At 36.0% G+C, this 60,948-nt stretch overlaps 1 protein-coding gene across 3 annotated transcripts; it reads left to right on the forward strand.

The window, feature by feature from the left end:
• Positions 1-7,824: 7,824 nt before the first annotated feature.
• Positions 7,825-58,302, forward strand: SLC38A11 (solute carrier family 38 member 11). Of its 3 annotated transcripts, XM_004743973.3 has the most exons (12): positions 7,826-8,002; positions 8,486-8,603; positions 10,834-10,908; positions 15,617-15,751; positions 16,672-16,737; positions 20,529-20,635; positions 22,582-22,661; positions 42,610-42,680; positions 43,752-43,913; positions 46,971-47,083; positions 49,546-49,677; positions 57,796-58,302. In XM_004743973.3, exons 1-12 carry the CDS (start codon positions 7,964-7,966, stop codon positions 58,087-58,089), a joined length of 1,392 nt encoding a protein of 463 aa, XP_004744030.3. In that variant the 5' UTR covers positions 7,826-7,963; the 3' UTR covers positions 58,090-58,302. The 3 variants fall into 3 exon arrangements, with proteins under 3 accessions (XP_004744032.3, XP_004744030.3, XP_004744031.3); XM_004743975.3 differs by lacking the exon at positions 43,752-43,913 and having other exon boundaries at positions 7,825-8,002; XM_004743974.3 differs by lacking the exon at positions 49,546-49,677.
• Positions 58,303-60,948: the final 2,646 nt, after the last annotated feature.

The raw sequence follows: 60,948 nt of genomic DNA on the forward strand, positions 1-60,948 counted from the left end.
AACAAAAATACAGTCAATCAACTGGATATAGTTGACATCTAGAGACTACCTCACCCAACAATAGCAGAATACATATTCCTCTCAAGTGTACATGGAATATTTATCAAGATAGATGACATTTTGGGTCATAAAACACACCCTCACAAATTTAAAAGAATAGAAATCATACAAGGTCTGCTTATGGACCAAAACAAAATTAAACTTGAAATCAATGACAGAAAAATAGCTAGAACATCCCAAATACTTAGAGATTAGATAACACAAAAGACTGAAAAAATCAATAAGCCTATACGTAGGCTAAGAAAAGAGAGATGGCACAAATTAATAATTTCAGAAATGATAGAGGGGATATCACTATAAATCTCTTGGACATTAAAAGGATAATAAAGGAATATTATGAATAATTCAATGCTCATATGTTTAATAACCTAAATGAGATGGACCAATTCCTTGAAAAATAGAATCTGTCAAAACTTATGGAAGAAATAGTGAATAGGCCTGTATCTATTACATATATTAAATAAATAATTAATAACCTTCCTAAACAGAATGCACCAGGCCCAGATGGATTCACTGGTGGATTCTATCAAAGATTTAAGGTAGAAATTATACCTGTTCTCTACAATCACTTTCAAAATACAGAATCAGAGGAAATACTTCCTAAGTCATTCTATGAAGCCAGTATTGACCTAACACCAAACTAAACAAAGACATTACTAGAAAAGAAAACTACAAACCAATATCTCTCAGAAACATAGATTCAAAAATCCTCAACAAAATAATGAAGCAATTCAATTTGTTCAATTAAGTATTATTCAAATTCAATTAAATTGAATCCAGTAGTGTACAAAAAGAATTACACACCACAATCAAGTGGAGTTTATCCCAGGTATAACAGTCTAGTTCAAAATTCAGAAATCAATTAATGTAATCGATCATATTAACAGGGTAAAGAAGAAAAAAAAATCACATGATGATAAAAATAGAAGCAGCAAACACAGTTGACAAAATCCAACACTTATCATGATAAAAGTTCTCAGAACACAGGAATGGGATAAGTTCCTTAACTTGATAAAGAGTATGTACAACAAACCTTCAGCAAACATCATGCTTAATAGTGAGAAACTCAAGCTTACCCACTAAAATCAGAAACAAGGCAAAGATATCCCTTCTCATCATTGCTTTTTAGCATCATACTAGAAGTCCTAAATAACGCCAGCAAAACAGTAAAAGGAAATAAAAGGTGTACAGATTGGGAAGGACAAAATGAAACTGTCTTTGTTCACAGATGATGTGATCATCCATGTAGAAAATTGGAAAGAATTGGGAATAAAAAAATTCCTGGAACTAATAAATGATTATAGCAAGATTTCAGGTTACAAGGTTCATAAGCAAAGCTAGTCATTTTCCTATAAACTAGCAAAGAACAAATGTAACCTGAAATCCAAAAGCACAATACATTAGCACCCAAGAAATTAAATACTTAGGTATAAATACTTAGGACTGATACTACCTGACTTCAAAATTCACTATAAAGTTACAGTCATACAGTGAGGAAATGGTGAAAGACAAGATAAACAGATCAGTGGAAGACACAAGAGAACCCAGAAATAACCCTACATAATATAGTCAACTTATCTTTGACACCAAAGACAATACAATGGAGTCTTTTCAACAAATGGTACTAGAACAATAGGACATGTACTTGTAAAAAAAAGAAACCTAACACAAAACTTAACACTCTTAAAAAATTAATTTAAAATGGATCGTAAATGTAAATGTAAAATGCAAAACCATAAAAATCTTAGAAGATAGCATCTAAAATCTAGATGATCCTGGGTTTGGCAACAACTTTTAAATACAACACAAAAGGCACAATCCATAAAGGAACACTTGATAAATGGGACTTTATTAAAATTACAAACATCTGCTCTGGGGGAAAAAAAATGTCAGGAGAATGAAAAGAAAACCCACTGGTTGGGAGAATATATTTGCAAAAACTATAACTGATAAAGAACTGCTATTGAAAATATACAAAAACTCTTAAAACTCAACAATGAAAATCAACCCAATTACAAAGACCTTAATAGACACCTCACCAAAGAATATACACAGGTGGCCAATAAGTATATGAAAAGATGCCCCACATTATATGTCATCAGGGAAATGCAAATTAAAACAACAATAAAATACCAGTACACATCTATAGAATGGCCAAAATACAGAACTTTAACAACGTCAAATTCAGGCAAGGGATATGAAACAACAGGAAATCTAATTCATTCATTTTACCATGCAATGCAAATGATACAGCCACTTTGGGAGATAGTCTGATGGTTTCTTACAAAAGTAAACATACTCTTACATAGGACCCAGCAATCCCACTCCTTGGATTTACCCAAAAGAGCTAGAAACCTTTGTCTAAAAAAAACCTACACACAGATGTTTATAGTAGCATTATTCCTAACTTCCAGAACTTGGTAGCAACGAAGATGTCCTTCAGCAGGCAAATGGATGAACTGTGGTACATACAGACTGTGAAATATTATTCAACACTAAAAAGAAATGAGCCATTAAGCCATAAAAAGACATGAACAAAACTTAAAAGCATATTACCAAGTACAAGCAGCTGATCTAAAAAGGCTACATATTGTATGATTCCACATTCATTTAGAAGGTGAATCTGGTCACTACTATACCACCAAAGCATATGTGTGTGTGTGTGTGTATTTTATATATATATATGAAATATATATATATGAAAATATATGAATAAATGAAAAATGAATTAAAAATAATGAGAAATGAAATATATATATCTGAAAATAATGGTTTTACTTCTACCTTTCCAATCCATATATATATATATATATATATATATATATATATATATATATATTCTGGAAAAGACAAAACTATAAGACAGTAAAAATATCAGCTGTTCCAGGGATTAGGGGGCAGGGGGACAGGGATAAAACAGCAGAGCACTGAGAATTTTTAGAGCAGCTGAAACAACTCTGTATGATACAGTAATGGTACACACATGTCATTATACATTTGACCAAATCCACAGAATGTGTAACATCAACAGCAACACTAATGTAAACTGTGGAGTACAGGTGATAACGATGTGCTAGTGTAGGTTCATCAATTCTAACAAATGAACTTTGGTGGGGGATGTTAATGGAAGAGGCTATGCCTATGTGGGGTCAAGAAGTATAAGGGAAATCTCTGTACCTTCCACTCAATTTTGCTGTAAACCCAAAACTGTTCAAAATAAAAATAAAACATTCAATTTTTAAAGTATAAATAAAGACTTAAACAGAAAAAAAAATACACACACACACACACACATATATATATATATAATCCTCTCAGTTATCTATTCTATCACAGTATAACAAATAGCCCCAAAACTAATGGTTTCAAGCAAAAATAAAATTATCTCATTTTTGTGGGTCACGAAGGAGCAGTTTGTTTGGCTGGCACTGGTTCAGGTTGCAGTAGGAACGCTGGTTGGGGCTGCAGTCATCCAAAGGCTTGACTGGGCCAAAGGATTCCCTTTCACTATATCTCATTCACATGGCACTGGCTGGAGGCTTCAGTTTCTTGCTATGAGGACCTTGAATGCACTCAGGACATTGCAGCTGGCTTCTACCAGAGTGAATGATCTGAGAAAGAACAAGACAGAAACCACAAGGACTTCTATGCCTTAGAATCAGAGGTTATACATATAACTTCCATCATACCCAGTTTATTACAAGAAAGTCACTGAGTCCAGCCCTCATTCAGGGAAGGGGAAAGAAGCTCTACTTCCTAAAGGAAGGGGTGTGAGAGAATTTGTAGATATATTTTAAGCTACCATAGAGACCATATTCACAAAAAGAAAAAAATGCACATACATACACAAACACATATAATACATTGAAAAAAGTCTTAAAGATAATTGAAAGTAAAAATACAGTCATTTAAAATTCTTTCTCCTTTTTACTTTATTTTACACTTTTTAAAAGCAAACTTTTTTCATAGTCAGAAAAGGAGGGCACCTAGGTAGCTCAGTCAGTTAGGCATTTGCCTTCAGCTTGGGTCATGATTTCAGGGTCCTGGGGTTGAGTCCTGCACTGGGCTTCCTGATGGGCAGGGAGTCTGCTTCTCCCTCTGCCCCTCCCCCTACTCGTGCTCTCTCTCTAGATCTTGACCTCAAAAACAAACACAATCTTTAAAAAAAGTAACTAAAAAAGGAAAAGTTTACAAATTTTACAAATTTACAGTCAGGGATATTTGTGGTCAATATAGTGAAATGCTGTACTTAATAAGTCAACATGGACAGAATCGATATCTTTATTTATCCTACTTATCCATGAATTTGCTATTTCTTTCCATTTATTTAGACCTTATTTAATTTCTCTTGATTATTGTAATTCTTTCTAAACAGACTGTGCATATCTGCATATCTTTGGTTGAATTTCTTCCTGAATATTTCATTCTCTCTGACAATATTAAAAATTAGTTTATTTTTGTTATAATATCTAGTTGTTTGTTGTTGCTGTAGAAAAATTAATATATTTGCAGGTAACTCTTGTATCTAGGCAACTCCCTAAAGTCTCTTATTACTTCTAATATTTTCCCTTCTAATATTTTATTCTGATCTTTTTACAAAAATAATCTTATTATCTGAAAATGATGGTTTTACTTCTACCTTTCCAATCCTAATATCTCTTTTTTTTCTTTTTTCTTTTTCTTTTCTTATTGCTTAAGGCTACAGACTCCAACATCATGTTAAATAAAAGTCATGATAATGGGTATTTTTGTTTCATTTCTTAATTAAATGAATGTGCTCCTAAAATTTCCTCATTAATGAAAATATCTGCTATAACTTATTAGTTTAAGAAAGTTGTCTTCTATTTCTAATTTACAAAGAGGAATTTTTCAATTGTGAATTCAACATTATCAAACTTTTTTCTGTTTCTAGTAAAATAATTACATGGTTTTTCTCATAATCCGTTAATGTGGAAAGTTACACTTATAGATATTTTATAGTTAAGCCACCCTTTCATACTTGAGTTATACCCAACTTTTCATGATATTGTTAACTTTTCATACACTATTGGAGTTAATTGCTAGTATTTTATTTGGAATTTTTGAATCTATATTTTTTAGTAAAATAATGCTGGAATTTTCTTTCTCTTAATGCATTTGTATTAGGATTAAGATTACTAATTTTGGGGCGCCTGGGTGGCTCAGTGGGTTAAGCCGCTGCCTTCAGCTCAGGTCATGATCTCAGGGTCCTGGGATCAAGTCCTGAATCGGGCTCTCTTTTCTCTCTCTCTGCCTGCTTCTCTGCCTACTTGTGATCTCTCTCTGTCAAATAAATAAATAAAATCTTTAAAAAAATAAAATTTACTAATTTTGATTATCAAAAGTATATATTTTGCATAATAAAAAATGACACAAATAGTTTTAAAAGAAAGAAGTTGGGAGAATATATGTGCAAAATATTTAACAGACATAAAATTGGCACCCCAAATATATAAGTAACTCTCATAAATCAATAAGAAAAAGACTAACAACCAAAATCAAAAGGGCAAAAGACATAAAATGAAATTCACAAAGAAGACAACCTAAATATTTAATTATATTCATGAAATAGTATAAAAAGATTCTCAACCACACTATAGATTGGGACAATACAAATTTATACAATAAATATATACCATTTAAAAACCCATTAGAATAACAAAACTTAAAAAAAGGAAGTTCTGGTGTTGTAGACAATGTAAAACCCAGGAATTCCATCACTGCTGGTGGAAGTGTTATTGGTACTACCAATTTGAAGAGCAATTTGGGAATATTTTGTGAAGTTTAAATATGCATGACTTATTTCCTAACAATTCTACTGCTAGAGAATCTGTCACTTAATATGCTCCAGCAGAGTGTAAAATTAGAACCTTAACAACCTTCCTTCAGTAGGAGGATGGCTAACTGAACTGTGAGAGATAAAATGAATAAACCTGCTTATATCTATATAATACATCTTGAAAACTACATATTGGGTAAGCAAACACTAATGCTAGTGGGAAAAATAACATGTACAATATGTACAAAAATAACATGTACATATATTATTTATGGCTACAATCGAATGAGTTAAAATATAAAGCATGGATAGAAAAGATATGCACCAACTTCATAAATTAGATGACTTCAGGGATGAAGAGAAAAGAATGGGGATGGACAAAGGGGTTTCCATTGGAACATTAAATGTTTATTTTTTCAGTAGAAGAAAATATGACAAAATGTTAACATTTGTTGGGGTGTCTGTGTGGCTCAGTCTGTTGAGCTATGACTCTTGATTTCAGATCAGGTCATGATATTAGTTTAGGGTCCTGGGATCCAACCTGGGGAAGCATTCTCTGCTCAACATGGAGTTTCTTGGGGATTCTCTCCCTCTCTCTCCCCTTGCTCAAGCTCTCTCTCTCTCATAAATAAATAAATAGATAGATAGATAGATAAATAAATCTGTTTTAAAATGTTAACATCTGTGGGGCACCTGTGTGACTCAGATGGTTAATCGACTGCGTTGGGCTCAGGTCATGATCCCAGGGTCAAGATGGAGCCAGGAAGGGAGCTCTGTGCTCAGCAGGGAGTCTGCTTCTACCTGTACCCCCCATGTTCTCTCTCTCTGAAATAAATAAAATCTTTCTTTTAATGTTAACATTTGTTAATTTGATATAGAGCTTATTTTATAATTCTCTTTAGCTTCTTTCATTTTTTTAAATGTTTCATAATTTAAAATAAAAGAACTTCTTTAATAAGTATTTGGTAAGTAGGGTATTATATTACCACTCTTACTGTCCTTGAAACCTTTCTCTATGTATTCTCTGTGTGATTGAATATTCCCCGGGCCAGTTTTCTCATCTGTCATATAAGGGTGTACAGGTGATCACTGAAGATTCTTTCTACCTCAGATACTCTAAGTGTTTTCCTTTTCCCATGCCCCTTACACTTCCCTCCTACCTGCTTTTAAGATTCACTCTCTGGGGGCGCCTGGGTAGCTCAGTGGATTAAGCCGCTGCCTTAGGCTCAGGTCATGATCTCAGGGTCCTGGGATCGAGTCCCACATCGGGCTCTCTGCTCAGCAGGGAGCTTGCTTCCCTCTCTCTCTCTCTGGCAGCCTCTCTGTCTACTTGTGATTTCTCTCTGTCAAATAAATAAATGTAAAAAAAAAAAAAAAAAAGATTCGCTATCTGAATCCATCTCCTTTTCCACTCTAAATCTCCTTTTCTGAAAAGTCATCATGAAACATTTAACCGAAGCGTGCTTAGTAATCGACTTCGCTAAAACTCTAGGAAAGTTTTTGTTTGGTTGGTTGTTTTACATTTAAAATAAAAGCCCTACATGTTCCTGTAGCATCTGTGATGCAGACGATGGAGGGAGTAGGAGGAGGTGGTATTGAGTAAGAGACGATGCTCCACTGGAGCAGAGGTACTACTGCGGTCTTACCTGGACGTCAGTCTCCAGCCAAAAAGCTGCTCACTGTGGAATGGACTCAAATGAAGGCACCGTAACTCTTTTCCCAATCTGGACAAGGCGGCGTGGGGCGGAACACACTGGACTTCCCAACCGGAGGTAGGGTGGGAAAGGAGGGTGCAGGGAAAGAGGGCCGCCCGCATCAGAAACATCCTGCAGCATGCCCTCGCAGAAGGAAGGTGCATTGGCCGGGCAAGCTCCCGGAGGAAAGCGCCCCGGGCGCCGAGGGAGCTCCGGGCTGCAGCCCGCGCGCGCCGGGGGAGCCGAGGAGGTGGGGCCAGCGGCGACGGCGGGACGGCTCGCTCCCGTCTCCCGTCGCGTGCGCGCGTGCGCGCGAACTCCAGCTGGGGGAGGTCGCCGAGGAGGCTGGGCAGGCTTGACGAGGCTCCCGAGGCCCTCAAGCCTTCCACGTGCTGAGGACTCTGTAGCGGCCATGGGCTACCAGGCACAGGGGCCCGTCATCCCGCCGCAGGTAAAACCGCGACGTGAGGCAGCTTCTGAAGCCAGGTCCTTTCCAGTTTCACTCAGCCTGCAATAGAGAGCCGCGGACTTCCCGGGGGTCTTGGTTTAGCACCGCGGAAAGTTCTCCAGAAGAAAAAGTTTTGCCTCCATCTGACTTTTGTTTTTTTTTTTTCTTGACAGGCACTTTTCAATATAACCCCTTTAATCTCACAAAATCGCATCATTGACTCCCTAACAGATCCTGTGTTCTGGGATTCCGTGCCGCAGTCCTTGAACTTGGCGCAGCTGTAATTGGGACATTTTAGAACGGAGTTTGTCTACGAGGCTCTGTTGAACTACCTGTTACTCTTAGTCATTATGTTCTTATAGTTACTGACATTACTAATTATTACTACTAACGTCGTGGGGGTGTCCTGCGTTGCATATGTGTCTGACACTTTTCTAAGTTTTTGACCTAGTGAATATTTAATTGCCATCTTATATATTAAAATAGAGCAATCTAGATGACAGAGAAACCCTCGTTTCTGAACAGAAGCACAAAGGGAAAACTTATCACCAGTTCACAGCTGTTTTTAACGTTGTCAACTCGATTATAGGATCTGGTATAATAGGTAAGTGTTGTTTTGTTTGGTTTTGTTTTGAATTTTAAGTGAAAAGATGAAATTTAAAATGCTTACCATGTTACTAGCATTGATTATTTTTAAGGAAAAAAATCTTGATAAAATTGGTAATTTTTCCCATAAAAACCTTCCCTTTTTTCCAATGTAACTATGTGAATCATACCAACGTCTTTTATGCTGAAGGTGGGTCTATGATTCAGACTTTTTCCTCATTTGGAGAGCATCCTTCGTATGTGGTAGATTAAGGAACTGCATATGGGATATGCCAAATTTATTTTTATGGGCTATATGGTCAATTGATAATACTACCTAATATACTTTTTCCCTTTTCCTGAAATATCTACCATTACTTAAACCACCTTTCTGTGACCTTCTAGAGTGTAAATCTCCAGATATTTGGAAGTATTGAAGGTACATAAGTTTAATGTGAAAACAACAATCTTGTGAAAAATTAAATACAAAACAGTATTTCCTTACCTATCTATACAGTTTTAATTTTAAAGTACAAACTTATAATGATCTATTAATTTTAAGTATCATTTAATCAGTAAGTAGATATTGGTTAAATGAAAATGCATAGATTTTTTTTTAACAAAGGAGCAAATAATCAATAGATTATTCATGGTAGACAATGAGCATGAAAGAAATGAGCAGCTCATATTTTCCCAGTTTGAACCAAGAGGAAAATTCTGACAAAATAAAGTGTGTTGCATTATAGTAATTAAGGCAATTATTTTTTTAGTGCTGATTTTTCCCTTTTTTGTGAGATTTTATTTATTTATTTGAGAGAAAGAGAGTGTGCACAAGTGGTGGGGGCAGCGGGAATAGGAGAAGCAGGCTGCACTCTGAGCAGGGAGCCTGCTGCAGGGCTCCATCCCAGGACCCCTAGATCATGACCTGAGCTGAAGGCAAACACTTAACCAACTCAGCCACCCAAGCATCCCTAATTATTCTTTCTTTTATTTGAAAACATCCAATTTAAGAAAAAGCAAGGACAAAACAAAATCCTGCAATATGCATTAAGAACACTACTTTTTCCTGTAAAGTTTTAACATTTTAATTACAGTCATCACTGAACATTTATCTGAATTGAGTTACTTTTTTCACTTTTTGCAAGCTAATATGTTTCTTGATGCTACCTGCTTCCATATACAAACGTTCTTTTTAATGGCACAGAAAATAGAGGTACATGAGGCAAAGTAATCAAGTAGGGGCAAAGATTTGTTTGAAATTCTACCCCTATGGACTAGGGAGTTGTAGACAGCTCCACCTGGCAGACTTCCAGAGTTAATTCTTGAAGTTTAAGCTGATTCATGCCAGCAACATTAAAAAGTATCTCTTAATTATGTTCAGCAGATTTTTAAGGGAAATTTTTCTAGAGAATAAAAGTTCTGGGTGGATATATTTTAAATGTGTTTTATGTTAAATACGTTATTGCCCATAATCTAAAATTGACCATTTCCAAAAGAAATTCATAAGAAATACCTTCTTATACCCCTTCAGATTTATTAAAAACACTTTTGCTGTGCCCAGGTGGCTCAGTCTGTTAAACATCTCCTTCGGCTCAGGTCTTGCTCCCAGGGTCCTGAGATGGAGCCCAGGATGGGGCACCCTGCTCAGGGGGGAGTCTGCTTCTCCCTCTCCCTCTGATCTTACCCCTGCTCCTGTTCTTGCTCTCTCTTTCTGAATAAATAAATCTTTTTTAAAAAATACATAAATAGTAAAAAAAAATTAAAAATTATTAAATAATAAAAAATACTTTTGTCTTCTCGTTTTTCTCTTCTGGTTACCCACTTTGATTCTGGAGTCAGTCTTTCCTTACATCCCATAATCCTTTCGTGTTCTTATTACTGTCTCTGCTTTCCCAGCTAGTGTGTAGGAAAGCTTTAGTTCATTACTTTAGTATATTCAAGGTCATATTCCCTCCTGACCCTGAAGTGAACATTATTTGTGTGAACTGGCATCTGTTTTTCATTTGCTTTCTTATTCTTATTCCATCACCTTAAGAACTTGCTCTCTTGACCTGTCCTTAGCTTGCATTTTATTCTGGAAATAACATTAATGTGCTAACATTTAATTTGAGTAGCTATATGCACTGTTTACAACCATGCCCTATAAAATGTCAGTTTACGTAGCCTGGATATACAGGAATTGGGGGGAAGCTTCTATATTTCTATATGTTTTATTAATGTGATGGGTGGGGCGTTTTATATTTTTCCAGGGTTGCCTTACTCAATGAAGCAAGCTGGCTTTCCTCTGGGAATACTACTTTTATTCGGGGTTTCATATGTTACAGGTAAAATACTACATAATTGCTTTTTCCTGCAAATTAAATTATGCAATGATGATTACACACACACACACACACACACACACATAATAATTGAACTTCCTAATTAAGAAGTGCATCAAATAACTCTAAAGAATTCAGACATTTACGTCTGAGAAGATTTACTTTTCCTGCTAATCCTCTGAACAGATTAGAAAAGCATTATATATTACCAAGCTTAAACCCTTTTCATGTGCCTTTTTCACTTTATGCATAGAGTGTAGATGGGGGAGCCATTTTAAAGGCTGATTAATGCTGAAAGAGACTGCTTTGAAATTGTAGACAACCAGGCCTTCCTTTCCCACAAAAACCTTAGGCAGGTGTACACGAATGAGCAACATTTTCTAGCTATTTTGGTGCAGGTGCAACTGAAAGGCCTGGTGTTCAGCCAGTGGATTCACCACCCACGCCCCACCTCTCCTGTGCCTGCCCAGGCTCCCTGCCTGCCACTATGTTTAAGCAATAAGGTGCTTCTGTATCACTTCTGCTTCACTCTTTCCATGTAACTTGTCCGTTCACACTCATGTTTTGCCATTCCTCCATCTGAGTGCAGGCTGTACAACTCGTAGTCACTTCCTCTTTCTGCTCTTCTCATCCCTGCCCTGTCATGCCACCAGCGCACCTCATGACAACCACAGGGTCCTTCCTCTACCTAGAATCACTAGAAAAGGCAGTGATCACAAACAGATACCACCTGCAGTGGTTCTTTTTACGGTGGCCACTATGTGTGGTCACTTAGGTGCCCTTTTACCGGGGAATGCAAAACACCCCAGCCTTGTTTTTTCATTGTTGACCTGGCTCTCGATGGCACCACCTTCCTGTGAAGTTACAATCCCCAGCCACCATTTCCTCACAGCCTTCAGCCAATGACTGCCTATTAGGAACACAAAAGCTGTGCGTGAGTGCTCACACACAGGCACACCTGCACCCGGAGAGACGAATGCGTGTTGCAGGTGCAGCTACTCTCCCCCAGAGACAACCTCCATGCCAAACTGTTTCTCCAGCCCTAACCTGTCACTCCCATTCTCTTGAAGAGCTCTCCTCAAAGTCCCGCATCCCAAAATCTCTGACTCAGCTCTGCTTCCGGAGACCCTGATGGAGATGCCATGTCCTCATAAAATCTCGGGTTTTGAAGGCCAGCCTGTAACTCTGCCATTTTTTCCCCCTCAGGCTGAGGAAGAGGGAATAAAGCATGCTATAGATACCAAAGTCTGAGTTGCCAAAGCACTGGACTGCCTTCCTCCCTCTTTTCTTCCCACCTCCTGTTCTTCCCAAACCTAAACTACTTTGAGCCTGTACAGCTCTTACTTTGTCACTTACCATCCATAATGTAGAAACTTGGGACCCCAACACTGCTTAGTTGTTGGTGTTTAAAAACTGCACTCCATTCACGAGAGCATTCACCACACTAAAAAATCCCACTCAAGGATTACCCTTGTCATTTTTAATTTCCTGTTTCCCAGTCAGCACTGACAAATAATTAATTTCCACCCGGGCATAATAACCCTGGCTTATTTAAGTACATAGTAAACATTTGCGCACACTGTAAACTGTAGGGAAAAAAATGTTAAATGTGTATCACCTAAGAATTAAATACTTGAGGTGAATTAAGTCACATTATACACAAATAAGTCATAATGTGAATAACTTTCTCAACTTATGCTATTCATATACTTGCAGCAATGACTGTGAGCAGCCCTTTGAAAAGTTATATATCGCAAGTTTATTAATCAGTAGAAATTAGTTACTCTTGTTAGTTCAGTTGCATGATCAAAATCTTTAAATGATTTTGATGAATAAAGGATGACCACACAGAAGCAATAAAATGCATAGACTATGATTCATTTTATTTCTTAATTATGCTTTTAAGAGGAAAATCTACAAGTAAGGTATAATACTAAATCTTTCTTTAAATTGACACTTTAATTACACAATGGTTTTTCTCTATAATTATTATTTTGTCTTTTTAAGTCTCTAATGAGATATGTCCAGCTCAGCAGTTAATTTTTCTAAGACCTATTTTCATGTTTGTGAAATGTTGTAGAATAAGAACCAATTATTTACAACAAATGTTTCTTTTAATTTATGATTTTCCTATTTGTTGGTTAGAGTGTAATAATTTTTATTGTCCTAATATACATACTGATAGGTGCAAAATGATAGAGCTATTGGCATTTAACCCAGTCTCAAAAAAGCAAATATGTTCTGGGGACAAGGAGGCACCTCCACTGACTGTTTATTACTGAGTAAAGAAAATGGAAGGGCACTCTGAGGAGATGGAAATGTGGAGATGCGTAAGAGAACTGTGTGAGTGATTCCATCTGCTTAAGCATAGGGTTGATGTTTGTGAGTGGAGAGGGAGGAAGTTAGAGGTTTGCAGAGGCGTTTATGAAGGCTCCCATGGAATGATAATCATTACCACTTCCTGAGGACTAGCTTGATGCTGAGCATAATGCAGCCACTGTATCTAATCCTTCTGACTTCATGAACTAGGTGTTCGTGTTCTACTTTAGTGGAGAAGGAAACTGAGACTTTAGCAGGTTAAAATGACTCCCCAGAGTCACCAGTTACTAGCAACAGAGTTGAAACTTTTATTAAGTGCATGGATTTTGGAGCCAGACTACCAGGATCTGAGTCCTAACTCTTCCTTTCTAGCCCTGTGAAGTTCAGCAATTTGCTTAGCCTTCTGTGCCTTTTTCCCATCTATTAAAGGGGGGAATGGGAGCTAATAATTGCACCTACTTAGAGTTGTTGTGAAGCTTAAACAAGTTAATATGTATAAAGCATTTAGAAAAAAGCTTGGCATGCAAAAAGTGTTGTAAAAGTATTTGCTAGTATTTTTGTGGTTCCTCTCATCGTTATTATTATCAGACTCCAGATACAGTGCTTTCTCCACCACCAGATGCAGCCTATAGAAAATAGCCAAAAGTAACACCAGTTCTCTTTCATTTAGCCTCCATAACTTGCCAGGCATTGTGGTAGACAGATACATCATAATCCTCACAGACTTTTCAAGTTTCACTGTATGGTTTTACTTTACAGAAGAGACTAAAGAAAGTCAAGTTTTTCACCCAAGATCACATAACTAATAAATAATTTTCTCTGCCCCATGAAAAGGATTATTTTATCTGAAAGTATTAGAGGATTTCCCTGGAGGATTTTAAGCAGAAGACAAGGTCAGATCTATGGTGTGGTCAGATGCATCTGGTAGAAGAGGGATGTCAAGAAAATCTTGGTAGGGTGGGAATGTTAGAAGTGTTTTGAAGGGAGGCCACATTGGAGGATGAGAGAATAGGCGTTTTCACAGTAATCTAGATGAGAAATGATAAAAACCCTAAAATAGAGTAGAGATTAGAAATGAGGGGATATCATTGAATAATCTATGATGCAATTGTTAATGGATTTGGTGACCAAAAGAAGGTAGCTGGTGATGGGTAATGAGAAGTCTAGGGTGATACTCAAATTTCTGTTGGTTCTGTTCACAGTTTGGAGAAATAAGATGGAGAAGCAGGTTCCAGAACAAATATATAAATTAGAATTCGGACATTTGGATTTGCGGTATCTATGAGATCTCCAAGATAAATGTTTGTTAGATAGCTAGATAGAGAAATTTGGAGTTTAGGAGGAGTCTGGGTTGAAGATGAAGTTTTAGGAATTAATAACATCTGTGTGAAAATTAAAGCTGAGGCATGAATAAGATCATAGTAGGACATTTTGAAGAGTGAGAAAAAAGTCCAAGAATCCAGGCTTTAAACAGAGTAAAAGAAACTGATGAAAAACTATATGATTGTTAGAAAATGTGGGAGAAGATCCAAAAGAAAGTGATGTCACAAAGGCCAAGGGAAGGTGATTGAAAAAGGAGAATAATAAACAGAAAAAAAAAAGTGCTACTGAGGTAGCAAATTAGATTAAGATTTAGGAGGTGTCAATTTGATTTATCAACTTGGAGCTCATTGGTGAATTTGTTGAAAGACAGTTCAATGATTTGGGAGGGAATCAAGGTGGAAAACACATTGCAATGATTTCTGTTTTCTTCTTTGTATTTTAATGGATTTCCAAATTATTTAAAGGATAAAAAAAAATCAACTGTGATGGAAGCATGAGCAAGAAAAAAGAAAAAACAAGAACCACACCCTGTGCATAGCTGTGTACCCAGTACAACTCAAGTGTCATTCTCTTAACCATAGCTATAAAAGGGAGCTACTAGTAGTATTTCATTATAAAACAAATGATCTGATTCTCCTCAATCTATTTTTTTTCTGAATGCTTACATCATTTTTCATTCTTGGTTTTCACACATTGAACGTTTATGATATATTTAATTACCTACATTCTGCTGTTTGGACAGTTGAGGTGCAGCCTGTTAATAGTCGTTACACTAGCTGGGTTGGGAAAGTAAAACCTGATGCTTTGACTCTAGTCTGCGTACCCTCTTCTGTCCAGGTCATTGCACAGATATGTTAAGTGTATTTGCAACTCAACTGAAAAATATATAACTGGAAACACTACTGTTTCATGAAAGGTAATGTTTTATGAAAGGAAAGTAAGCCTTGCCAAGCCAACTGACGGTAGCATTAAACTGAACTCTTCAAAGATCCTTTCTTTAAGTCAAAACACAAAAAACTTTTGTATTAAATGTAGTCTGACATTTCTTTAATGGCTCTTTTTGCCACAGACTTTTCCCTTATTTTACTGATAAAAGGAGGGGCCCTCTCTGGAACAGACACTTACCAATCTTTGGTCAATAAAACCTTCGGCTTTCCAGGATATATCCTCCTCTCTGTTCTTCAGTTTTTTTATCCTTTCATTGGTAAGTTGAACATGAAAATGGAAAGTGTAACTCTTTCATAAACATATAACTATTTCTGAAGAAGGTAGTTTTAATAGGAGAATAAAAATGAATGGGTGAAATTACAGATTTCTTCTGAAGCTGAAATATGTTGTTTTGAAAATCTAAGGGTTTGTGGAAGGCATGTACAAGGCCAACTTGTAGTTTAAATCTGCACTATAATGTGAACATGTCCCCTAGCACTTCTTACATAAAATGTTAACATTCACCAACGACCAAATCGACATCATTTTTTAAAATCAGTAATACAGAAGCTATTGGTCAAACCATTAGCTCCTTATGTCTCCATGGAAGGCTAAGAATGTATTTCCCCCAAATCTGACTTTTTTAAATGAGTGAATATTTGGGAGCCTTCACAATTTTCTATTATTGTTCCTCACTTAGAGCAATGCTTGTATTCCTGAAAACATATGTGGAAACTGAACTTTAATAACAAAAATCACATTTTAAATGACTACGGAAACACACTGTTACTTAAAGTTGTTCTGGAAAGAATTCATGAAGTGAAGATGTTTTTGTAACATAAATTGATATTCTCCCGTATATTTGTTGACTAGTTATTTTTGAAATTATACATATTTATAGTCACAATATATATTTGAAAGAGGTGGGGTTATGCCAATATTTGGGAATAACTGATTACTTTCAAAATAGCTTAAGGGTATTAAGGAGGGCACGGGTGATGGGCACCAGGTGTTGTATGTAAGTGATGAATCACTAAATTCTACACCTGAAACTAATATTACACTGTATGTTAACTAACTGGAATTTAAATTAAAACTTGGGGAAAAAAATAAAGTGTTAAATGCAAAAAAAAATCAAAATATTCATGATGAAATATATGCTGGCTTCTTGGTAACTATTGTTTTAATTGTTTTTAGCTATGATAAGTTACAACATAATAACTGGAGATACTTTGAGCAAAGTCTTCCAAAGAATTCCAGGAGGTAAGTCCATGTACTTATTTTATGTGTTATTCATAGTTAATGTGGTTCATAATAATTTACAACCAAAATACTTACAAGTGGAAGGGTTGGATAACTTCAAGTATCTGGCAATATCCATGATCCATTCTGGTCCTAAAGCATTAATCTTTTTTTTTTTTTTAAGATTTTAATTACTTATGTATTTGTCAGAGAGAGAGAGGGAGAACACAAGCAGTCAGAGTAGCAGGCAGAGGCAGAGAGAGAAGCAGGCTCCCCACTGAGCAAGGAGCCTGATGTGGGACTTGATCCCAGGACCCTAGGATCATGACCTGAGCCGAAGGCAGCGGCTTAACCAACTGAGCCACCCAGGCATCCCTCAGCATTAATTTATTTTTATAGATAGTTTAGTTCTTATTTAGCTGTTTAAAGGGTATCATTACAATTCGTGTTATGCTACATATCACCAACTCTATGTAGTAACATTTTTCATGTACTGTTTTTACTATGCCACTTCTAAAATAAGCAAGCTGACTTTTTTCTCCATCATTTGTATTAAGATATAATTTAATATAGTAAAATTAACCCTTTTTATTTTATTTTTTTAAAGATTTTATTTGTTTATTTGACAGAGAAAGATCCCAAGTAGGCAGAGAGGCAGGCAGAGAGAGAGAGAGGAGGAAGCAGGCTCCCTGCTGAGCAGAGAGCCCAATGAGGGGCTCGATCCCGGGACCCTGAGATCATGACCTGAGCTGAAGGCATAGGCTTAACCCACTGAACCACCCAGGTGCCCCCAAATTAGCCCTTTTTAATGTTTAGTTCTGTAACATATAGTTTAACAAATGCTTATAGTCACATATCCACAACTACAATCAAAATACAGAACAATTCCTTTACCCACCCTCCAAAATTTTCCTTATTTGCCTGTGTACAAACCCTCTCTCATCTACAGCTCCTGGCAACCACTGATCTGATTCCTCTCCCTAGTTTTGCTTTTCCCAGAATGACAAATAAATGGCATCATGTAGCACGTAGCCTTTCACGTCTGGTGTCCTTCACTTAGTATATTGCATTTGAGATTAATCCAAGTTCTGCATTGTATCAGAAGTTTGCTCTTTTTTTTTTTTTTTTAAATTGCTGAGAAGTATTCCATCATATGAATGTATAACAGTTTGTCTGTCCCCCAGTGGAGGGACATTTGGGTTGTTTCGTTTGGTATGATTCTGAAAAACCATTTTGAACATTTCAAGCAGACCATTTCAACATGTGGCACAGCCCCATTCCCTCTTTAGCCTTTCACCATATCATGGCAATTTGAATAATTCCAAGAGTCTTTTTGTTTTGAAGGGCTTCTCACCACACTACAGAATCCTCATTTCATAGTGACCTACTCTATAGCTGTTATCATAGTTGAAAATGATGTAAAAACACCTTTCCTCTTAGTGCTGAATCACTCCTTCTTGAGAAAAACAAACCAAAATAAAACAAAACCTAAAACTAGAAATTGGAATTATTCCTTTCATAGAGTTTAGTGGAAACAGAAATCAGAGAAACTTGAGCATCCAGTCACAGAGCCACTGCTTGCTTGCTGTGTGACCTTAAGAAGGTCAGTGCCCTCTCCGAGTTTTAGTTTCTTCATCTCTGAATAGTGGAGTATCACCTACTTCATAGAATTATTGTGTGAAACAACAGAGGTAATACACACAGCGCTTGGCATGTAGCAGGCTGTCCCAACGCTCTTAGCTCTTAGCAACAACTTCCATTCTAGCCACCAACTACCAATCATGCTTTCATAAACTGAGATCATGAGAGTGGATAGAATACTAAGGAAAAAATGCAAAGAATATACTGTCATATATAAAATTTGACCTAATTATGTAAATTTTCTATTTTCATAACCAACTAAGGAAAAAACAAGAAAAAAATATATTCACATGTAAACTGTGATTATCTCTTAATTATAGCATTCATGAGATTTTTGTTTCCTTTGTCGTCTTGGTCTTTCAAAGGAGCATATATTAATTTAGAAAAATCTTGTTATCACTTTATCTTCATTTTAAATGCTTATTAAGGTGTATTTTTTGTCAGAAGATCAGGATAAATAATAGATCTCACCATTAGATCCTTATTTAAAAATGTCCTTTATGGTAATAGAAATCCTCTGTTACTAGGCTCCTCTCTGCTATTCATAGCATTCTATTTCAGTACTTTTCTAGGACTTAGAATTTTCTTAGTGAAGGAAATCTATATTTTCTACCAAACATATTGGTAAAGCAAATGATTTGAAAGGGTAAACAGAAACAAATAGACAAGTAATTTAATTCAAATTATGCTCACCAGAAATATGTAAATAGTTGAGTTCAAGGTTTCTGGAACTTGAACTTCCTGTTTTAGTGTTTTGATTCACAACTTTATGATGATTGTTTAGTTATATCTGAGTTAAGCAAATATTCATGATTATTTTATTACAGTATATATATAAGCATGTCACATTTACACCACTTTGAAATTGTATCTGGAAACGTCCCTGTAAGTGAGGTTATTAACCATATGAGAAAATTTAGTCTCACTTACTTTTCCCAGTAATGTGTTTCTTTCTTTTTTATCTTTTTTTTTTAAAGATTTTATTTATTATTTATTTGACAGACAGAGATCACAAGTAGGCAGAGAGGCAGGCAGAGAGAGAGGGGGGAAGCAGGCTCCCTGCTGAGCAGAGAGCCCAATGTGGGGCTTGATCCCAGGACCCTGGGATCATGACCTGAGCCGAAGGCAGAGGCTTTAACACACTGAGCCACCCAGGTGCCCCTCTTTTCTTTCTTTCTTTTTTTTTTTTCTTAACCACATTCACTTGCTTATTCTGTAGAATTTAGACTTTGCAGAAATAAATGAACAAAGACTTGGTACCACTGGGGACATTTCCAAAACATAATGATATTCCTTCTTTGAAGGAATTCAATAGGAGCTAAAAAAATGTAAGCAATGGTATCTTCCTTGAAATAGCTATATAGCCATATATACTTAACACTGTGATTAGCACAGCCTTAAAAATATATAAATCCTTGGAAGTTTGTCTTATTTTATGTTTACAATTTTTGCTTGTATTTTATGATAAGTGCATGTGCACATACAAGCCGCCTCCCCAACAATACACAATTATGTACTCATTGTGACAGCCAAGACTCTGCAGTGTATACTGGTTTCAGCAGAGCTTCCCGATGGCTTACCTATTTTGCTTCTGTCTACTTTTCTTCAGGGAAACCACTTCTTTCTCAATAAAAGTATAGAAATAGGATATTTTTATCTAAGGCTCCAGTCTTGAAGTTTCAAGCCCTACTGTTTCAGTTTCTCTAGGATACAGAATTTAAATTAAAAAAAAAAAAGAGCCTCAGAACATGCCCTCCTCTCATGTAGCTTACTTCCAAGAAAAGGAATTTGCCATTAGAGGGTTTTAGACCAAGGGTGACATCATGTTTTTAGATCTCTGTACCTTCTAGGTTAAAAGTATATTCTAAGGGGACAAGGGAAGGGTAGAAGGAGGAAGACTGATTAGGAGGCTCAAAATAATTTGAATGAAAAATATTATAAGATTATTTGAACTATAGGTTCCCCCTTAAGTTATATTATATTTACATTTTTGTGAGTTATTTCAATTTTTACATGGTTTTGTGGGATTTATTTACTCAAAATCTTTGTCATTTAGATAACATTGAAAGTTATTTAAGTCCTTTTTGCCCTTAATTATTTGGCTGTTTCCTTGTATGGCTGGTGTGTTAACTCATACCTATAAAGACTTTATAATATTTATTGTGTTTTAGTTGACCCTGAAAACTTGCTTATTGGTCGCCACTTCATTATTGTGCTTTCCACGGCTGCCTTTGCTCTGCCTTTGTCCTTGTATCGAGATATAGCGAAGCTTGGAAAGGTAACTTATATCTTAAAAAGGCTCAGAAATGCACTTTGTTACCTGCACTGATTTTGTCAAACTACTGTCTATGTGGCCAAGTTCTTAATTATAGTATTTATCTTGGCTTCTTTCTTACCTTACTTTCTAAGGCAGATACTCTGATGTCAGACACCATACTTCCAATTTAGAAAATAAAAAGAACTATACTTATACCAAGTCTAATTTACTGAAAAAATGTTCTATCATTTTTTATAGATAGTGGTTTAAACAATTTAAAGTTAGACTAGGTATAAGAAGTAAGGATGAGTCACTTCACTGACTCAAAATTTTTTTGTAAACTACGGTGTATTTTAAATATCAATATGTCCTGGCTCAATTCACGAGAATTTGATCAGTGTATACAAATCTTATTGCTAAAGAAAAATGATGATGCATTTCTGATGAAACCAACAAAATAATTCTTTAACTACCACAAGGCATCATTAGCCTTTATCTATTCATATTTTTATTTCCTTACTCTAAAGGAGTGTTTGTATTTTATGCAGAATATTATTGGCATTATATCTACATTATGCCAAGCATCCTGATGAGAAGTTTTTAAAAAGGGTTCTTTATATATTTTTATGTTCTAATTTGAAAAGTTGTGAGTTTTACTTTTCACTGTGATGTTTCATGTGTATCCACAGTTATAGATCCTTCTTTAAGGATCTTATTATTGGTCCTGTTACCCATGGTCCTTCCAGGTAAAGCTGAGAGTGAAGAGATACTCCAAATTATTCTGACCACTCTACCTTGGTTCCCTAATGGACTTCCAGAAATAAACAAGAGTTCATCAAAAACAGCTTTTTTGTGAATTATTTAAAATGATCAACAATTTTCCATTTCCCATGTTGTAGGCACAGATGTTATCTTCTGAGAGCAGAAGGCCAGGCATTCATGAAAAGAAAGCTAATATTCTATCATATTACTAATACCTGAACATCTTTCCCTAAGTGTCCCTTAAAAGTGTCATCTTGGAATATTGAAGTAAATCTCCCAGTGAGTAAACCCAGAGCAGCTAGGAGCCCTGATCTGGAGTCCAGGTGCTTGCATCTGAATTCTTCTGCCACATTCTGTGTGACCTCGGAAATGTTACTTAAAATCCTTTCCTCATTAGATCAGAGGACTCATTACAGAACATTCTTTCTAGTTAAAAACCAACAACCCAGGAAACAAGGCTAATGATAACCAAATGAAATAAAAGCAAATTTACATTATGTTTTTCTTATTAGAGAAAGAAGTAAAAAATGTGCTCATTTATTAAAAAAAAATTAAGGGCAGAAACACAGATATAATAACGAGTGCACAGAACACATATACACCCAGACCAGTTTATATTTTAACCAGTTGAAATAGTGACAGAATAGAAAGGAAAAAGCAAAGACTTTAGAAACACAGACCAAAGGGCAGAATCAAATAGGAAAACTAGACTAAAAGAACTAGAGAACAGAAGGGAAAAAAGAGAGGCACCCCAAAAGTGTGTGTGAGTGGGTGTGTGTTGGGGGAGGGTGTGTCTTGATATGGGGAAGGTAAGGTAAAGACAAAAGCAGAGGAAGCAAGTATAGATAGGGAAAAAAGCACAAGTCAACACCTAAATAGGACCGAGAAAGAAACAAATTTCATTTGACTTTTATAAACTAAAACCACCAGTTTTGTTTTCTATTCAGTAGGCCACTAAAAACAGTTAAAGCCATGTTGTCATATATGATACTTGCCTCCCTATTTGGGGAAAAAAATAATACCACTTCCAATAAAAAGTTACATGCCTGAGATTATCAACAACGGTCTATAAGAAAAAACTACTACAGGATTGTCTAAACAAAAGCTGTATATATGTTTACTCAAGTAAAAAGAGAAACATCTAATATTTTCAATACAATAATCTCTCTTCCAAACTGATAATACCTTTACATTTTCTTTTGCAGATCTCTTTTCTTTCTACAGTTTTAACAACGCTGATTCTTGGAATTGTAATGGCAAGGGTAGTCTCATTGGGTCCATATATGTAAGTTTTGTTGCTATATTGGTTAGTCTTTAATTTATAGCCTTCACATAGATATTTATATGACATATGGTAAATGCTGAAGTATAAAGTAATTATGGTACCAGAAGCACCATTTATCTTTAGTGTTGGACAAAATGAGAGAAGATAATTACATCTATGCAGACAGGCATTTTCCATTTGGCCCCTCTAAGGCTGATGAAATTAAACCGAGTTTACTTTGTATGTTAATGACCGGTCCTAAGAATTAGAATAAGGAAGAGATTTCGAATAATGAGACGTAGGAATGAAGTAGAGCATTTGGGAGGGAAAATGGTAAGTAGCAGAAATTTTTATATCTATCCCAGTGATGGATTTGTTCTTAACAAAGTTTCACCAATATAGGCTGAAGTGAGAAGAATAAAGAATATAGTGGAAGTTTTCTCCATTAAAGGAAACGTAATCACTTGGTAAACCACACTTTATTCTCTACTGAGGTTATATTCTTTGATTATTTTGTGTTAAAATGCTTTTGTCATTTGTGAACTGATGGGGATAGCTTGTGAATGTTGCCTGTGAGGGGGAAAGAAAAGGAAACCTGTTGAATAACTACCCGTGATAATGTGGTTCCCAAGGTAACTTCTTTTTCCCATTGATTAACTGTCCTGCAAGATCACTTCATTTGCAACTTCATGTGCTTATGTCTGGTTTCTTTGTCTCCCAGGAAGGTTCCAAAAATTGTGCCTCAAATTTATTTGGAAGAAATTATGAAACATATAGTCTAATTGGATTTGCTATAATCTTTCCTTAGAAAAAAACACCTATTTTTTAAAGGATTGAAATAAAAGAGAAAAGCATAAATATCTATCCTGTTTATATTAATGTTTCAAATAACTGAATCCTAGTTCATGGTTGTTTTAGCTCAGGCTCCCAGAAGAAAATACTATAGGGATCTTAAACAACAGAAATTTATTTTCTCATAGTCCTGGAGGCTGCCAGCATGGTCAGGTTTTGGTGAGAGGTTATCTGCCTAGCTGCAGAAAGCTGCCTTCCTGCTGTATCTTCTCGGGGCAAATCCCTAGAGAGGCGGCAAGCTCTCTGGTATCTCTACTTAGAAGGACACTAATCCCATCAAGAATGCCCTGTCCTCAAGACCTCTTCTAAACCTAATTATCTCCAGATACCAGCACAAAGGGGCTGGGGCTTCAATATATGAATTTTTGGAGGGGACAAAATTCAGTCCTCTGCAATAGCAGTTTTGAAACGCTCCTAGTTCCCTTCGCTGTGGCCATTTTTTCTCTCATTTAGTGAATGCATACTGAATACCTGTTGTGTCTAGCTATTTTGCTGCATCGTGAGAGAAAGAGCAGAGACAAAAGTCAGCACTTGTTGCAAGTTGTTCATAATCAAGTAGAGAACATTTTAAAAACAAAAAAGAAGAAAAAAGAAACAGCAGTGCAGTAGAAGTGCAAAATAGAAGCATTAGGAGCAGGAACAGCGCCAAAGAAGAGTGCTGAATAGTTTGTCTGGATCAGGAAGGGCTTCCTGGAGGAAAAAAAAAATAATAATAATAAGATCTGGGTGTTTTGAAAGATGAATCTGAATTGTTTCAGATAGATAAAAGTGTAAAAGGCATTCCAGGCCCAGGAAAGATAAGCATAAAAGCCCAAAAGCTTATGTTAAATTCTATTGACATTTATTTAGTATCTCCTATAATGGTACGGTATTCATCTCTGATTTTCAGAAGCTGAAGTTATGCAACAAAAAGCCAATGAGTGGGGTACCTGGGTGGCTCAGTGGTTAAAGCCTCTGCCTTTGGCTCAGGTCATGATCCCAGGGTCCTCAGCAGGGAGCCTGCCTCCTCCTCCTCCTCTCTCTCAAAAAAAAAAAAAAAGCCAATAAGTATATTGAACAGAATACAATACAATAATTGTTGGTTAATGTTTTTAATTGTGTAAGACAGAACTTTTTTTTTTAGATTTTATTTATTCATTCATTTGACAGAGAGCAAGAGAGCACGAGCAGGGGAAGCTGCAGAGGGAGAGGGAGAAGCAGGCTCCCCGCAGAGCAGAGAGTCCAGTGCACCGCTGGATCCCAGAACCCCGGGATCATGACATGAACTAAAGGCAGACACTTGACTGACTAAGCCACCCAGGCACACGAAACAGAACTTTTTTAATTGGAACTTTTATTATGAAAAGTGATTCTAGAGAATAAATTATTAGGTTATAATAAAAGGTCTTATAGATTTGGCAAATATAGTACTGTGAGGCAATATTGAGGAGAAAAACCCAAGTAGATAAAAGTTGGAGATAAATAAATTAATCATTAACTGAGCCCCAAGGGGGCAGTTTAAAACAATGATTTTTCAACTCTAACGTCACATTAGAATTACCTAAAAAATACTGATACCAGGGCCCACCTGCAGAGATTCTGAGGGACTTGGTCTAGGAACCAACTCATTATTAAGCAGCTGTGAGTTTGTGAGCCTGCATCTAGAGCCTCTTGGTTTCAAGAGATTAAAATCATGAGTACACATTTGAACTGACATATCATTTCTAAAAATAGTCTATAGATTTTGTGTTATTTTAGGCACTGTTGTGCCATTACTGTTTTTATACAACATGTGCTTGAGATACTATTGTGAATACAAAGAAAAAATATCTCTGCTCTGGGGGGCTCACCGTTTAGTGGGGAAGATAAGGCAGCACAAATGACTATCCTTTAGCCTAGCATATCTTGATACAAAGGAAAGAGGAAGGAGAGGCTGCTTCCTGTTGGTACTAAATGAATTGATTTTATGGCCAATTGATTTATTTCTGTTGTAAACAAAATGTGGTCTGTATCTTCTAACCTTCCTTGAGCAGTGATATCAGACTTCATCTGAGCCTTTGAAATTTTTCTAATAACAGGGATTATTTACTTAACTCTTTCAATATTTAGATGTTAAAGACATGTGTGTGTGTGTGTGTGTGTGTGTGTGTGTTTAATATGTGCTGCCTTTTATTTCTGTTTGAATACTACTGCAAACAACTTCTGTTTGTCCAGATTTACAATCAGGCTAATCAAATCCCATGTTCAAGGGTTGGCATAATAGCTAGTCAGGCAGGCTTCTTTCTGAAATATGACAACCATGAATGCTTATAATCCATAAAACATGAGAAATTCAATACTCCATGTGTGTTTTTCCTCATTTTTGGTTCAGAAGAATGATCAGAAAAGCTGTACTTTTTCATAGGGCTTTTTAAATGGTATTTGGTAAAGATCTTTAAACCCGCTATCAGAAAAGAGGAAGGTCTGTAATGGCTACTGGTGTTGACCTTGTTACTATGGAAACATCTTTTTAGTAGTTGTGTTTTAAAAATAAAACACAATTCAATTTCCTTTTCTATAACTCATAAGACTATAAATTCTGCTTTTTGATATGATTTCAAATATCTTCTAGTCCAATGACTTTCAGTTCTCTTTGGAAATAATGTTCATTTTTATTGTATTTTCTAACCTTTTGCTTTCTTAAAAACTGAGGTGGCAAGGCAATTTAATTGCTTTCTAGAAAGTGTGCTAGTATCAAAATGCAATGACAGTTCTTTCTTTTTTTTCAAACTACAACTGGGGGCATTATTACTATGAAAACCTTCATTCTGTGCCTCATTAGTATTCCATTCTTTACATTCAGAATGGAAATGATAGCATGCAGTCCAAATTTACAATTATTTTCTCTTCATCTAACATCTCTTTTACAGCATTTTAATCCTTAATGTGGTATTCCAAATATAATTCCAAAAAGTGTGTCCGTACTTTCAGCAGGCATTTATGCACATAAAATGTGCCATCTCCAAGGATCTTGAGGCATGTTAGTTTCTTTACCCCTTATCCATTCTAGCCATGAAGTTCTACAGTTTGATGCTCTCATAAAGAGGATCTAGAGAAGATTTTAAAAAAGGATCAGAAAAAAAAATTGGTAAAGATAGGGGAATGGTGCATATTTGAAAAAGGAAATGATTAGTTCTGTCATACACTAGCCATTGATTTTTTATGATTAAGTTATTGCCCTTTTGTTACAAAAGACAGCAACTAACTGCTTAAAAAAGAAAATCTATTATCTCTCATAACTTTAAAGTTCATGAATATTCCTGTTATTAGATTTGGTTGCGTTTAAGAGTTTAATCAATGAAATCAGACATGGTTTCTTTTTGTTTCACTTCTTGGCTTTGATTCCTGTTTTGTCACCAGTTTCCGAAAGGTTCTCCCCTCATTGTGATGAGATGGCAGTGGTACAACCATCTATTCAAGTCCAAGTCCTTAAAAAGACAATGAACTTTCCCTTTATGTTACCTCCAACCTTACTTCCAGTGTTAGTTCTGATTACCTCCAGTGAGGACCCATTATGATCCCAAACCCTAACATCATGGCCTATGCTGACTTGCTCGGGTTTATGTTATATGCCTACCCTTGATGCTAAGGATATGGTCAGCCTCCCACCCCTTAAAGCACATGGACTGAGAGTAGAGGAAAAGGTGGTCCCAAAGTCAAGGCAATGATGCCAGGAGAAGAGGAAGTAGCCACCAACATAGTACAAGCTATAGATGTCCACTTCAGCTGACAGGAGGTTATTGGTAACCTTTAGGAGTAGCAATCAAATGATATGGGTAGACATCAGGTTAGAAAGAATTAAGATGCAAGTGAATGATAGGGAAGTGAATTGGACAAATACCCATCTCCTTTTGTTTTTTAAGAGGATCAAGGAATGAAAATAACATGACAAAATAGTGGCTTGAGACAGTAAGGTCTCCAACAAATACTTTTTCTTTTTTTAACCATGGTAGATATTGAACTTGTTACTTGTTATAAGTCAAGCCAAAAGATGGAACCCATGTCCACCAGGAGATCTTGAAAAGTTGGAATTTATAATAAAGAGCAATCCTTAAAGAAGAATTGGGATGCTTCTTCTTCCTCTTGAAATAATAAGATCAAATATAGAGAGTAAAATATGGTTACATTCTGAAGACCAGTGAAAGGCATTTGAATATACATGGCCAGTAGGCTCTGTTTTTTAGAGATGAGGTTTTTATCTCAGAGGGTGGTGGACAGAGGTATGTTCAGAACCTGAATATTTTAGTTGGTTATATTTGGAGGTTTCACCACAGGAAGTGAGAAGGGATCTACACAATGGAATAAAATAATCATACTATATGTTAAATTATCTTGCATATTTTATGTCTTTCAGACAATTGTAAGTTCCATGAGAACAAGGTCACATTTGCTTTTTCTGCATCATATATCCATTATTCAGCACAGTGCCTAACACAGAAGTAGAATTGCAGCAAAAAAATTGTCAAATGATCCCTTGAATAAACCAAGGGGCCCTTGAGCCTTCTGTTTTTGGTTGATTTAACTTGGAAATTAACTAACCATACTTTTGAAGTAATGAGACAATAAAGATTATCCTAGGATGATAAAAATTTCATGCAAAAGCATTCCCTGTCAAAAAAATTTTTCCTAACCCTACTTCCACGCTAGCAAAAGCAGCTAACTCATTTGCTAAAATACCATTCAACTCCAAGCTTCATCAGCACTGTTAGAATTAGTGGTACATTTAACCAGACAGATTGCATACATGAAGCAACAAATAGAACCATCATTTGGCTTAAGCCTACAAGCAAATAGGAAAAAACAACTGCAAGATGATATATTCTCAGAGAAGATTAGTCCAGTCACTATGCTAGTGGAGCTGGAGGAATAGTCTAGGCTACTGCATGCTAAGAACTTATTCCACTCATCATCAATTATTTTTATTAATGGCTACCATAGTGAGTTTTGCCACCTGTCTGTTATTTCCAGGAAGAAGTCAGACTCGTCTGTGATATATAGATTCATAACCAAAAAGCAAAAATAGAACAGTCTGTTGTTTCAGTCAGCAAGCATTTATGAAATATCTAGCTGATGCCAGTCACTTACCTAGGTATTCAGGCTATGAAGATGAAGAAAACACAGTCCCTGACCTTAGATACCTATAGTTTATGGATGGGGAAAATAGACATTTGGAAGAGAATTTCAATATAATAATTCATGGACTTACGGGAAAGTTCCTTGGAAACAGAGAAAGGGCCCTTAGTTCAACCTGGGTAGGCAGGTAATAATATTTCAACATAAGCGAATATGTGATCTGCTGCTTGAAAAAATGTACGAGTGTTAGTTGGATCAAAAAGGAAAGTGGAGAGAGGTTGAAATCTATTGCTGGCAGAAATGTGAGACCCAGACATGTGATGTGTATATTGGGAGAAGCGGTTCAAGGTTTTAACACTGGGAGGGACTTGGAGAGGAGGGCAACTGCCATTGGCTGAGGAACTATCAAATAAAAATAAAGTGCTGCCCTTGAGAATTTTCTCAAAAACTCTATTTTGCTTACATTACTCCTCAAATATATATTTTATCACAGTTTTAACGATAGTCATATCCCCATGTTGCCTCATTTGAAAAACTACTGAAGATGGTACTTTCCTGATCCACTGACGCCCATTCTCCCATCACCACCACCTCTGTGGCTTCTGTGTTTAAGAACTAACTAGACTGGTGATTCTGAGCTGAAAGTTTGGCAAGACTGTGCAAAGAAATGATCGTAGACAGGTTGGCAGAGACCAACAGGAAGGAAAACTTCATGTGTAGTGCTAGGAAATTTGAATTTGTTCTTTAGCCGATGGGGCATTATTTCTTCAGCAGAAGAGCAACTGGAGCAAGTCTCTATATCAACATCTTACAACAGAGGTGAGGATAGATTAGAAGTGCAAAGACTTGGAAGGAAGCTATCTATAGCAAGCATCCAGCAAAAGAAAACTGAACAGTATAAGCACAAGGCTGGTAGAAATGAAGAAGAAGAAGAGAAAGGTGATGCCCAGGTGTCCCGCTTGAACAACCAGACTGTTAAATGGTCCAAAACTCACCATCAAAGGGAGAAAATGGGAGAGTCTGTTTAGGCAATTAGCATTTACTTACTGGGTCAGCCACCTTTTTAAGGATCCGGGGCTATGAAGACCAATATAACACAGTCCCTGTCTGTGGATCCCTTATAACTCATTGGGGGTGAGGTAGGGCAGATAAACACATAAAAGGTAACCTCAATAAACTGTTTAATAGAATTAAGAGCATGGCGCTATAGAAACATAGAGGAAGGAAGGACCCTAGCTTCTTTTAACAACTCCTAGTTGCTAACTAGGAGAGGAAGCAGGTCTGGGATGATAAACATTTAATGTTTTAGTATCTTAATTTTGAATAACTCTTGGAATGGGGAAGAAAACAAAGGAGAAGTCATTCAGTGTTTTGGAAATGCAAGTTGAGTTTAAGGAGAGTCTGGAAGATTGTACAGGAACAATGTGTAAGGTGAAGAATGGTGTAACCCAAGGAGAACCCACTGAAAAAGAATTATCTGGAACTCAGATCCGAAATTCACATTGTATTTTAATTTAATAACATTTTGTGATAAACATACTAGAGAACCAAAAACAACTCGTAATTCTAACAAATTTTCATTCCATTAAAAAGTGAAGCGTGACCCCTCACATCCATTCTCTGCCTTTTAACCCCAAGTCACAGAAACAGTTAACACCAACTTTTAAATAGTTCACAGTGGAATTAGAGCCAATAGTGGGAAAAAAGGAAAAAGTAGATAAAAGAATAAGAATTAAAAGTGATTGGTGTCCCAAATGGAAAACAGGAAGTCTTTGTCATGTTTATGGTGCCAAGTTGTACAAACTTTTTGTAGGATTCATATAAAAAAACAAAATTACATTTTGCCCCCCCAAAATCAGCATAATGTTTTATGTAAATTTTAATTCAAGATTAGCTTTACATAAAATTTGTTTTTTTAAAAAAAGAATCAGCTTTGACGTTTCGAGTGATTCCCAAGAAGAACTTTCTTGAACAGCTTTATATGTTGACGTAAACCACGATTGTTTATAGAAGAGAGTCAGAAGAAACCGAACTGGAAACAAAGAGGTGGCAGAGAGCTGTCAGCTGATGCCCCAGCTGGGGAAGTGGACAGACCTACATATGTCATTAATAGCTTGTGTATAATTCCTGGTGTGACAGGAAATGGGAGCCTTTGTGGACCAGCCAGACCACTTAACCCCTGGATGTGTATGGTTGAAGAGGTTAATATGTAAATCTCTTAGCAAAAATGTAGGCTCTGCTGAGATCATATGATCCAGGAGGTGCCTACGTGCAGCCCAAAAGAGTTTGGGCAGGTACTACACAGAAGTGGATGTTTGATCCTCCTGATCAGAGGTCTGACGTTCTGGGGATCAGAAGCAATCCCCCTGAAGCTTGTTTTCATAAGTATGTGAAGACTGGAGATCTATTTGATGGGACCTGCTTTCTGCTGTTTTGCCTTATTACTACTCAGCTGTTGTGGAGATAAGGTGGAGTTTGCCTTTCAATATAGGATGAAATGTGAATCCAAGAATCCAAACTAAAATACTTTTGCAAAGTAAATTTATCTCCCCTAAATCTCCCCACTCCCATCCACCTCCATACCCACAAAAGGTTTCTGAAAAGAATATAACTAAGCATCTGACTGGATTTTCTGGAGTAAGGGAAGCAGTCATTCTTTTGAAAATAATTTACCATACAAGGATGCAAAGCACTATAAGCCAATCTCTATTTTTGTTAATAGTAAAATACACTAAAACACTTGAAGCATTGTGCCTTAAATGATTTAAACCTTATAGTAAACCTCTGTTATGTGGCTGTGATCTATATGAAATTTTGTAAGAGATTTTATAGGATCCTACTTCTTCCTGGTAGTGCTTTATTTGGATTTATTTTTTCCCAAAAGAATACATTCACATATTTTTATAAAATCAAATATTATAAATGACTTTTAATGAAATAGAGACTCCTCATACCAAATCCTTTTCTATTTCAAGTGTGTCTTTTGACATTTACATCTTCACTTCTGCATAATATGCTTGTCGACTGTTACTTCTGGATTCTCATGCTTTTCTTATAAACTAGATGAAGATTTCTCTCTCCTAAATTATCTTGCTTTTTAAAAATGAAACAAGATGAAACCAGAGAGAGACAAACCATAAGAGACTCTTAATCTTAGGAAACAAACTGATTGCTAGAGGTTAGGTGGGTAGGGGGGTGAGGTAACTGAGTGATGGACATTGGGGATGGTATGTGTTGTAGTGAGCAGTGGGTATTATATAAGACTGATGAATCACAGACCCGTACCCAGGACGCAAGTAATACATTATATGTTAATTAATTGAATTTAAATTTAAAAAAACTAAACTAACTAAATAAATAAATAATATAGAACATTTAAAAAAAGAAATATATCCAAAGAAAAGATGAGTACAGAATGACAGAATGTCCACAGCTGTGGCTAACTAATCTTAATTCTCTTTTGTGTACAAAAAAAAATAATAATAAATAAAAAAAAATTATCTTTCCTTTTGACCATACCCTAATATGTGGAGATAAATACCATATTCAAAAGTAGTTATATATTTCTCTTTTGGAACATTTTTTTTTCTCCTAGAATAAATACTTGCTTTTGATTGTAGTGTTTTGTTTTGTTTTGTTTTTTTAAGATTTTATCTTTGTATTTGAGAGAGAGAGAGAGAAGGGAGAGTACAAGCAGGCAGAGCAGCAGAGGGAGAGGGAGAAGCAAGACCTTGGGATCATGACCTGAGCTGAAGGCAGATACTTAACCAACTGAGCCACCCAGGTGCCCCTTTGATTCTGTTTTTAACCATGTTTACCTGGATGTCCAGTTTAGCTTTTTCTTTTTCTTTTTCTTTTTTTTCAAAGACTTTGAGGGTTTTTTGAAGAAGTTTTAGGTTCACAGCAAACTTAAGAGGAAGGCACAGAGATTTTCTATATACTCACTATCCACACACATGCATAGCCTCCCCCTTTCCAGATCACCCCCGCCCCGAGTGGTACACTGGTTGCAATTGATGGACCCAGATTAGTATATCATAATCATCAAGGTCTATAGTTTATAGCAGAGTTCACGTTTGTGTTGTACATTCTGTGGGTTTATACTAATGTATAATGTCATGTATCCATCATTATATTATCAAGCAGACTATTTTCTTCACTGCCCTAAAAATCCTCTGTGCTCTGTCTATCCACATCCTTTTCCCAACCTCCAAGCCTAAGCAACTACTGATCTATTTTCTGTCCCCATGGTTTTGCCTTTCCAAAATGAAATATAGTTGGAATCATACAGTGTGCATGTAGCCTTTTCAGAGTGGCTTCTTTCAATTAGCAATATGCATTTAAGATTTCTTCATGTCTTTTCATGGCTTAAAAGTACTTTTTTTTAGCACCAAATAATATTCCTTTGATTGGATGTACCACAGTCTCTCTACTCACCTACTGAAGGACATCTTGGTTGCTTCCAAGATGGGGCCACTAAATTAAGCTGCTATAAACATCGTGTGCACCTTTTTGCCTGAACAGAAGTTTTCAAATCCTTTGGTAAATAACAAGTAATGCAAGTGCTGGATTGTATGGTTAGAGGGTGTTCGTTTTTTAAGAAATCACCAAACTGTCTTCCCAAGTGGCTGTGTGATTTTGCATTCACTCTAGTAATGAATGAGTCTCTTTTACTCCCCATCATGATCAACATTTGGTGTTGTTAGTGTTCTGGATTTTGACCATTCTAATAAGTATGTAGTGGTATGTCATTATTGTTTTAATTTGCATTTCCTTGATGACATATGATATGGTTCATCTTTTCATATATTTACCTCCTGTATATATTCTTTGGTGAGGTGTCTTTAAGGTCTGTGGCCCATTTTTATGTGGATTGTTTGTGTTCTTATTGTTGAGTTTTAAGTGTTCCTTGTACATTTTAGATAAGAGTGTTTCATGAGATGTGTCTTTTGCAAATATTTTCTCCTAGTTTAGCTTTTGATTTTGATCATTTTTGTTATTCCTTCCCCAAATGCTCCAACATGTAAGGTAATCTACAGATTTTATTATTTCTCCTGGAGACCTCCCTCCCAGAGCCTTCCACCTCCTTGTTCCTTTCTGAATGGATTGATTTCCATTTCCTGCCCCAATGTCATTCTAGGCTTCCTTTTTACCTCTTTTTTGTGTTAGATGCCTTATCCTTGGATCTCATGTCTTTAATTTTTCTTTATTTTCTCCATTTTCCCCAGCTCTCTGACATAGCTTTTTGTTGTCTGTGAGTCTTGCACACACGAGAGTTTCAGCTTTTTCGTCATGAGCTCCCTTTATGTGCTTGTTACTTCTTCCATTCTCTGCAGTTACCATGTAAGCATCTGCTTTCCTGTTCCCAACGGTCTTTTCCACCGATGGCTCTTTTCCATTATCCCCTCCTCCATGGATGTATCTCCATTTTAAATTCCTTTAAAATCATTTTAGTAAGGTCTGAGGAGGAAGGATAGTAAATGTATGTGGCCCATCCACCATGTTCTTTAGATGTCCAAATTTAACTTTTGATGGATTAATTTGCCTGAGGATTTAAGTACAAATTCAGACATTTTTTTGAAAATATGTTCTTCTTTTTAGAGAAGTAGTTGTTGTTATTATTATTATTATTATTATTATTTATTTGTGTATGTGTGTGTGTGGAGCTTGCAACTATGACATGATGGAAGTAGATCTACTATACATGTACCCCGGTGGAGTACGATTAGAAAATTCTGTCTCAAAATTTATCCAGTTACTGGATTATGCAATCCCCTTCTCTAGTTCTTAATTTATAGCTGTTATTATGCTATTACTGGATTGAGAGATCAGGAAAGAAAAGAAAAAACAACTACCATCTGTATTGGCACTTGATTTAAAACTTCATGAAGAGATAGCTATGAAAAACAATGACTAACCTAAGACTTTATCTTTTTTTGATGGGTATTTCTTTATTCAGCACCCAAAATGGGGAATTGATTATTTCTGCCTGTCCTTCATGCATTCAGCAAAAGTTACTATGTCTTCTATATTGCAAAAATCATGAGAAAATATTTCCTATTGCTTCCAAAGACTATTAAATACACATATGCACGCACACATGCTTGCCTCAAGATTTTATATGTGTTTGGCTCTTACACCTTATTAAAACAAAATACAGAACTTCCAAGTAATTGATGAAAGTGAAACTCTTGAGTTTTCTGATGAGGTTGGTAGCCTCTGGCTATCTCTAAGAAGGTAGTGCTAAGTGTTTAAGAAATGAAATTAAATGTCACTGTACTTATATTTTATCAATGCCAATGATAAAATATATTCTTTCATAATTTTCTCTGTGGTAAAATACAAAACTAACTTTTATCTTAGCAAGATTGACAGAATAAAACCTTTTCTATAATTTAAAATTGATATAACAAAAAACAATAAGATCCCCTGATTTGTGTACGTGATCCTGCTTGCGTGTATGTATAGATAGAAGCTTTAAAATGTAAAATTTTACGTAAAATTTTATGTAAAAATGTAATTTTAAACTTTTTTTCTTTTAAGTGATTAGTCTAAGATATTATCTGGTGATTAAATCACCTAGCAAGATGTCAAATATCTTCAGGTTTAATGAGTGCCCTCTTTTACTGAAACATTTAATTATCTTCCCTTGGCGGTAGTCTCCACACCACCTAGCAGATCTTACCAACACAGAGCTACAGTTTTGGGGAGACTGAGGGCTGAGCTAAGGTATAAGCCCTGGAATGAGGTGAGCAGCTCCCCATACCCTGAGATTGTCGAAAATGGCTTTATGAGGCTGGAGTTTGCACCAATTCAACAGACCCACTTGTGCAGAAAATTGGTCTGTTGGACAGAATACTGAATATTTACTGTGAATATCCAAAGAATAAATGAATCATTTCATCCTTTTCATTATTATCAACCAAATGATTGCCCACTGGGTAGCATGTCTGTCTATTTTCAAGATTAATCATTCATTTATTTTAAGTAAAACAGCTCATCTTCCTCAAGGTCCCTTCATTCTCCAAAGGAATATAAATACCATGAAGAAGTCTGCATTTTGTGTACTTGCAGGTACTACAGCTAGACTAAAACATGTATTGTTACTTTAATGATAACATAAGGAAAGGGATAAAGAATAGAAGGAAGTCACCTCCAACATTGATTGTACACTATATAATACACTTTCATTCATTTTCTCATTTAACCTTATGTCAGATATGTAAATAGAATGAATAATATTGTCTCTATTTAACAGAGAAAACTGAGACCAGTGTCATTAAGTAAGCTGCCCCAAGGTACTCTGCTAGTAAGGCATAATGCTAAGATTTAAATCCAAGTCTGTCTGACCTCAAAGCCTGTTTTTTTTTTTTTTTTTGTATGTTTGTTTTTGTTTTTGTTTTTTCCATTACAGCTTTCTGTTTCCCATTTGGTTTTTCTTAGTTGTGAGAAAGGTTGTCCTTCACAGAGGAAATTAAGTTTATTATTGTTTTCGTTGTCCTTTACCGATATTAACCACAGTCTGTCTGTGGTCAGCAAATAATCACAGTAAATAAAAGAAGCAAGTAGAAACCACGTAGAGGTAAAAAGCTAGTCCATTCATCAGCAGGTAACATTAACACTTGCTGAAGAGATTCTGTTGACCTCAGTGGACTAATTTCAGAATTATTGGCTTCCATTGCAAACTCTAGACACACACCAGTGAATGCAGTTGGTTTCAGTTCCTCAGGGAAATAAACTTCAACAGTAGCAGTAGAAGAATCTAAAACAAAGACGAATTGGAGAGTAGTTCTTATTTGGGGATTTTTTTTCAGAAGAAAACTTGCCTCACTTTGTACAAAATAAATACTCCAGAAGAGTTGTATGTTAATTAGTATGTTTGAATTTGAGTGATCATTTGAAAGCCATTCCCTGTTAATGGATAATTTAATGTGAATTATACTTTGTTTTAAAAAAGCACTCATGGAGTGCCTGGGTGGTTCAGTGGGTTAAGCCGCTGCCTTCGGCTCAGGTCATGATCTCAGGGTCCTGAGATCGAGTTCCGCATCGGGCTCTCTGCTCAGCCGGGAGCCTGCTTCCTCCTCTCTCTCTCTCTGCCTGCTTCTCTGCCTACTTGATCTCTCTCTGTCAAATAAATAAATGAAATCTTTAAAAAAAAATTTTTTTTAATAAATAAAAAAGCACTCATCCTATAATCTGATTATTTAATACAAATTAAATTTCATTTATTTGATTCATATTTTATAGTATTTCGGTTATGACTATTATGTACTATGTCTTTTCTGCCAGGTCTCTATTCATAATAACAACTTCAGTTTGTTTCTCCCAGTTTGTTGGGGTTTTTGTTGTTGTTATTGTTGTTTTGCTTTTTTTTTTTTTTAATTTTGAAGAAGCTCTGATATCCATGGTTCTTTATAAGTTAACAAAGTATTTTTTCTCTTTATCGTTATACTCAACTCCACCATTCTTCTATTTGCCTTCAGAAAATTCAAGTGGTAAACAATACTGAAATATATAGCATAAGCTATACTATAGGAAAAAAGGTTTTTTAAGCTTTAATTAATTTATTTGACAGAGTGAGAGAGCACAACAGTGGTGGGGGAGGGATAGAGGGAGAGGGAGAAACAGGCCCTCCACTGAAGAGGGAGCCCACCAAATGGGGCTTGGTCCCAGGACCCCAGGATCATGACCTGAGCCAACTGAACCACCCACGTACCTCTACACAACAGAAAAAATTAAACCTGTTTAGGTAATTTCTTTAATTCTTTCAGACCATTAAAAAATAATTAGGTTTCCCAGGGTGACTGGGAGACTCAGTAAGTTAAGTGGCTGCCTTTGGCCCAGGTCATGATCCAGGGGTCCTGGTATTGAGCCCGTGGTTGGTAGGGGACCTGTTTCTCCTCTCCCTCTCCCTCTTCCCCTCCCCTCCCACTCATGTTCTCTCTTTTGCTCACTCTTTCTCTGTCAAATAAATAAATAAAATTTAGAAAAAAAAAAGAAAAGAATTAGGTTTCTCAACAAAAGTTATCTATATGATTCCTTCTAGCTCTGTATTGCCCAGTATAGTAGTAACTAGTCACATGTGACTATTTAAATTACATAAAATTAAATAAAATTAAAAGTGAATTCCATAGAGGTGCCTGAGTGGCTCAGTCAGTTAAGCATCTGCCTTCGGCCCAAGTCATGATCTCAGAGTCCTGGAATCCAGCCCCACATCCAGCTTCCTTCTCAGCAGGAAGTCTGCTTCCTTCTCTCTCTCTTTTTCTCTTCCCCTTCCTTTGCCCCTCCCCACTGCTCGTTCTCTCTCTCTCTCAAATAAATAAATAAAATCTTTAAAAAAAATTAATCCCTCAGTCACACTAGCCATTATTTCAAAGGCAAGGCTCAAGAGCCACATGTGGTTAGTAGCAACCATATGGGATGGCAAAGGTATAGAACATTTCCATCATCACAGAAAGCACTATTATACGGTGCTATTCTAGATTATGATATAGAATATACTCCAAGATAGTTGATTTCTTTCTTTTGTCTTTTTCTTCTGCAGTAGCCTCAGTGATTTATAAGAGTGATTGCTACATTGGTAGTGGTCAACAAATATTTGTTGAATATTGAATGAATTGAACAAGAGATTGGAAAGCAGGAAGAATGTAGTATCAGTTGTAGAGTATTTATGGAAGTTTAAGGCTAAAAATTAGGTTCAGATCCAGAAAGGTTTTATGTAGAAAATATTGTGTAATCATATAAAGTTCAGGAAGTGGAAATTGGGCTAGGTCTTTTTGAAATAATTTTCTGTATTTACTTCAATATTTATTAGTAATAGATTATCATATTTAAAAGTCAATCCATTTCTCTTTCCCTAGAGGTAATTATTATTCTTAAATTGGTTTAAATCATTTCTGTTTATGCTCTTATACTTGTACTATGCATTTATGTATTGACAACAATATCTAGTATTGATTAGTATGTTTGTGAAATATACATAAATAACCACTCTGGCAAAAAAAAAATGCACATTCTCTTCTATGACTCATCATTTTTCCTTTAGTATTGTATGCCATATATTTCCATGTTGCTACAGTTAGCACTGTCTTTTTAACTGCACATAAGACACAATTTTATGATTATATCATGTTTTACTTATGGATTGATTTATCAATTCTATTGCTTGAAGTTGAGGTAGTTTCCAAAGTTTGGCTAATAAAAATGATGCACTAGTGAACATGCTTATCCATATCTTTGGGTGCACATGTGTGCTTTCCTAGCCTAGAATATATATGTAGAATCGTAATTGTTTGCTTGCAAACTTTGAGTACCTTCAGCGTTACTAGATACTATCAAACCTTTCTCCTAAGTGTTTTACAATTTATAGTTCCCTCCATAATAATTGCAAGTTGTCCTTTCCCAGCAATTTATCAACTTTGCTATTGTTGAATTAACTGTGAAATGTCTTTATGGATTTCATTTGAGTTTCCCTGATTATAAAGGAAAGTGAGCAACTTATAGCATAATTATTGACCATTCTCATTTCCTTTTCTGTCAATTGTCTCTTGTTCATTGCTTATTGGAGTATCTTCTATGCATGACAAATTTCATTTCCAAGTCTTTAGCTTATCTTTATGTTTTAACTTTGTATATGGATTATTTTATTATACAAACATTATCAGATTTATCAATCCTTACTTTTATGTTGCTTTTATGGGTTTTTAAAAAACATATATTTTCTCTTTGAATATCATATTTTATTCTTTGAATTTAAATATTAATTTGGTGGAGAATGGACATCTACATGATATTGAGTCTTCCTATTCATAAATATGGATATGGTATATCTTTTCATTTATACATGTCTTTCTATACAATTATATCATGCCATTACAATTATGCATATCTTTTAAAATATGTAGTGTTTTTATTACCACTGCCATTTAAAAAACATTTTAATTGGTTATTATTTATGTACCTCAACCATATTGATTTTCATGTATCAAATATATATATTTCATATATCCTATAACCTTGCTAAATACTCTTATTAATTCCAGTAGCTTGTCAGTAAATTCCCCTGAATTTTCTGTGTACACAATTCTGTTGTGTTCAAATTATTTATCCATTTCCAATGATTTATGTATCTTAGAACTTCTTATTCTATTGCATTAACTAGGAATTCCTGTAATATAGTCTGGAAGCAGTGATAGTAAACATCCTTATCTGATTTCCACCTTTAATTGTAATATTTCTAAATTTTCACTTTTTTATTTTACTTTTTTTTATTCATTAATTTTTTAAATTATTTATAAACATATAATGTATTATTAGCCCCAGGGGTACAGGTCTGTTAATCACCAGGTTTACACACTTCACAGCACCCACCATAGCACATTAAATTTTCACTTAAATGTCTCATTTGCTATAGATTTTGGAGATATTCCTATCAGATTAAAGAAGTTCTATTTTATTAATAGCTTGCTTAGCATGTTTTTCAAAGTAATGTAGGTTCTTCTACATATTTTAAAAGCACATAAGCATTTTTTCTCAGTTAATCTGTTGATGAGATGAATTACATTAATAGATTTTTCTGTTATTGAACAACCTTCGTATTTACTTGAAAAATTCTGTCTATGACTTTCTCTTACACACTGCTTGTTGTATTTGATATTTCATTTTGTGTTTCAGCATCTATAGTCTAAAATCAGAGCAGTATATAACTTCATCTTCTCAATCATTGTGGGTATCAAGTTTCCAGAAATCTCTAAATATGTCAAGAAACTTACACACACACACTCTCTTCTCTCTCTCATTCTTTTTCACACATGTGCGTGTGTGTGTATGTGTGTGTGTAGCTAGTTGATTCTGCAACTAATTCTAATTTCAGGCTATTTTATAAAATATCAGAAAGCCATATTCAATGTCCCTTGCCCTAGATTTGGATGCACAGCTCTGTTCTGGGTGTTGAACCTGCTTAAGATTTCCTCTCCCTCTCCTTCTGTCCCTTGCCCCCGCCCCACGTCACTTGCTCTCTCTCTCTCTCTCTCTCTCAAAAATAAATGAATAAACAAATAAATCATAAAATCAGCATCATTAAGGCAAACGCAAAAAATTCAAAATTGTCTCTATGTAACAGTTCATACTCCATCTTGGAATATATCCAGTGCAACATATGGACAGGAAAGAGTTTAAAAACTTGAATGGAGGAAGAAAAAAAAAAAATCAAACTCCTACATTTTCATTACTAATAAGTGAGTTAAAAAGTAAGACACCACTATAATCTGTACTTAAGGGAAAAATGAGTATTAATCATGTGCAGATACCCTAACAGAGAAAGTAGGTATTTTAAAACATATTAAAAAGCTTACAATCTTTCCAGTTTCTGTAGTTTTTAGTGCTGCTTGCTTTTCTGAATTTTTTTTTTTTTTTAAGATCGTGAACAAAGTCTGTGGTTTTCCATAATAACCTTGGAATTTGACAGGTGTGCTCTTATCGGTTCATGTTCACTGCAGTAAGAATAGTGGAGGCAGCAGGTGGCAGCAGCTCCCACTCAAAAAACCAGGAATCACAAGTCTTAGAGCAGCCTGAGGCCTTCCTCCCAGGCGAGCTAGTTCTTTTGTGCCTGTAACTGCGAATTTCAAATATGGGGGGGTGGGGAAGGGAGGGAAATAAGACAATGCATAAATCCCACTAATTTTGACAAAGCAAATGAGACTTTTTTGTGTGTCTGTTTTACTTGGAGAATGACTAACTTATGAAATAGGTGGGTTTACACCTATTGCTTTATGCTTTCTGTGACCCTTCTTCCCCTTTTCCCCTCTTCTATCTTAATTCTTTTGGGTTTCACTCAAGCCTTTCCTTTTCATGGAAGCTGGAAATATTTTAGCCATTTTGTCTACTTTTATTAAATGACAATTAATAATAATAATAATTAGCTAATAATATTAGTGTCCAGTTATTAAACACTGACTATAATATGTAAGTCTCTCTTTCAGAAATCTTACATATTCTATCTCATTTAATTCACGCAATAACTCAATGGATTAGGTACTACTATTATTGCCCTCATTTTATAGATATCAAAACTGAAGCACAGAAAGCACAGAAAGCCTAAGATCATACAGCTAATAGGTGGAAGGGGCCAGAAAACTAACACAGGCCGTCTGATCTCAGAACCTAGACTCTTCGCCGTTATTCAGGGATACGTTAACTAGGGAGACCAATCTCTGCCAGTAGACAGGTTGGCAAGTATTTAAATTCCACTAAGAAATAGAATGTTAAGATAATTTAAAGTTCATATATTTCCAAAATGTCTTTGAGAACTATTTCCACAGGTGGGAATTTGAGGTCACTGAAAGTTCACTGTGAAAGAGATACTGGGACGGACAGCAAATCTCAGCTTCACTTATTATCTGTGGAAGCTTGACAAGTTTTATCACAACCCAGAGCTTAACTTTCCTAATGTATTACATAGTGACAATAATACTTGAGTGTTACTGTGAAGATTGAAAAATCATAGGATAATTCCCAGAATATAGCTAAGTATATCCTCAGTTAATATTAGTTCATTTCTACCCTCTTCAGTAAACTGTGGTGGCAACTATGAATTTCCCTGAGGTAGGATGAGCCTGGAGAATGAGTTAAAGGGGAATGAAGGATGTATTGATTAGCTGAGGAGGAACATTGCATTATTAATTTTTGTATCTCCCTCAATCAGTATCTTCAGTGATGAGCACATAACAAATGTTTGTTGCTAAATCGGTGAGTAAAAAAGTCATAAAATTAGGTAGTCAGTGGATATTTTAAGTATCTAAGAATAAAGTCTTCCCAAGTATTTGGCATGCATTTTAGAGGACAGGAGGGAACCATAACATGCATGTTCCTGGGAAATTATTTATAATTAAAGAAAATTAATGGGGGACCCTTATTAATTCTGACTTAAAGATACTCAGTTTTTATTGTGACACCATTTCTTGTTCTCTGACATGCTTAGGCTTGCATTTGTTTGCTCATTTGTTAAATTACCTGATTTATCTTCTAGACCAAAAACAGAAGATGCTTGGGTATTTGCAAAACCCAGTGCCATTCAGGCTCTTGGCGTGATGTCATTCGGTGAGTGTATGATTTCACAGGCCCTGTCTCAATACGGAATCTTCGGTATAATGAAAAAGTTTCATATTTGTGTCTGGAGAGCAGATGTCCAAAGCTTTATACTTCCTATTAACAGCATATGATCTAATTTGTGCCAACATAAAATTAGGCTCAAACTTTTCTCACTCATCACTAAAATTTGATTTAATTTGGACGAGTCTCTTTCTCATGCAGAAAACTCATTATGGTCATCTTGTTTTTTAACTTGAAAATCTAGCAAGTGTTATTTGCTTATTCAAAACCTTGCACACAAGGTATTACAAATTGGCCAGATGTCTAAAGCTACTCTGCTATATCCCAGATTGGAAAGGAAGCCGTGGACGATAAATATAGTGCTGTTTAGATTTCCCTTAAGATTGGAAGGCCACCAGGAAATGGAAAATGGGAGAGAAAGTTGGATAGGACTGGTTTGTATCAAGAGTGACAGGAAGAGACCACATAAGTCTAACATGAGTGAAATTTCTCATTCCTACAGTTGTTAAAAAAGTTATTTTCTGACAGAGCTAAATAAATTTATGTATTTGAACTTCAGTTCAGTAGCATTCCAAAGTCCCATACATCTCTGAATTTTTGGAGGAAAAAAGAGAGTCTTAGTGCTTGTGTTGACGGACAGTTGGAAGGCAGGCAAGCAGGGACAGGGGCCCCTGCTCTAAGAGAAAACCACCCTTAAAAGGATTTTACACCATGCTGGAGGGAGCCCTCCAGCCTTTCCCATGTGATAGGTAGATGATAAAAATGTGCTTGGATGACAGGTGCTGGGAGGGCTAATCAGATAAAACAGCCCTCCAACAAGCCCATAAAAACCCCTATAGCTTTAGAAACTCTAATGGCAATCCTCTTGGGTCCTGCTGTCCTCAGAGCTTTGTACTCTCACATTGCTGTTGCTCAATAAACCTCCCTTTGCTGCTGCCCACCACTCTGATCTACCTCTTCTTTCTTCGAAGCCCTGTGACACCGCGGGCCCCAAAGGAGAAGGAAATCCAGTAACACTTGCTTTAATGGTGCTTTTTTTTTTTCTTTTTTGTATTGCAGCATTCATTTGTCACCATAACTGCTTCTTAGTTTATGGTTCTTTGGAAGACCCCACAGTCGCTAAGTGGTCCCGCATCATCCACATGTCCACTTTGGCTTCTGTACTCATCAGTACTCTCTTTGCTACCTGTGGATACTTGACCTTTACTGGCTTCACCCAAGGTAAAATGAGAGATTCAGTTGTCATCATATTTTGTTACTCACATGGAGTGGTTCTGTCACTTCTCATTTAGGGCACAGTTATACCCAGTTTTCTACTTCAACGTCTCACTGATCTCTTTTATCCATTCTCTCCTCTACCTTCCCACCTGTGCTGTTTCTGTTTTCCTGGATTTCTCCCTTTTCAGCTGCTAAACTTGGTTCTGTAGTTCCTTCCCTCTCTTCTTCCATTCTTTCACTTAAAAGCACTTGAAATCTGGCTTCCCTCTCCACTGCTCTAGTGCAGCTTCACTTTCAGAAACGCCAGCATCCTCTCACTCTCTAAAGTTGGTTCTGATTCTCGTGCATCTCTGTGAATCACATGACAGTTCTGAACGTCCTGTCTTTCCTCCTATAGGAGAAGGAGCACTGCCATATCATCTTTCACTCTGTTAATATTTTCTTTCTCCTACCTTCTCTCCTCTTCTTCCCCCACCTTCCATTAACTGGCTCAGACAAGTTGTCTTCTTTTCTCTCAACAAATCCTCTGGAGATTGTCATTGTTTTAAACTCTAGTCCAGACCTTTCTTTTCATCTCTAGCCTCTTGCCTGCAGGACATTCCTACTGAGTGATCCCATTCTTGCTTTAAGCACAAAACATCATCTTTCCCACAAAACCAGCCCCACCCCTCCCCCTCTCCTCCAACACACCACCCCACACTGAATTTATTTCTCTTTCCCCTGTTCACCCAGGCCCAACAGCGGAGTGGCTATCTCTTCTGCTTCCTTTGACCTGTGCACTCACTTCTCTGTGTAGTATAATACCCAGGGTAATCTGACAGCCCACTAAATGCTGTGATTCAGACATGTCACAGCTTTTGCCGGTCTATTATCTCATTTGACCTTGAAACAACCCTATGAATGTAAGTGGAATAACTAGTTTTACCCCCTGCTTAAAACACAAAGAGGTGAAGAAACTTGCCCAGGCTGGCTGGTGACAAAGTAGAAAACAAGTCTCCTGACTTCCAGTTCAATTTTTGGTTCCACTCTCTCTTGCTGTCTAACCTACTTTGGTCAAGTGCAACCCATGAAAAGCTGTCTCTTACCCTCAAGCTCCTCTTCACTTAGTTTTCATATAATACGAGGTACTCTTGGGTGTATTGTTTCAAATAGTTGCAGATGACTATGATTATAGGCAGAGATTTCTCAAGAAATAAAGAAAAAAGTAAAAACGGCTTCAAAACAAAGTGTTTAACATAATTCCAATGCCATCAAAAATGTAATCTGTATATGTGCCATTTGAGTGCAGCAATGAAGTGACTGTGAAAGTCTTGGTAAAAATTATGTTTCAAAATACTGCCTTGTATCACTATTGCTACATCATTTGCCAAGGTGAATGGCCTGTAGGGGCCAGTCTGTACAAAACCTTGGTTTTTAAATGCCTTCCCTGTAAGACATAAACCCTCTTTCTTACTCATACCTTCCTGGTGATATTATCTGTGGTAATTGTGTAGATACAATTAAATCTTTATTTAACCAAGCTGACAGGTTGGTTTTGGTTTGGGCTTTTTGTTTATTTTATTTTATTTTGTTTTTTTGAGTTTTTTAACTTAGCTATAATTCCCAAAGATATCCTTAGACGCAAGCTGGAATAAACTTGACATTGTTTCTTCAGGCCATTCCATTTTGGGCAAATCTGGTCTTACCTGTGCAAACTGCATGCTTTTTTTCTTTTCCCTTTTAGCTTGTTAGGCAGTAAAGAAGTCGAGGGTATTCTTGACATTCTCAGCCCCTTTGGAAAAGGTGTAGGATCCATTTTTTTAGTGAAGGTTGGTGATCAGAGACCTTCTGTCCTCTTCTCTGAGTGGTAGAATCTTTTCAGTCGACCTTGAAGCAGGTCTCTGTCAGGACTGCTTTGTGGTTTAATCCCTTTCTGCCCCAAAGGGACCCTAGAAAGTAATGTACATTGGCTCCAATTTATAGGGGGAGGGGAGAAGAGTCATTAAAGTAAGTCTTAGCAGAGGGCATCATTTAACTTTTTAATGAAAAAAAAAAAAAACAGAAGTATAGTTTTGTTTTCTTCTTAAACATTGAAGTACTATGTGACTTTGATTTGACTTTTTCTTCAATCTAACTGGAAAATCTGACCCAAATTTTAAAATGTAAGTGTGTTATATTTAGGAAATAAATAAGCCCAAATAGTGTCTGTTTCAGTATTGGGAAACTTTTTGCTGACATGACTTTTGGGCCCTCATCAGATCCCTCCATTTCTTCATAGATGTCTGAGAAAATATAGTCTCTAAAAAAAGAATTGATTCAAGGTGTACATGGTCCATTGTTTAGTTTGGAACTAATTAAATATAATGCTTTTCCTCAGAAATAAACATATTTTTACAGTTTTGTATCAGTGCACTTGCACTCGGGTACATGTCAGATACCATGAAAGGTGAATCCTTGCTGTGGCCCTGGGTCTGGGATTAAACCTGATAGCATGGTTACAGGAAATTCAGCTCCCCAGATGTACTGGTCTACTCTTCCTTTCAGGATTGCCCTTGATCTAAGAATAACATTTCAAAAGGAAATTTGTTTATTTTAACAGACTTTTTTTTTTTTTTTTTAATAACGAAGTCACTTATTTGCCAGAAACAAAGACCAGAAGCAAGTTTATTAAGCTAATGCACAAGAATTTAGGGAGTTGATTCAGGTGTCAGAAGACAATGGATGAAAGTATTTTCCAGAAGTTGATACAAATTTAAGGCAGATTTACTAAAAACAAACTGAGAATAAGAGAAAAACTGTCACTGATTAATTCATCTTCACGTGGAATATGTACTAGTTTTAATATCAGGATATTATTATCAGTATGTATAGTTATTGAAAATATTGAGAAGTTATTGAAAGTGTTATCAGTGTGTATAGTTGTTGAAAACAAAAAACGTGTATTTAGAGTTGGCAGTCTCTTCTATTAATTAAATGGAGTTCATGGAGCTCCACTTATATAATAAATATCCAATATCTGATTTGTTAGATATTTATTTCAAATATTCTGTTGAAATTCATCTATTTTATATTATTCTCTAGGAGACTTATTTGAAAACTATTGCAGAAATGATGATTTGGTAACATTCGGAAGGTTCTGTTATGCAGTCACCGTCATTTTAACGTACCCTATTGAATGCTTTGTGACTAGAGAGGTAAGCACAATTCCTTTCTAACATTTTACCTAGTCAATTCCTCTTACTACATTTAATTTAGGAAGATTTGTAAATAATTTAATTCTGCATATTTACAAGTGCATGACAAGTCATATAAGTTAAACATTTCTTTTTCAACCAGTTTAGAAATAAATTTATATTCACATGTTTACAAATTACTTTTTTCAAATGTTGGATTTGAAGATGATGTTTGGTGGTTTAGTTTATATTAGCATAAGTATAAATATTTATACAACTGCATTCCATAATGAATGCCAGCCTTTAATAGAGCCAAACTAAGTTGTTCTTTCTTAAAAACATTCTTACAAAGAAATTAAGTACTAAGATTAAAAACATTTTTTACAAAATCATCCTTTGAACAGATTTTGATCAATTTTGTTATTCTGAAAAAACCAAAATGCCTTATTGTCAATGGAAAACCAAAATCCAACTTAAACCACTAGTTTTACAGATATATTTCATTTATATTTTTATACCATGTAAAATAATAGACCGTATATTTCATATTATATGTATTTGTGATGTATTTGTACTATGTGTATGGATTTTTGAAGGAAGATTAGGTGAAAAAGAACTCATTCTTTTTGTGTAAAGCTGGAGAACATGGCTTGTCGGGAATCCCTTATACAGTCAGCGAAAAATCCACTGTACCAGTCAGCAGAAAAAAGCATGATCCTGCTTCACAGTGGTTCTTTCAGCAATCACACTGAAAAGGGCTTAGTTTTAGGATCTATTCCTAGAGGCTATTTACACAGTGCACCATGTGAATGGTTCTAATGTGTGAAGTGAAACGCCTACAGAGCTTTAAATACGCTAACTAACCATAGGGCTTCTAGAGAAAGACCAGTACTTAACCTTATGCCAGTTCTGGGGGTAAGGAACTGCTCAGGGAAATGGAATAAGGAAATGTTCAGCACTATGTATATCCTTTTACAATTAGCACTTGTCCTCGCTTACAAATGTCTAACTCACAGTCCAGTTCTCCACCTTGAGTATAAGGGAGAAGTAGACTAAACTTTATGAAGACTTTTCAAATCTAAGAACCTTGAAATTTTATTGCTCTTGTTGGATGCAGGAAATGGTTTTATTTTAGCTTCTGCCTAGTACTTTGGGTTCAGATCTGATCTGTAGATCAGCGGTGAACAGATGGTACCTTCTCATGTGGTTTCTGGTGACCATCTGAGTCATTCCACCTGCACAGCTTATATCTTTAGTCCTTGGAACTTGTTTCTTCTCCAGCTGCCGTGATGGGAAGATAGAACCAAATCAAGATCTCTTCCTTGGTAGCAAATACTAGGCAGAGGAACCTCAAATATACTTTACTCATTCACTTCCTTTTTCTCTCTTTTCTATCCCCCCCCCCATACACATACACACACACACTTAGCATAAACACAGTCAAAGCCATTTCTACTTGTAGGTAAAGTAGCCAGCCACATACAAGGACACGAAAAAGCCTGCCCGTACCACTAATGAGTATCTCTCACTAGTCTGCCACACTCAGTGATTTTCTATTATTATAATCATATATTAGAGACTTCTATAAGAATGAATTTTAAATACCTGAAAAAATATCACCCATTGCAAAACCATAAATGAGTAAAATTTATTACTATTCATGGTCATTGTTAGCAGGGTGATGGCAGTGTGCAGTCTGTGAGGAATGTTAGGTAAGTAACAGCTTGCAGAGTTGGTTTCATTAAGGTCCCCAGCATCTGACCTTCTACCATTTCCAACTCTTGTCTCAGGGTTCTCTTGCACAGAGTCAACCCTATTCAGATTGTCTCCTTTTTGTCTTTCATAGGTATCTTTCCTGTTCTTCTTTCCTCTTTTGCTCTTTTCACACTGTTACTTCAGTCTCTAATTCTGCTCTAAATCCTACCCATGTTTTAAACCTTACCTCAAGCCAAAGTAGGACAAGGACATTTCAGGATTGCTATAAAACTAATTAAGGAAAGTTAGATCTAGGTAACTAAAGCTCCTTCTAGTTCTAAATTCTATTTGACCTTTTTTATCCAGTCACAAATTGATCACTATTTGTTTTCTTAGATTGGTTGATTCTCTTCAATCTCCTCTCACTCAAATAATCTAAATAGTATCATTGTTTCTTGTTGGGTTCAAATACCTTATAAGTAACTTCCCAAGATCTTTCTAACACTTGAGAAATGTGTTTTTTCACACATTATATACCATGTTTTGGGTCTTTAATATAATCTATGGCCTGTCTAATAATTCAACAAAGAATACTTGTTATTGAAGTGTGTGTTTGTCTATGTGTAAGTACTTCGGAAAAGAGAGGACATTCATATGGCTTAAGATTTGACTGACTATCTTACTGGTAGTTTTTTATACAGTCCTAAGTGCTGTAATATGATGTACTTTCTTGATAAGTCCTGCATGCCTCTGAGACTCCCTCTCTAAATAATGTGTTTATTTGGCAGGTAATTACCAATGTGTTTTTTGGTGGGAATCTTTCATTGGTCTTCCACATTATTGTTACAGTGGTTATCATTACTGTAGCCATGCTTATATCATTGCTGATTGATTGTCTTGGAAAAGTTTTAGAACTCAATGTAAGTACATTTAAAAATTTACACCTTCCATTCTAAAAATCTCTTCAAAAATAATGTTTACATTTAACAAAGGATTTTCCCTAACAAAGGTATCAGTTTCTGAAATGAGATGAAAATGTGTTTGTTATGTGATAATAAATATTACAATGATGATATTGTGTACTTTCTAAAACTATATACTTTTAGAGCAGTGATTCTCTAATGGGGAGATTTTGCTCCTCCTTACCAGGGAACATTTTCGGCTGTCGCAGGTGGATAGGTGGGTGCTTCTGCATCTATTGGGAAAGGCCAGGGATGCTGCTAAAGTCCCCAGAATGCACAGGACAGCCCCCATTATAAAGAATTATCCAATCTAAAACATCAGTAGTGCTAAGGTTGAGACACCCTGGTTTGGAGCACTTTTTTCCTATTTTATTTTCTATAATACACATAAATATTACTAAAAATAACTATATATTAAGTAGATCTGGAAGTTGCTGCATAAAAATAGGTCTAGAGGGATTCATTAAAAAATTGTGAATGAAGAGACTTATATCTATACCCCACGTTCACTTACCACAGCCCAAGTTCTTTTTCTTTAAAATATTTTGTTTCCTTTTCTAGACCTTTCCCTCATAATCTCTACTTCTCTCTCCCAAGTCTAAGTCCCCGTCATATCACATCTGAATTAAAACTGGCTTTGCGTTTCAACTAGCACGTATTTAAGTTCTCCTTCCAGTTTATCTTGACAATGTTTGAAAATCTCCACTTTCCTACGAGAGCAAGCATAAACTCTGTTGCCTCTGTTAATCTGACCCTGTGCCTTCTATAGAAGGTTATTTACCATTTACTTTCCCAAATCCACCTTTAACTCTAATCAATCTTATTTTGGGCCTATGAGTAAGCCATATTAGTTCTTTCTTTTATCCTTTGGCTTATGTTTATTCTTTTATAATTACTATTTTCCTTTCTTTTTTTTTTGTCCAAATATACAAAGATTTAAGGTCTAGTGCAACTTCTAACTCATTTATTTGTTGATCAAATATATATTATTTTTATATAATTGAGATACAATGATGGGAGGAAATCAGAAAAGATCCATGCTTTCATGGAGCTTACAATCTCACAAATAAACATGAAAAGTTCAACTGCTATATAAATCAAGAAGAAGAGAAAGGAAAGAGATGGATTCCCAAAAGACACATATAAGAAAAGATTAACAGGATTTCGTGACAGAGGGGGCTAGAGGGACACATCAGGAATGACTCCTCCGTTCTACTTTGTGGAGCTGGGACAATGATGCCATCTGGTGAGAAATGAATAGAAATGGATCTACCATTTTAGAGTCATTAATTTTACTCTTCTACAATCCTTATGGAATTTCTACTCAGAATTCCACCACTCAGCATTTATTAATTGTGCACCAAAGGGAGGGCAGACTTTTACAGATGAGATCCCATGTCATTATTTCCTCACTCCATTGAGAGTTGAGGGATAGGTGAAGGTATTATTGTCTGTGCCCAAGACAGTATTCCCTCAAGATAACCATCTGAATTTGAAGTTACAGACAAAACAGATTCAGTCAGTAATAGACTCTTGAGGATGTTCTCGTAGAAGGTTATACGAAGAGTAGGGAGTAGGTCCCTTCCACAGGACCCTGGAGAAACATCTATTCCACCAGCAATAGAAAGAAATCTCATAGAAAGATGCATGAATATCAAAGGTAACTTTCACCTACTTCTCAGTTTTGCATAGGCCAAAGGCTAGACAGTTCATACAAAATCATTTCACATTCCAGCCTTGATCTTTGTAAGTGGATGGCTGTGACCTCAGTGCACTAACTTGATTTATGTATTGTTATCATGTACTGTTTGGACTGTCCATAAGCTTGCCTTCCCTACCAGAGAGTAAGTTCTTTGAAGACAAGAATGATATTTAGCTGCCTCTTCCATCCTCCACAGTCTGTAGCATAGTGCTAAGAACACAGTACTCAAATTACTGCATGGGCAATTGCCTCTTGGGACCACAGATCAGGAACTATTTCTACAAATGTTTCTGGACATAAAAGACATCCTTTAGAGTAGCACTGGTATATTAAGTGTTACCAAAAATTAATGGCATTGACAATGATAGTAATCTTTCATCTGTGTTGAGGTGTGATCAACATAATGATTCCCAGATCTGTTGTTTCTTACTTTGGTAAATGTCTCATTTGAGTTCATCTTTGGTTGTGTGTTCTTTTAGTATTGTAGGATTCTGGTATTAAAAAAATATGTTTATCAACTACCTGAGAGCTCACCACATGTTGATCGCCTAACAATTTTTTATTCCCTTTAAGTTAAGCAACCTCATACATATTTCTAATTTTTTAGTAATGATATATTTTTGTAAATATTACAGTAACTTTCTGCTAATTGCTTATCTCTCTGACAACAAAATTGTAAGCACTTAATTACATTAAATATTCCCTGTTGTACTTATGTTGAAATTTTTTTGTGTTTAAGACAGAATTCTGGTATTATAGAATAATAAGGGCAGAATATTAGATGAATGTCTATTTCAAAGTCAAGATCTGAGCTGGTTGTGGAAGACTATTTTTAAAAATTTTAAACATGATTCAAGATTCTTAGATTTTTTTTAAAACCTGGTTATATAGATACTCATAAAAAGACAAATAAGAGTTTTAAGTTGTCTTTTATGACCTAATAACCCAATTACATTGGTTTAAAGAAGTGAGCCCGTTAACTATATGTTCAATTAAACACTGGCAAAGCAGGGAAGAATATTAAACGGGAAAAGACAGTCTCTTCAACAAACGGTGTTGGGAAAACTGGATAGCAACATGCAAAAGAATAAAACTCGACCACTTTCTTACACCGACACAAAAATAAATTCAAAATGGATTACAGACCTAAATGTGAGACTTGAAACTGTAAAAATCCTACAGGAGAACACAGGCAGTAGTAACCCATTTGACATCAGCCATAGCAACTTCCTGCTATATATGTCTCCTGAGACAAGGAAACAAAAGTAAAAATAACCTATTGGGATTACATCAAAGTAAAAAGCTGCGTAGAGGGAAACAGTCAACAACACAAAAGGGCAGCCTATGGAATGAGAGAAGAGTGCAAGTGGCACCTGTAAGCAGTCGGTATCCAAAATATATAAAAACCTTATAAAACTCGACAATCCCAAAATGAATAATCCAATTTAAAAATGGGAAGAAGACATACAGATGACCAACAGGCACGTGAAAAGATACTAAGCATCACTCATCATCAGGGAAATACAGATCAAAATTACCATGAAAAAAAATTACAATGAGATGTCACCTCACAACCGTCAGAATGGCTTAAATTAACAACACAAGAAACAATAGATGTTGGCAAGAATGTGGAGAAAGGGGAACTCTCTTACAGTATTGGTAAGAATGCAAACTGGTGCAGTCATTCCGGGGAACAGTAGGGAGGTTCCTCAAAAAGTTAAAAATAGAATTACCTTACAACCCAGCAATTGCACTACTAGGTGTTTACCCAAAGAATACAAAAACCCTAATTCAAAGGGATACATGCACCCTAATGTTTATAGCAGAATTATCTATAATAACTAAACTAGGGGAAAAGTCCAAATGTCCATCGAGTAATGAATGGATAAGAAGATGTGGCATACATATACAATGGACTATTACTCAGTTGTAAAAAAGAATGAAATCCTGCCATTTGCAACAACGTGGATGGAGCCAGAGAGTATTATGCTAAGTGAAATGAGTCAGAGAAGGACAAATACCATATGATTTCATTCATTTGTGGAGTTTAGGAAATAAACAAGCAAAGGGGAAAAAAAGAGGGAAGCAAGCCAAGAAACAGACTCTTGATTGAGAGAACAAACTAAAAAAAAAAAAAGAAGAAAGAACTGGTGATTACCAGAGGGGGGGGTGGATGGGGGGATGAGTTATACAGGTGGTAGGGATTAAGGAGGCACTTGTGATAAGCACCAGTTGTTGCATGGAAATGCTGAATCACTGAAGGCATTTTGTGAGAATGTGGTATAGGATCTCCATTCTTTTACAGATCACCTGAGCTTATGTTTTTCCAATCAACAAAAGTCTCTTGGCATGCACAACAACATATTCAGGTCTTTTCTCAGCTCCCTTCATGTAGACATTTGTCACATTTAATAGAGCCAGATGAGGCATCATTTCTCTCAATAACGAATGTTGGCCGGATCTAAAGCATGCTGTGTTCCACTTCAGAATGACAGTGTGAGCTAACATGTATTGATGACTCTGTGCCAAGTGTTTTGCATGTGTTACCTTCCTTAATCTGTATTGGTTTTACAGATGAAGAAACTGAGGCACGGAGTGATTAAATAGAGTGACTAAATAATTCACACTACCTGTAAGTGGCAGAATCAAGATTTGAACACAAGCTTTCAGCCCCTATAGACCACATTTTTAATTATTGTGGTAGCCTAAAGTTTCCTAAAGAGAAGGCTTTAAATTTAGGTTCATTTCTCTATCCAATTTTTAAGTTAAAAGCCTATGTATTAAACTTACCTATAAGTGAGGTTAAGAGTAATCTATAATATATATGGTTAGACTTTAATAATGAGTTAAAATCAATACCAGGAGATGAAATAACATGGAACTGAAAGTTTTTCATCTAAATTAGTTTTTAGCTAATAGTTTTATCTTAGTTAACAATTGTTGTACTCTAAGAATTCTTTTCTACTGTGGTGTCTGAATCATCACTAAGTAGAATAATGATCTTCACTTGCGAGATGTGTAGTAGAATCAGACTCTCAATTTGCAAAGTTGGGGAAATGCTGTTACTTACTGTGACTAGAATAGTATAGGATAAATATTTGGAGTTACATTAGTTACTTAGTAAAAAGCAAAACCCCATTTAGAGTGTAGCTTCCTTATTATTTCATTGTTTTTATAATAGTAGACAACAATGACATATTTTCCAAAGGAAATGCACTCTCAATTTTAAAGGATTCATTTTAGAAGCAAATAAAATAAATAGAAGTCCCATTCTTGGTATTAAGAATCCAGTATCTGGGCACTGATGTTGCTATTAGAGAAAAAAGGCATCTACAGTAATTGGGCCCGGTGGGTTTTTTACTCGCAGTACAAAGAGAAAAGACGAAGCAGCTGGGGCCTGTGGCCAGAGTAACCAGCCCAATGAGCATTGTGTACAGCTTAAAGTAGGAGGAAGCAAGCAAGCCAATTATCCAGCGTGAGCCCACATAGAGAGATATAGCCATCAGGGTAAGCAAGGCATAGTCCAAGCTGCCAAAGACCTCCTGAGTGAGCCCGAGTTTCTCTTCAAGGTATAAGAATCCAAACTGATTACCAAGTAGAAACCTAGAAGAGGTATAAGCATTCTTTTGTTTAGTTTTCAGCTGCCTTGTACCCTTAGAGAGTTTTCTATTCTGGTAAGAGAATTAAGGTAAGTTCCCAATTTGTATTGCCAGTAAAAATTCTCAACACCTACTGCTTACAGCAAATTGCAGAATGCCCTGGCATCAGTAGTGTTATTATTATTATGCTGGCTTGCCTTTAAAATAAGGCTATATCTTATTGTCCCTTTAATGAAAGTTGGGATGTTTACATACTACCTAGCAATTCCAAAAAATTATTCCAAAGCCAGTGGTGTAGTCTCACACAAGGCTATATTAAATAGATCAAATAAGCAGGACGAATTTATAGGAAAAAGAGCAGATGGAACTGCTGTGTCATTCTACGGATGATCTTGGGTCCCAACAACAACCTCTAGCAGGACTGGGCTTTCAAATATTAAGAAAGTAACCACTATCTAGACAAGATACTCAGCTGGACTTCTTCCAGTACAAACATCAGCTATATAGTTTTCCCACTAATTACTACTTTCTCAACTCTTAAGAATTATAGCATAAACAGAACACCCATTGCTTTGGACTGCCCAGCGAGTTAGGTTTGGAAGTGTCCCAAAATGCTGACTGATGACAGCTTCTTAACAGCAGCTGGTGGCGGTTTTCATCCTGATAGCATTTTCAGCACTCTGAAGTTGAGATGCATTAGTCTCACATATTTGTTCCTGTGAAGAGAAGAGACTCTATACATATACACACCACCACACCCACATACGTATATTTATATCTTAACCATTTTTTCATTGTTTTCAAATTTTTTCAAAGAAACCAGAAGATAATAATTATTATAAACACAGAGGGAGTTCTACAGTATTTTTCCTAAAAGAACATTGTCAGTTTCGAGTATTTCAGGACAGCTTAAGGAGTCCATAATTCATTCAGTTCTTGCCATATGAAAACTAATGCTTTGTATCTGTGCACCTTTGTAGTTATTCATTTGTATGCAGGTATTAGAAATAGCAAAATTACATTTTCCATATATTTTAAATTAGAATACAGTTATACACCTCTTTTCCCATTCTTATCTCTAGCTGTAGGCATATATTTTCCATGAAGTGTTGTCCCTCTTATTCTTCCCCAAGTTTTTAGATAGTGCCTCAATAGTCATTTCATAATGTATTCCAATCAGCTGTGATTTACAGCTGGACTTCTGCTATTTTTGTAAAAGCTACAAAAAGCTACAAAAGTTGTATTTTTGGAATCATAGTTGTAATATTTCTGGTATGAGAATGGTACTGAGTATAACGCAGTGATTTTAGTAAATGATGCTATTGAGAAAATATTTATTTTAAAACTATTTCAAGTTATAATCTGTTTTTTACATCCTCCAGCTTCAAAATCAGTTTTCTGTGATTTTTCCTTGGGGAAATCTACCAACTCATGTGTCAGAAAGCTTTTAAATCTTAGGGGATAGGTATATAGGGTTTCATTATACTATTCTTTCTACTTTTCTGTATATTTACGTATTTCCATAATAACTTTTTCAAATATAGCAAAACATGTATTTTATGGAATGCTTGCTTTTAATTTTAAACCGATATCACATTTGCTATTGTCTGTTTTTAAAAACTTGTTTTATGGCCTAAGAGAATGCCATTTGTTATACAATTATATTTAATATATTTAATAGTATGTTATATTTTGTTTAATGTATAATTAACATTTAATATACTTTTAAAACTATATCACCTAAAATGCATTAAATTTTAACATTATTTCATTTGCCAAATGTGTAACTCAAATTTAGCCTCTTCAAAGGGAAAGTACCTTTTCTTGAAGTCAATAACTCTCAATATTTTTTAAAAAATATTTATTTATTTGTTTGCAAGAGAGAGTGAGAACACAAACACATAACACGGTGTGAGTGGGGGGAGGGGCAGAGAGAGAGGGAAAGGGAGAATCTCAGGCGCTCTTCCCTCTGAGTGCAGAGACTGACATGGGGCTCCATCTTATGACTATGAGATCACAACCTGTGCTTAAATCAAGAGTGGAGGCTTAACTGAGCCACCAGGCACCCCTCCTGGAATTTTTATAATAGACAACACTACTCCCCATAATTTTCAATCTGACATGCCCCCTTGGGTTGGACTTATCCATAAGCTAATGTAGGGGAGGGTGAATGAGTCATAGTCATTTAGTTCTGCTGTCAATTTTCTAGGGTAATTAACATGTTTAGTTTTACTTGAAAGAGGATTTAGAAAAGCTATTTCATGTTAAGTGCCCCAGGGGTGATAGTTTTCTTTTCTCATACAGAGAGGAACCTACTTTTACACCAACTCAAGAAAGAGGAAAGATGATATCCTCTACACACCTCCCAGTAGTCAGTCTCCTCTTGTACATAAATGACAAATAGACCACTCATATTTGAATAGCATAGTAGATACTCAGCAATTTGAAATAAGAATATAGGAAAATGTGGTGTGCTGAAAATATGGGAAATTTTAAGAGTTTGCCAGAAGTTGGTCTTACCTTCTGCTTTATTTTCTAAATTATTATTTTTTTATCATTTTTTCCTTAGGTCTGATATTCTCATTTGTAAATATATCATCAGAAAGGGGAAAGCCTATTCCTAAGTCTTGGGTTATTCTTCTTTCCCTTGGTTGATTCAACCTATTAAACTTTTAGCATGTACAAAGATAAACACATTTTATAAATGTATTTCAAAAACTGTCCAAACAATGCTCATTTGGTAACATGTTGTTATTTCTTGTTTTCAATATGCAGGGTGTGCTCTGTGCCACTCCACTAATTTTTATCATTCCATCAGCATGCTATCTGAAACTGTCTGAAGAACCGAGGACACACTCAGATAAGATTATGTCCTGTGTCATGCTTCCTGTCGGTGTTATGGTGATGGTTACTGGACTCCTCATGGCTGTCACAAATCCTCAAGACTGCACCCATGGGCAGGAAATGTTCTACTGCTTTCCTGACAATCTCTCCCTCACAAACATCTCAGTTTCTCATCTTCAACTGACAACACAACTTTCAGTTTTAAACAGCAGTATCTTTCAATGAGTTGACTGCTTTCAAAAGTATATATGTTTTCAAAGACTTCTAAACCTCATCACATTCACACATTTTAGTCTGTATATTATAAAATTATTATTTTGGCATTTATCAAGACTTGGTTTTCTTTACTCTTTAGTCCATTATAAAAGATAAAGAGGATTGGGGTGCCTGGGTGTCTCAGTGGGTTACAGCCTCTGCCTTCAGCTCAGGTGATGATCCCAAAGTCCTGGGATCTAGCTCAGCATCAGGCTCTCTGCTTCCTCCTTTCTCTCTGCCTGCCTCTCTGCCTACTTGTGATCTCTCTGTCAAATAAAATAAATAAAATCTTTAAAAATATATATGTTTAAAAGATAAAGAGGGAAAGAAAATGGAAGATTTTTTTTGTTTTATTGCTTTATTTTAAACAAAGTTCATGTTTTAATGACTATGCTGCCTTAATCTCAATTGCAGGAGGAAAAGTGAAGCCCGTGGCCCTTGCTGCCATCCTCTCAAAGCATTACTCTTTTATTCAATAGGTGAGCCAACATACTGCACTCCAAAATAAGTAGGTGATTGTGGGTTGGAATTTTATGTATTTATCCTTTATGAGAAAAAAAAATTTGTTTCTTTTAAAGTTTATGGAACGGGAGAGAAGGGAAACTGAAAACTATTAAAGGGAACAGATATCCCAAGAGCAAAGTGAAAGTCTCCATTACAGTTTTAGGAGATACCTTATTTAGAGGGGAGTGAATCCCTGGAGAAGTGAGTAAAGTTCTTCCCATGGTAAGAAGCAAGAATAATAGACTATACAGAGCAAGATAAGTGAGAAATCAAAATTACCTCTCGAGTTTTGATCCTGTGGGAATACAACGGCATTGCCATTAAATAAATTATAAAGCAGAGGGAAAAACCACAAGTTCTCAGGCACAAGCCCAAGAGATCGGTTATGTGTCCGCTTTGGACCTGCTGAATTTCAAGTACTGATGGGAGTATACAACCGGAAGCTGAACTTAGAGACGAGACGCTTGCAAGAAGAGTCAGGACCTCAGAAGAGGAATTCTCACTCCTCTGGGATCCTCTGAGAGATTCTTGAGGGCTTGTTGGCTGGATTCTCCAGAAGCAGACAATGAGATGGAGTCTGGCGTGCAGGGTGTTTATTAAGGATCATCACTAATGGGAGAGAGGCGGAAACCAGGACTGGGAGGGCAAGATGGAACTGCAAGGCAGGCCAACAAAGCATTAGTCAGGTCCATGGGAAACTGGAACATATGTGGCCCACATCAAGAGTTGTCCCTGTTCAGGTGAAATAGCCAAGTTTTAATACCACTGCATCCATCTGTCCTTGAATGTGGGTACTTGTGGAGGGCAAACCCTGGCAGCTCTTTGCAGCTGAACAAACCCTAAAGGAACTGAGAACTGGATGCGTCTTCTAGTGGCTAGGGCACCGCGTGCTTCCTTACAGGGCAACTGGCAGGCACAGCTGCCTCCACCACAGTGGCCCTTCGTTTTTAGTGAGGATTTTTAAAACACCTTTTCGTGAGGATTTCACATCTGACACTCTTCCAAAAATAATAAGAACATTTGGGACCATGTGGACAGCTACCTTATACCAAATCACCCCAAATTTCTCACCTTTTCATTTGTAGTTCAAGTTGACAACCGATTGCACTGTATTAATTGTTGCCGAACAGAAAATGTCACAAGCAGAGTTAATACACACATGATGTGTTTGTACAAATCACAGCAAAAGAAAAGAAAACCCACAGGAAATGTATAAAGGGTAGTTTCACAGTGGTTTGAGTAAAGAAGTGGTAAGAGGTGAGTCATCATGGGAGTCATAGTGAGAAAGACCTGTAGAAAGCACAGAAAGCTGCACGTTAGGCAGAACCATGCTCAGGCTCAGAGTGTGATTTTTTTGCTTCAATAAAACATCCACGTGACTCAATTAGTTTAAATTCTATGGGCTGTATAACTTTTCTGTATTTACTTTGTAGATTTGTTTTTTATAGTTTAGGAATCGTAAGGTTAAGTAGTTTGTGCCTAGTTTTAGATTGGCACATGTTCTTGTAAAATAATAATAAAAATACTTTCATTCCATACTGAGGGAATGTAAGAAATTTTTGCAGCCGTCTATCCCTACATTACTCAAAACTGAGAAACATTGACCTACATAGTTATTAGATAAAATCACAAGAGATGAGAGTTCCAAGAATGTATAAAGAGAAGCACATCAAGGATAACCATCTATTATCTTGTAGTTTGGGTATTGCTTCAGCTACCAAAAGTTAAATTAACCTTGACTCTTCAAGTAGGTTAAAAAAAAAAAAAAAACTCCTGGTAGGAACTGAGTATTATATTATTGCCTAATAAATATTTGGGTGGTTTTTTTTTAATCCTAATCCACTGTAGAACAAAACTGCCTTACATGAATTACCAACATCTTTCAAATTATGATAGAATAAATCTTAGAAACTTACATCTTTTTTGCAAGAATATTTGTCTTCTCTTTATTATGCCACCATGCAAAACTTCAAGAACCACCCCATATCTATTTTCTGCCTCAATTTAATAAGAGATTTCTACGAAACTCATTCCCTCCCTGACACTTCTTGCCCTTAACATAGAAACTTGAGGATTTAAAACCAATTTCTGAGGTTGCCACTACATTTGGATTTATAAAGCACTTCTTAATTTAAAAAAGAAAGGAGGGGAACAATATCTTTACACACGAATGTAAACATCTAGCAATACATTTCCATTAAACGTACAGATGGGATGACACCTGTGTAACTTGTGAATTGGATCCTTGTCTGTGTAACAATTTAAGATAGGATCTTTCATTTCAACCCTCACTTGAACTATCTTCAAATATCAGAGCCCGTGGAT

Source organism: Mustela putorius, unplaced genomic scaffold (genome assembly GCF_011764305.1).
Source record: "Mustela putorius furo isolate JIRA1106 unplaced genomic scaffold, ASM1176430v1.1 tig00003869_pilon_pilon_pilon, whole genome shotgun sequence".
Classification (NCBI taxonomy): domain Eukaryota; kingdom Metazoa; phylum Chordata; class Mammalia; order Carnivora; family Mustelidae; genus Mustela; species Mustela putorius.

Excerpts from the sequence above, each read along its gene's own strand:
- SLC38A11 (XM_004743973.3), top strand. The coding sequence starts at position 7,964 with ATGGGCTACCAGGCACAGGGGCCCGTCATCCCGCCGCAG. Across the intron at positions 8,604-10,833 it reads TATAGGATCTGGTATAATAG|GGTTGCCTTACTCAATGAAG; the intron begins GTAAGTGTTGTT and ends ATATTTTTCCAG. Across the intron at positions 16,738-20,528 it reads CTTCCAAAGAATTCCAGGAG|TTGACCCTGAAAACTTGCTT; the intron begins GTAAGTCCATGT and ends ATTGTGTTTTAG.